Genomic DNA, 68,691 nt, shown 5'->3' with positions numbered 1-68,691 from the left:
CTCTTTCCATCGTTCTGTGGTTGCACTGTGTTCTGTTCTCCTCATCCACCACTGCTTAGCCTTTCGGATATGACTTTTCTTTATGCGAATTCAAATTCGTATGTAAATATTCGAAAAAACGGATATGATTAAAGATATATCCAATCTAAATAGGATCTGTTGACATCCTTAAGCGGGTTCATGGTTGAGCCCATTATAAATGACCCTCCAACTCCCCTCACAAATCTGAGGCAAATCAGAGGTTTAGAGTTGATTTAGAATAAGATAATGGATGTGAGAATTCTAAACCTAAGAACAAGAAATTGATTGAGTAAGAAATCTAACGGACTAGAATAAGATAATGAATGTGGGAATTCTAAATCTAAGAACAAGAAAATGATACTGAATAAGAAATCTAAGAGACCCATACATGAAAGAAAAAGATGTGTAGACATGCATAAGAACAGAGCTAATGGACCACCATCTCAAATATTTGATTATTTCAAAACTAGTTGATTTATGAGACACTTTTATGGAAAAAGACTAAAATAATAGACATATCACATTGATAATGGTTTTCGTTTCATTCTTGTTACGCTCAATAAAGGGAGCAACATTTTGCTGCACTGTGTTTGCATGAAAAGATGGATAGTCATAGAAACTTTGCATACAAAAAATCTTACGTATTACAACTCAAACCCATGCTTCAACTAACGGTCTGCCATTGAACCGGTCCATCCATCCCATCAAGTACTTTTGTCATTTCCACCTCTGGCAACAACAAAAGAAGGGCGGGCGGATTTAACCACATGTGGCGGCAACTCTCACCCACACAGTCGCACTTTTTCTTTCTATTATATAAATAACATGGATTCCTGCAGCTGCAAGAGGAATCTCTCTCATACACGCAGCCCAATATTTTTTTTTTTTTTTTGGACTGTGTTAATGAGGCAGCATTTGAGAATCCACTGCTTTATATATATATAATATAACTCAGCCCCCGAAAGTGCCTCTCATGTTAACAACCATGTGCAATAGAAACCTTAATGGCTATATGAATATATAAAGTATTTATAGATTTTTCCATCAAGGTTAGCTACATATATATATATATAAAATTTACAGATTTCTCCAATCTAAGTTTGGACTGAAAATCTTCAGTCATCGGCACACCATTCGATATAATGTACATATACACTCATTTTCTCTTTTTGACTAGTGTACAAAGAAAACAACAGTAAAATTACTCAACTTACTCATCAGGGCAATTTAATTTATCATGTCCAATAGTGGAGGGAAAAAACAATAACATTTTCATTAGTTTACCATTTTTCTTGCTTTTTACCTTTCATATCTTTCTCCCTCTCTCGCGCACACACACATTCATGTCCGATAATTGAGAGAAAAAACGATAACATTTTCTTTATTTTACTTTTTATCTTTCATATCTCTCTCTCTCTCTCTCATATATATATATATAAAAGATCGGCCTCTGTCAATCGTTTGCTTGAAAAGGCACAAGCAAAGAGGTCTCAACTGCTCACGAGGAAAAATATGCGCTGTCCCTTTGCCTTTTTTTATTAAAAAAATGGCCAAACACAAAACCCCCAACAGGGAGGAAAGATGAGAATCGCGAACGCGCTATTAAAGAAAGAGAGAAATCCTCTATTTTCACTTTATAGTGCGCATTTCTTCCCAGTTGTATCATTGTCCTATCATTCTACGTCATGCTTTTGACATGGATCCTAGTGAAGTCAACCACAAGGATGGACCAGTTTCCCCTCCTTCGATCGCCTCCCCCCTCACAGTTGCTCCTAACTCCGATCCTTCATCTGCCAACCTCGTCTGCTTTCCCTGTCATCTAATTAATCCACAGCGAAACTCTACCAGCAAAAGCCTCCACGCACCTTCTTTCGAGTTTCAATTTCTCTTGATGGATTACACATAATCAAGACATATTATACGTAACTGGCTCTTTAAATATGTTCGATCATTTCGGCAAATTTATAATCAACATATATATATTTTACCGACTAGTCTCACCAAGCCCTGTCAATTCAGTTTTAATGATTAAGAAGCTGGCCCAATTCATGTGTACCTTAATTTTCTTGTCATTTCTTACTTTAATTATAAAATAGTTCTGGTTGATGACAAACACGCAAGCAAAATGTATTTGTTGCTCATAGAGAAACAGAAAGGTATACGATGGAAATTATCAGGCTTCAAATCTAACTCAGACCAGCTAAACAGTATCATCTGTGTCTCTTTTATCAGTATATACAAACTAACGTTCGGCAATGCAGCATCAGCACATAGAAGATCTAAATGACGTCGAAAACAAACGCATGGTAGCAAAATGTACACAGGAAAAGACTCAGGATGAAGTATGGCAGGATGGAACTAAATATTTTTGCGCCTAGCTAGGCTTTCAAACGATCTCCTGCATGAAAGCGTCGTCAAGTAAGAATTCCGGCTAGATCCGGGCGGCTCCATATCCGGAATTGCTTGAGGCATCACCAGGGGACGGAGGGAGGGGGGGGCGCTGGGCCATGGCCCTACCACAGTGCATGGAAAAAAAAAAAGTCTATATTTAAAAAAAAAAAATTAGTTTGGCTCAACCCGCCTGAGGTGTTGGCCCTTCCCTGTTTCCCGGGCCCCGCCCTCTCACTGGCTCCCTCCCTCCCTCTCTGCCCTACCCTATGTCACCAGCCCCTTCCTCTCTCTCTTGCCTTGCGCCCTCTCTCTCGCGCCCACTCTCTCCCTCGGTCCCAGCTTCTTTGGCCCATAGTGCAGGCGAGCGCCAGCCCCGCCCTCTCTCTCATGTGCTCTCTCTCACTCGCTCCCTCCCTCCCTGCCCAGCAGGGGCAGAGGGAAGTGGGACCTGCTTGGGCCATGGCTCTACCTCAAAGCATGGAAAAAATATATATTTAAAAAATAAAAATTTTTTAGTTTACCCCGACTTGCCTCGATGTGTGGTCATATCCTGTTTAGGATAGATCGCGTTTTTTGCTAATGACACAAGTAATTATTAAATGTGTCGTAGGACAGATCGCATTTCACATTCATGAAGTGAACAATTATGTACGACATATGTTCATTTCTACTATATTGTGGTTTACAAATATTATATAAAGTGTGAGTATACAAGGACAGTTTGACTGCACTGAAAAAAATACTGCTCCACCCCTAGGCATCACCCTTGTTGCCACCCGAGTTCTCCGTTGCGCCGGCGTGGGGAAGAGGGGAGCACAAGTTTGAACATTTTGATGCCGAGTTTTTGGATTGATGAGTGTGCAGCCTCATTACTGCTTGTTATTATTCAAGGATTCGTGGGAGTTGCACATTCTGAGCAGAGGTGTGGCCTATTTGGTCTCTGAAAAGCTCCGCCAAGGAGCAAGTGCAAGAGAGCAAGCAGCATTGTCCAGTTGGTAGTTGGCAGTCCAATTGAAGAGATCCGCCCTCGGGCGATGCGTGATCGGATCGAAGCCCATCTGGATGAGCTTCTTATTAAGTGAGTGCTCCAGAAGTTCTTGGTCTCATTGACTGTCCGTCCGTCCTGGTAACTGAGTTGCACGACCACCTAAAAAAGTAAGAACGTATACAATTAAAATCGATCTACATGCTGGAAAAATCGTTAAATTGCTTCTGCATATTAACCATTAGTGTTTTTGGTTTACATTTTATTTAAGTAACAAGTTTGTGACAATAAAAAAATAGCAACCGTAAGAGCAGTGAAGTTGGAATTGAGTGAGAGAGTAGGGGCAGTGAAGTAGGACCAACGGATCGAGGCAGGTTGGGCCAAACTAAAAGTTTTTTATCTTTTAAATATAATTTTTTTTTCATGCTTTGGGGTAAGGCCATGGCCAAGCGGTCTCCTCCGCCCCTGCAGGGCAAGGAGCGAGTGAGAGATTGAGAGAGAGCGCACGAGACAGAGAGCGGGGCCGGCGTTCGCCTGCACTATGGGTCAGAGAGGCAGGGAGCGAGTGAGGGAGTGGGCGCAAGAGAGAGAGGGCATGAGAGAAAAGGCTGGTCCAGCAATGGCCTGTGCTGTGAGCCAGAGAGGAAGGGACTCAAGGAGTGAGCGACAGAGAGGGCGCGAGGCAAGAGAGAGAGGAAGGTGCCGGCGACACAGGGTAGGGCCAGAGAGAGAGGGCGAGGTTGGCAAAACAGGGTAGGGCCAACACATCAAGGCGGGTTGAGCCAAACAAAAAAATTTTAATTTTTTAACTATAATTTTTTTTTTCCATGTACCGTGGTAGGGCCATGGCCCAGGTGCCCCCCTCTCCCTCCGCTCCTAGTGATGCCTCAAGCAATTCCGGATATTAACTTAGTTGTTTTCTTACTTAAATAATATTTTTTTAATATTTTAAAAACAAACGGCCCTTATAACATCAAAATTTTGATAGTATAAAGATCAATTTTTTACAAGAATGACGTGGACTAAAACTTGATTTATGTTAAATTAGTGTTATAAACATATTATATGGATAATATTTTGTCTAAAACACAGTTTAATATGCTACCCAAAATGTCGCGGCTGGGATGATACATACTTCAGCCCAATGTACTTTTTTTTTGGGCTGTGTTAATGAGGTGGGATGGCCTTGAGAAACTTATATATATATATATATATATATATATATATATATATATATATATATATATTATAATTTCTCAAAGAAAATCTTTTATATATATCGAATTTACAGATTTCTCCAATTTAAGTTTGGACTGAAATCGACACACCACTAGATACAGCGTACATGTATACTTATTTTCTCTTTTTGACTTGTGTACACAAAAGGCAAGTGTCAAACAAATTAATAGACCATGCTTGAGAAAATTCAGTGCATCTATTAATTCTTCAACCAGCCACTCTCCCCAACGGCCCATCCCCAACTTCTGAAAAGATGCAAAATAAAATTTATCTTGACTTTAAAAATAAAAAATGAAAAAAGAGAGCAAGGATTTGTAATTTATTCCCAAAAACTTCGATATTTCTAATAAAATAAATTTTTAGACTAAAAAGTAAATAAATGAGCATCAATGCCTCACCTTGGCCCCTTCAATGGACCATCTAAACTATAAGCTAACATAAATTAGAGCTGCTTCTTTTCCTTCATTTTGCTCAACTACACAATGACAATTATGTGTGCCAAAATTAAAGTATGGAAAAGGATACTATTTTTTTTTCCTTCTAATTTAGCAAGCCACCACCAATAGAGCCAATGCCTCTTTCATATTATTGAGTTGTCGCATTCAGCCTACCAATTAAAAGTAGGAGACTTTAGTGGAAAAAAAAAGACAGACAAGTATTACTCTATATATATTTTCCAACCTACAAGTCATTTCTTTGCTATTGAAATGAGAGAGTGCGAAGGACAAGAAATCATAAACAACTTTTAACAAACAAACATGAGCAAAATGCACTACATGGTTTTACGACTGGCCTTTAAGTTATCGACAGCTCTAATATGTGTTCGCAATGTAATCACTTTTTATACGTTACCACGTTTGCTGTCAAATTCCAATTCAGATGAGAAAGCTTTCATGAGAAGATTTATTTCACATGTGCTCCCAGATTTTCCTTTCCCAATTTCACATTTTGGGTGCAATTAACAAAAACTTTTCTGGATTCTTAGGCCAACTACCCAAAATCTCGTTCCATCCTCTCTAAGTTTATGTATCTGGCTCCTACCAACCAATCATCTGTTTATAGAGATTATTATTATTATTATGCATGTAAGAAAACAAAATATAGAAGATGGTGTACCCTAGAAAATCCAATATACTTTCTACTTCTGTTAGGACACTGAATTTATTCGGTTAAGTTAAATAATCATCTTCAAACCTGCGATTGCTGGTAACAGAGTCACAAACCTCATACGGTCAAATCGCCATCAACAGTCACATGCATAAGAGAGCCTTACTTTCATAAAGACGTTTGAGAAGGAATCACATGTCACACATTTTGGTTATATAACTTGTGATCTATTTGTCTCCAGTGGCGATCTGCGCCTACAAAAATCGCACAACTTCAAAAATGTAGTGGTCAAAGCAAAGGTGTAATGTCATAATCACTCCAAAAGAGATCACATGCTTTTGGTCGTTCTTATTCGTTCTCTCCTCATCAATACAAAAAGCAAAGAAAAATGATTCACGTTATTAGTGATGTATGAAAGAATTCTTGTTTGTCAGATAGAATTCAAAATTAAAAAGAAAAAATAAATGAAGTTCATACAACACAAATGCTGATTGGAATTAGTCGAAGCAAATCACAATTGCTGAGTATGGATTAAGAGAGTGAAAAAAAAAAAAGAGTTAACCCAGTTCGTTTTTCTTTGACGAGTTGATGATCGACTACTGAAATTCAGGCATTTTAAGGTCAATGTTCAAGCTAGTAGATCTCAATGTCTTCGTCAAGGGTCATTTGGCAGTAGAGATACATTGTAAGTGTCCCATGAATCTGTCCCAACGAATGAATCAGGTTCATAGGATAATTAAACTTGAACTTACTTATTCGTTGAGACAAATTCATGAGACTATAACAAAGTGTTTCTGTTGCCAAACAACCTTTCAAGTTTCAAGATATAATTATCATTAGGTCATTAATTTTGATTTATACATACGTTGAACATTACTTTTGGCCAGCCAGTACTCCAATGCACTTGAATGCAGAAATGACCTAGGTCTATCCTGATCAAATATTATTTGTACAGATTGAGATGTTGGCTGGGTTTGACCAGACTGACTTATGGCACTGTAGCGGTTGCCTGGTTTGACCGAGCAGGCTGGCTAGGAAGGCAAGGACATTAGAAAGCAGCGGGGCTGTCTGTTTCTTCTCCTCTTTCTCTATAATTCGCTTCTTTATAGCGTGTTTAAAGGAAGTAGTTGCTCATTTGATCATTCATGCTTTTTCTTTCATGGGTTCCATGAGCTCCCCCAGTATCTATAATCATACGTAGAGGTCGCATCATTTCAATCAGACCCCATGTCTTTTAGGTTTAAAAATATGAAAATTTAATTGATTTTGTCAGGATAAGATACCTATATTTCAGTTAAAAGTATATGATTTTAGAACTTGTTGTCCGCAAGGAAATAAAATAAGGTTGGGTGAATTGAAAAACACATTCGTTATGAAAAGACAAATTTTTGTAATAGGGTGGTGCTCGATCTGGGGATCGAGCAAACTTGTCATTTTAATCAATAAACCATTAATTTTGGTATCAGGATGTTCTTATAATATATTTTCATGAATAAAGATTCGGTGAAATCAAGAAACCATTAATTTTGGTATCTTGGTATCAGAATGTTCTTATGATATATTTTCATGAATAAAGATTCGGTGATTTAACAATCACTTGGCCTGTCAGGCAGTAAAATACATTAATGCTTCTCTAATAGAAAAGAAAGTCGAATGCAATCCATGTTCCAATTCAGAAAATTCTAGAAACGCAGTTTGTCGCCTTCATGTAAAATTTTTTAGGATGCTACCTTTTATCAAGTAGGATTGTCCACTGAGAACCTGTTCTAGTTTTTCTGGTGGGATATTTTATCTGAAATAAGCTATTCAGTGCAACCTATCTCGGAGAAGTTTCCCGTGCACGCAAACACTCTCATCAATCTCGATCTACGTCCGGACGTGCAAATGGATGTCAGCCCACATTAGTCTCGTGTTCTTGGAAAAGAAAAATTAGGCTTCTGTCCCCCGATTTGGATTTTATTGTTTGTCTCCTCCGTTGTTGTCCCATCAGTGTGATGGCGACGAAAAAGAACAATTTTACCCAGCACGCCTGAATGTTCTTTCCGCCTTATACTGAAAGCTCATAACGTCCTTTTTTTTTTTTTTTCTTTCATTGCAGTCTCCGGAAGTTTCCACTTATCTATATACCGAACCCATATCACTTACGTGTTTGATAAGATAAAAATAACAATTTATGTTTCATGTAACAAAGACAAGAAGTACAGAATTGGTATAAAATTCATGTACGTCCAATATACGAATGTTGGCTATAACTAACCTATTTTTTTAACTTCAGTAAGCACCAAGATTCAACAAGTTAATATTTTCAAAATCTTTTTTGAATATCTAAGTAGAAACCTAGTGGACATTCACCATGTGGTTCCTAAGGATACGTTTTGCCTTTCTAGTTTTAATTGATTCTTAGGCAAAACGTATCTTTAATAGAGAAAGGATACATTACATTCTGCCTAAGAATTAGTTGAAACTGGAAAGGCAAAACGTATCCGTTTCTCTATTAAGGATGGTTTGCAGAGCCATCTGCAATCTTCACTATCAGCTTGGGTCTAAATCAGAGTGAAACCAAACTTATTTAGTCGCGTTTGGTAGACAAACTTGCAAACCCAAATCCCACCCTTCTAACAATCAGATCATGTTTTGCCTTTTAATGCAAATCCAAAACTCATGATGGTGATCTTCTGTCTTAGTTTGGATCCAACGACGCGATCATAGTCCCCATGCATCTCCCCCAATTGTTATCCGGTACAATCTTATCTTGAATCTATTTTAAATTATTGATCCAAACCTAATAATACAATACAGATGGATACGGACCCACCGATGTCACAATCAGCATCCCTTCTCCTTTCCACAAGTCGCCTGGACCAGCAAGAGGCCTGAGATAAGGACCAAGGAGGCTCTCTTGTTCCCCCATCCATGATATTGATCGGCACAGAAAATTTTAGTTTAACTTATATAAAATGTGTTAACTCGTCGTCAATATCGCAACCGCGAGGTCACGAGGATGGAGGAGGTACGATCGATGGCACTGCCTATAAATTTGTAGCATCTTCCTTCCCTCCCCTCGTCACTTTGGATGGAGGAGGCTTCTTGCTGCCCATAAATTTACTCCCTCTTCCTTCGCTCCCCTCTCAGTTAGTCACAAAATAAACAAAAATGTGGCATCAGTTAGCGCGGGATGGCCTTGAGAATCCAGTGCTTTATTTATATATATATAATTTACAGTTTTCTCAAATGAAAATCTTTTATATATATAGAATTTACATATTTCTCCAGTTTAAGTTTGAACTGAAAATCTTTATTCCTCAGCACACCACTCGATACAATGTACAGGTACACTCATTTTCTTTTTTTGACTAGCGTACAAAAAAGGCAAATGTCAAACAAATTAATAGACCCTGCTTGAGAAAATTGAAATAATATCAGTGCATCTATTAATTCTCCAAGCAGCCACTCTCCCCAGCTGGCCACCCCCAACTTCCAAAAAGACGCAAAATAAAATTTATCTTGACTTTAAAAGTAAAAAAAATGAAAAAAAATAATAAGGATTTCTAATTTCTTCGCGAAAACTTCAATCTTTTCATTCAAAACTTTTAGACTAAAAGTAACCAATAAGCATCAATAACTGAGCTTGGCCTCTTCAATAGACATGTAGACTATAGAAGTACTTCTTTTCCTTTATTTTGCTCAAGCAAACTACACTATAAACTAAAGTTGTTTGACAATTATGTGTACTAAAATTAAAATATGAGAAAGAATACATTCTCTTTTTTTTTTTTCCTTTTAATTTAGCAAGCCACCACCAATGGAGTTGATGTGTCCTTCATATCATCGAGTTGTCGCAGTCAGCCTACCGATTAAAAGTATATGATTTTAGAAGAAAAAAGAAAGATAAAAAGAGCAACTAAACACTCTTGTGGTAATGTAGATAGACAAGTATTGTTTCATATATATTTCTTCAACCTACAAGTCATTTCTTTGCTATTGAAATGAGAGAGTGCGAATGACAAGAAATCATAAACAACTTTTAACAAACAAACATGAGAAAAATGCACCACATGGTTTTAAATGTGGCCTTTAAGTTCTTAGCAACTCTAATATATATCCCAATGTAATCACTTTTATTAGTTAACACATTTGTTGTCAAATTCCAATTCATATGAGGAAGCTCTCATGAATGGATTTCTTTTACATTTGTTCCTAGATTTTCCTTTTTCAATTTCACATTTTTGGTGCAATTAACAAAAACATTTCTAGATTCTTAAGGCAACTACCTAAAATCTCATTCCATTCTCTAAGTTTATATCTCAGTCTCCTACAAACCGATCATCTACTTGTAAAGATTATTATTATTATTATTATTTTGCAGGTAAAAAAAAAAACAAAATATAGAAGATGATGCACCCTAGAAAATCCAATATACTTTCTACTTTTGTTAGGACACTGAATTTCTGTTAGGTTAAGTAATCATCTTCAAAACTTAGGTTGCTGGTAACAGAATCAAATCGCCATCAACAGTCACATGCATAAGAAAGCCTTACTTTCATAAAGATGTTTGAGAGGGGATCACATGTCCAACATATATTAAGTTTTGTACTTTTAGGAGGCAAGTGTTGTATCTTTCGTTTGTTGAGAGGGTTGAGAGAGGTAAAACCCTTGTGTAGAAGAGATGGGCATTAGAACTGGATACTTCCTGGCATTTTATTTCTTGATACTTACAAATATTGCATGGTTTGTTGCATTTTGTGTGCTGCTGCTTCCCTACGTCGCACGACAGTGTCCGTCGGTTCACTCTCGCGCACATCAACCCAATTCTCCAACTGTAATGATCCGTTTGATAAGGCATTGTTAGTAAATGCAACCAGGAATGGGCATTGGGCCACCCAGTGTCGCTCAATAATTATCACACTAAGCTACCAAGCCTGAGGCGTACCCGCTACCAGGCCCCACCTGATACCCAGCCGGAAAAGCTTTTTCCGGCTACCCGAGTCAGCCAGTCGAAATGTCTTCCAAAGTTGCAACCAAAAAAAAAAAAACTTTCGTTATGAAGAAAGGTGGCTTCGACGTATACAAGTTCAGTTTCATTGGAAAGACCATGTGAACCAGACTTGCAATAATGTACTTGTCATTAACACCCGCTGCTAGAGATCGATGATCTTTTTATGGTTAAATCTAAATATCCACTGCATACGCCCTTTAAAAAAAAGTGGTTTAGCCATAGCCCTGACAGGATCAACTCTTTTATCACTGTTGGATTCATATTTTACTCGACACATCCGTTGGAAGATGAGATTGCAAGCTTACGAACAGGGGCCCCCATCAGTTTTTTAAAATTTTGAAATAAGTTTTAGTTTTATTTAAATAAAAATTATGAAAATTTGTATTTTGGCCTCTATTAATATTTTGAAAGTATAGTTGGGTTCCTGCGACTACAAAATTTCTTGCCCCACCCCTACTTACCAAGATCCTTCTTCTGATTATGTGGAAAAACCATGTCTAATCATATGACAGGTCGACTTTCGCACTTCATAGTGGGTTCGACATCTCCGTTCTGGATTAATGTCGACACATTCTTAGCTCTTACACAGTTACACTGTTGAGAATTCTTCTTCCAAAGTGCGTAAACAAATGCCTGATAATGTTCTCCACCTCCTTTGTTCGGTCGAAATTTCCTACTTTGTTCGTTTACTTGTTAACGAAAATAGAGCAACCAGTCCAACGAATCCTTCAAGATTAAAAGGTGATGCGATTGATAAAATTGGGACAACGATAAAAAAAAGAAACAGGGCGCCAAGGAGAAACTTCCTATTGAAAGAAGACTATGAAGAGAAAGAACGATCAAAACGTTGAACTCCCAAACGGCTACAATAGATGTATAAAATTGTAAAGGAAGCTTGTAACAATATGAGAGAAAAGAATAAAAAAAATGCATACCATTATTCTGTGGATGTAGATCGTCAATGATCAAACCACGTAAATACTCTTGCATTGTCTTTGTGTGCTGATCTCTCTCTCCTCTGTTTTGAATTCTTTTATGGTATTAGAGATAGGAGAATCGATTTGGGGGAAAGCCCCAATTTCTGGCGAAGGAGAATCGTGAACGCCGCCAGCCAGAGTACTCTGTTTTACTGTAAACAAAGACTGTGATTTCCAGCAATATTTAGATGGGGCGTGTTTTTTCTTGGAAGCTCCCGTTGGGGCTGAATTTTGTGGCGTTCATTTCCCTTCATCTTGGCGACCTTCAGTTCAAATTTGAGGGCAAACAGAGTCTGGGTGATTTTCTATGAATTTTTGAGTGTCCCTATATCGTGAGTATCGCCAAAAATTGGGCCAAACGCACGACTAATTCAAGAGAAAACAGAGTTTTGTCCCTTCCATCTAATTGGACGATCAACTTCTGTCATGACATCCTCTTCAAACAACAACACACATGAAAGTCAAAAAAGCACAGACTAGCAATAGCTAATGTGAGACTGACCAGGAAGAATTCAGGGATTAGAGGTGTAGCTCTAACACTCGTTGATGGACAAATAGCCAATTTTGGTCCTGTTAACTAATTGAAAAGGAAAGGAAATTATTCTATTTATGTTGTCTCTCACATGGCAGTCGGCATAAATGTGGTCTGCAACTTCATCTAAGCATGTCAAGGTGAAATGATCTTGTAAGCATTCAATTGATTCATAGTTGAACTAATTTTTAGATCATACAGTGAAATGACAGCATTGATTTACTGGATTCTCATGGCAACTTGCAATTTTTGAAAGCATTCAGTTCTACCACAATCATTAGGTCCCAGTTTTCAAATTTCAGAGAGCTCAATTTGTCTGGTAAGTACAGATGAATAGCAATATGCGAAGCTCGAACACACATTTGAAATGGTGCCTGTCAGTGCAAAATTTCTGATTCCGATATTCAGAAAGGGGCATTTCTGCTATTTTATAAAACGAAACAAAAAAAAAACTTCATCTTTCCAAATTTATTTTGCCCTTACAAAAGGCAGGTCATATTTCCAATACATACCTTTAAAAGCAATATTCTTCTTTATAACCAGCTGTCGACATTTTATTAATCTTGAAATACACTGTCTGAATCCATTGATGCTCGGGATTTGTGAAAATCTTATTTCTTATGACTCGGAATCCTGAAATATGGGACTTGTAATACTGCTTGAAGGCTGAAGCTAAAGAAAACTTACTTATAACCACTTGCTTTTACATTATTACAAAACGAGTCCTTAATGTTCGAGAAAGCATACATAGCCACCTCAATTCAAAATAGACCACAACCTTTATGGGAATTACTGAAATATACTTAAAAAGATTATTTTACCGTTATTCAAATGATAATTTACTTAAAGAATAAAGAATCTTCATAAATTAAATCTTTTATCTTGATTTCTCAACAATTTTGCATCTCTCATGCACATAGTCGCTTCTCTCCTTCGTCCTTATAAATGCACTTAAAGGGAAGGTGACGTTGTTGCATTAAAAGTTCTTAAAACTCTTTGTACTTAAAACTGCTTCTTTTCTTATTGAGACGAAAATTATTACACTATTTATGATGCATGTGTCTCTAAATGATTTTATAACTCACACAGTTCACAGTTTTTTATAATTTTACAAACTGTAGGTGACATTGTTGCACTAAAAGTTCAGCAGCTTCGTAAATTTATCAAAATATAAATTTTAGTTATTGCAAATAATATTATATTATAAAATAATCCAATTTTGGTAGTGCTTAATATAGGTATTCCCACCTAAAAAGGTTTAGACATTTTTGGGAGACTAATAACGCTCTCACGAAACTTTGAACTTATTTTGTCCAAGAATTATAATTCGCAAAAGCTTTAAAGTGCATGAATAGAAAGGCAAGCTTCGCCTCGATAATTTTTAATCATATTAATTAGTACCAAACACAGAAACACTAAGCCGAACAGAGGAAAAGGAAACGTCCGGAGACTGCAATGTGGAAAAAAAAAAAACACGTCGTGAGCTTTCACTATTAATGCCGAAAGACAGTTCGGGCTTGTTGGGTAAAATTTTTCCTTTTTCGTCGCCATCACACTCGTGGGACAACAACAGAGGAGACAAACAATAAAACCAAATCGGGGAAAATTTTTCTTTTCCAAGAACACGAGACTAAAAGACGTGGGGTCTCATTGAAATGATACAAATGGGCAACTACTCCCTTCAAAACACAAGCGAATTATGGAGAAAGAGGGGAAGAAACAGACAGCCCAGCCCGGCTACTTTCTAATGTTCTTGCCTTCCGAGCCAGCCTGCTCTGTCAAGCCAGGCAACGGCTACAGTAAGAGCCGGAGAGGGTGGGGCCGGCGCTCGACTGCACTGTAGATTTAAAAGTCTCAATATCTCCCAATTAGTCCACGAATCGCAAGTCCTGTGAGATTTGAGACCAATAAATTTGAAGACACAGTGATCCCAAATGTATAATGTAATTCATTAAATTGTCAGAAAAAAGTGTTCATATTCCCATTATGGATCAAACATATGAAATCATGAACCAAGATCTGTAATCGCTCGCGGCGGTCTCAGGAAACTAAAGGGTCCTTAAGTGCTATCCTGTTCATGCATGGTTGAAAAAAACAAATATCTGCAATTAATACTACAAACCAACGAACCATTTTGGTCTATTTAATGGCACCGCGCCCTTTGAGTGACGGTTCACCAGCTGGGGGAATATTCTTCTCAAATCCCATCATTTACTGTTTTTGCCCATCATAGAAGGCAAAACAATAGCTAGAAATCAGTCCTTTAATCGAATAATATTTCAAGTTGTTTTTATATAATAGTTCTACATTAAGTGAACGTTAATTCAACAGAAAGAAAAAAAACATTACCATGAGTGCCGCACCCGCACATGGTCTGGGCGATGTATATTTATGTAATTCATATTTTAGTTTAAATTGAATTTCAGCTAAGGGAGAAACACCAAGATTATTATTGATAAACCTGACTTGAAAAAGATCGAGCTTACTCCCACAACCGGTTGACTTGAGAACACTTTTGGCTCAAATAACAAAGATTAATCATGTAGTCGTAGTTTCCGCAGTTCTATATTCGACCTTGTCGGCATGAGACTGAACAAAACAAGCTATTCAGTCTCTTCTGCTCGAACAAAGCATCTGTCTGTGCGTGGATGAATTCTTAATTGGATGCACATGGTAGCTGGTCGTGATGTCATCCGAATTATAATATTTTGCGCCTTGGATGTATGTGATTATAATCTCAAACGATTTGCATATTTTCACAGCAAAATCCTGCATGGCTATCAAACTATGGATAAGAGTAGGTAAAGCTTAAAATTCAAAACCTCAAATCCTGATTTGCTATTCTAGCTGGGCTGCCGAAGATACAAGATCTAAGAGCACGGGATTTGGGGCTGCTCTTGAATCCATGGATACTTGGTTAATTAACCATATGTAATCAAGCACCTGGCCCGTTTAATCGTTGCCAAATCACACGGCTTGATGAAGGATTCAAATGCACCCGACCCCGAAAAAAAATATTTAAGATTGTGTGTGCATCATAAATCATAAATGAATAGTAATCATGCGCTATGTGATCATAATGATGATTAGGATGATGATGACTATAAATTGAGGGGCACATAATTAAGTGTAGACGGCAATGATACGCATCATTCATCGTATGATGAAGGCCTTCGTCGTTATGATTGTTATGAAGAAGCAGAGATCACGTAATATACGAGCATGGTTGTCATCTTCTTGGTAAGAAAATTTATCCAAGTAAATTGCCCGACGACTTCATTTTTTTAACGAGTCGAGCCCATCATCTCAGAGTGGCCCTGTTCATTCAACAGTGGATACTATTCTTCTCTGTTGATTGCAGTACCCCGCAAAGGAAAATTACTAATCCGAACGTGGAATAAGATAATGCGGGAGCATTTCCTACTGACAACGACAGTAATTACACCGGGGATCCAAAGCGTTTGCATAACGAAAGAGAGAGGCGCAGTAAATCGATAATGTGGACGACAGAGAGAGGCGCCGTAAGTCGACAGTGAAGATGATGATGACAATGGTCTCTGCAAAAATCACCATGAAACTTAACTTTTTTCACTTTGAGGAAAATGATCACCATTAATTATCATTGTGAAGATCTGCAAGGCTTATACATAATGACAAGAAGGCCCCAATAGGAAGGAAATGAGTGCAAGAAATATGATGGGTGGTGGTGGTGATTGTGGAGGTAGCCATGGCGGAAAGTTTCACTGAACTTGGCGGAAAGTTCCACTGAACTTGGTCTGCATGATAAGATTGTTTTGTAGGATAAGATTTTCTGTGCTTAACATGAGCCAGGTCCCTCGTTCCAGAGTTGACAATCGCATTTATGTTATTTTTTCTTTCTGTGCTAATCCCCAGTAGAATATGATATGCTGGTGAATCACTCAGACACTCAGGGTCCAAAGGGCACGCAAAGCAAGAAAACTGGCGCGCCCGCGCAGAAAGAAGAGAGAGAGAGAGAGAGAGAGATGAAATTTCATCGAGGGCCACGTTGGTAAGTCTAATTCCAAATAGGCACCTATGTTTCCATTTTCTTTTAGAAAAGAGAAATTAAACGCCTTGAATATTCTTTATATTCTCCTCTGTTTTTCTTTTTTCTTTTTTTGCCTTTTCTTGCTGACCGGCCATTGGATATGTCGACAGCAATTAACTACCAAGCAAGACCACTTGTTATATTAAATTCGGGTAAATTAGCTTTCAATTGAACTGGAAGTGCCCTGGTTTAATTACAGGGTTAAGCAGAAACAAAAGTTGAATTTGGAGGCCAATAAACTTTAAACGTCCTTAATTGCAAGACCATGAAGACATTATGATGATCATGATCATCATCATCCATTATCGGTGGTCACAAGAAGTCAACCATCGGCGCTCCGGTGCAACCACGTTAGGGTAAACTTAATTATTCATCTCCAACAGTCTTAAGTAATTTATTAAGCGTGAAAAAGTGGCCATCCATCCCCAGTAGAATATGGTAAAAGCATTTTTATAATGCCGATAACGACAAGATGACGGCAACGTAACGCAGGATCCAAAGCGCACGTACCAAGCACGTCCGATTAAACTATTCCTGTTCTTTTCCTTCTCCTGCTGCTTGTTACTTACACGTTACGGACGACTGTAGATCCCGGTAATTATCAAAGATAATGATAGCGATTAATGGCGTCGCAGGATCCGAAGCTCAGACCTAGAAAGAGAACGAGAAGATAATTCTTTCTAATGAGCTGAACAAAAAATATTACACTTAACACGTGTTCCTTTGCACAACTTGCTGTATATATGAAATCTAAGTCATATACATATAAAAGAATAATATGACAGTTGGAATGAAGCTGATTTCCCAAAGAGGATTATAAATAGTTACGTCCCATAGAACTAGTCAGGAATCAAGTTAGATGATTATATATATGAAGATCCTCTATATATACATAGCTACGTGCTCTCATGCATACCTGTTCGTCATCTTCTCAAGTTTAAGGCAAACTAATGGCGGGTGCGATGGCTTCAAGGGATTTGGAAACCGAAGCCAAGGCGCACCAGCAGTGATGAGGTTTCTGTCTTAGCTCAAGTTCATCATATGAGGTCGACTCTGGCCAGCTGAAGAGTCGGAGGCAGGTAAGAGGACTTCCAGGTTCGAAGACCATGAAGCTTAATTGAAGCACGCCCTGTTCAATCTCGCGGGGAAAGACTGCTCAACTTCGGTAAAGAAGCCGAGTGATGACTTATGACCAATCACACAAGAAGGAGGTCGATATACTTTTGGTTCACTAAAAGGTACAATTCACATCCAATTTTTCTTATATTATGTTGTTAATATATACATATATATATTAACAACATATATATATATATATATATATATTGTTTTTTGGCATTTCCTTCCTTTGTCATACTTTTTTTTCCTTTAGTAAGCATTAATCTCATGCAAGTCTCTACTTTAGGGGAGATGAAACTTGTTCTCTGATATTATTGATTTACAATTGAACAAAAAGATAGAGCTTCCTAGTTCAAACCCATTGCTCTCTCGTTTAATTTGAACTTACGAATTTCTAAATCCAAGTGTAAAATTTCTTATTTAACGCAAAACATATTTCATACACGTACGTGTTGTTGTGTCTTCTCGGTCTGAGAAGTCTCATTTTCTAGTCTAAGTTCATGCGAAATCCACCTAGAAATTTCAAAGAAATGATGATATGTAATCTCAAATTTTGACGAAGTTGAATTACATGAAGTATCCTTCCTTTAATTACCATACAACTATTAGCTTGTCCAGATTGAAGTAGCTAACATGATTAATGTAAAAGAGTGATTGTGGCAAATTATGTAAGGGCGCAACAACGAGTATATGACCATTAATAAACATGACATGTATAAAATTTATTGAAGATCATGATAAATAAAAAACATATAGTGCGTTCAGTGAATGTTGAAAAGAAAAGAGACCGTCGGTAACCATCGTCCTAAATTAACAGTACACCTAAGATGTTTAACTAAAACGCAGATGGGTTTTGACTAAGGATGGAACTGGGCCGGGCTGGGCTAGGTTAACAAATATGACCAATACAGATAACTCCTACTCCTTCTTACTATAATTTGATTTTTAATGGTACATTCAAATATAAGAATCTTAAGAAAATGCAATAGATACAACCGCGAGGACAAGGTTTCTTTATTTTAGCTCAATCCAGGGCCCTGCCCGGTCTCGAGCTAGGCTCGAACAGTATAGCCTAAACTCAGGTTGAGTTTGGGGCCCGAGCGGGACCCAGTACGGTCAGATTTCAAAAAATGCCTCTACCCAAAAAGGACCGAGGCGAATTGTTTAAATATATTTAGGGGGGACGGCCTTGTAAATTCCGTTAGAAGGTTGGATGTCTATGCAATTAACTAGAATTATTTTATAACGAAACTAAATACGGTAATTTTGCGCAGGATCCAAAGCGCACGTACTTAGCACGATTGCTTAAAACTAATATTTATCTTCTTCTTCCTGTAATGATGACATTACTTACACTTATCGAATGGCTGGCAACTCCAAAGTAGAATAAAGACAAAATATTAATGGTGGTAATTAATGGCAGCAATAATAATCATACTGCAGGATCCGAAGCTCTCGTACTTCGAGAGAAATAGAGAGAGAGAGAAAAGACGTACAGAAACTTCCCCTGCTGTCTGAGACAGATTTCTTTTTCTCTGATCATTTATGTCGAATCAGCTTGCAGAAATATATTGCCACTAGTTGGCGAATGGCTGTGTGTCCGCTACGTAATTGAGAAAATTTTTTTCTTTTCTCAAACCATGGAGAAAAATTGTAGCAGCTGTTGCCATCTCTGAAGAAACTAACAAAGGAAGCCTGCAAGCGATATGCGCCTCTAATTCAAACTTAGATCTGACCGAGGATCATGGCAAGCGGTAGTAAGAGTGGTAAAACCTTCATATACGCATGCCTAACCGTGATCACACAACTAAATTACTAATCTACATGAAACATCTATTTCAGTAAGCTTGACGTTGTTTATATTTTAACGTAAGAAAACCGCAAGATGTCAACCTGAAAATCTGCCATTGCCTGGTCGATTATTATGAACTTTAATTGCCTGATCGCGGGACTCCGCCAACTGAAAACTTGGAAGCAGCTCAAACAATTAATGACCCATTGGGTTGCTGCACTATGCAACGTAACTGAAAGTTTTAGTTACTAAAACAAGGAGAAAAGATCCCAAAAAGAAATTGACTTCTGGTCCACTAAATGCGTGTACGCTTCTTTCTCGCCGAACTTTACTTTCGTTGGTTGCGTTCTTCCTTTTATCAATTGTTGGAGTATTTATCAAGTTTGCCTTTCTTGAGCACAGGATTCATGTGCCTTTTCTTTTAAAAAAATAAAAGCCCCGCGCCAATATATTAAAATAATACTTGTTTCTCCAATTTTGAAACAAGAACTTAAGCTCGTGCGCAAAATTTCAAGTGTATAATTTTTTTATCATCATGCTGAAGCCATGTTACTTTTTGTTTCTTCTTGTATTCCCAATTATAGATCTGGTTGCTTTCACCCAATGATCAAACGACTACAAGATTCAGAGTCTTAGATGTCTAATATGTTGATGGGTTCCCTTTCCTTTCATCTACTTTAATTTGAGAACAGTAGTTTAAGATCAATCCCTTCCTTTTCTGATCATCGATCAGTTGTCATTAAGAGGATCTAAGTGTGAATCTGAAATCCAACCCAAGATTAATAATTCGTTTGATGAACCATAGATTAAAGCGTAGAACTTTAAAACATGCTGCATCAAATCTATGAATTTAAAATTTGAAGCAATCATGCACCTCATAAACTTAGAAACGCTTGTTTCCGCCTTGCCTCTATGTATGTGGTTAACCATAGATAAGAAACGCAACCATCTGTAAGAACGTTTGTGGAAGTCTTCATGACGTGATTTATCTAAAATTAAGGTATCCTCAAATAGTAAATGCTCTACATGTTTTTCGTTTCCTAATGAAATTAACCCCAGCTCTGTTTTTTAATTGTCGGAAAATTTTCACATGCAGATGAAGCTTCGGGACTTCGGGACTTCGGACGCTAATCGTCTTTGCTTTGGTGTCATGCTCTGTAAGGCATGACAAATTCAGAACGTCGGGGGGGAGGAAAATATAACCGGTTCCAGTACCCAGATCAAGAATGAGAGTTGTCGGGGAAGCTGTAGCTAGTAATTGCAGAGGATAAACTTCCCGGTAAAAAAGTATGAGTTTTGTTCATAAGTGCCATGTCAGATAAATCAGATTTCAAGAATATTGGATCCGAAAGATTGTCAGCTTTTCCATTCGGCTTATTCTATGCATTTTGATTGTATGGCTGTGATGGCTCTGTAACCGACTGGTCAGGTTCAGAATTTGGAAAGCGAGAAGAGAGAGAGAGAGAGAGAGATTCCTTTTGTTTCTTAATTTTCTTCAATTACAGAGAGAAAGAATGACATAAAATAAACAATGATATGTTGAACATATGCAAATACGAATTGATAATGAACGAGCACATCCATGATCAGAAGAACTGCCTGTGGTTATGATAGCACGATGCACCCCGCGCATAAAAAGCTGTTGCACCATAATCATCATCAACATCATCATGGTCATCATCATAATCAACAACAACAACTAGCTCTTCTTCGTGTATATGGAGCACCATACCATGGATCAGTTTCACTCATGTTACTGCTGCCCGGCAGTGCTATTTTTAAAACCCATGCATCTAGCACCGTTCCGTTTTAATTAACAGAAGCTAATCATCAAATGCACCCAAGGCCAATAAAATTATTCTTTGGAGTACACAAAGTGCAGAACAGCGATCTCCTATAGTTTCTCACATGCAAATCCAAGAAAAGAAAAGAAGAAAAACAAACAAACAAATATAGAAGGTGGGTTGCCAGAAATTCATGATTCTTAGATCATGGAGCAAGTGCAACCAAGTCATTCATTAGAACTTCCAAACGAAGGGTGAAGAAACAACGGTCAGCTGGTCACTAAGCAAATTAAGCAATCAACGAGATGAATGACTGCAGCCGTTCCACCAGCGGCAGAAAGAAAACTTGGTGGCATACTGAAACCTAATGGTTCTACTGCATCACATGCCTGCCTTATGCATATTCACGGCACAGAATAGGAAAAGCCAGCTGCTATGTCAACAGACAGTGCTAGCTGCAGACTGGAGGTCTTTAGAAATATGGTACGTTGCTATCCGAACTGCTGTCTTTCGCAGCCATATCAGCTGCGCGGGAGGCCGACGGCGTCGGCGGCACATACGGCGGGGTGGCGCACCTCAGCAGCGCCCAATTAACCCCATCAAAGAAAGGGTGGCGCTTCACGGCTGCTGCGCCCAAGGTGGAGCCGAGCCGCTTCTCCGGCTCCTTCACCAGCAGAGCGGCGATGAATTCCCGAGCCGCATTCGACACGCTGCCGGCTGCATCCCCGGTGGGGACCTCGAGCGCGCGCGCGACGATGTTGGCGAGCGTTGACTCGTGGTCGGCACCCCGGAAGGGGGTGACGCCGTAGAGGAGCTCGAAGACGAAGATGCCGAGGGTCCACCAGTCCACCGCGCTGCCGTGGCCGTCTCCGGAGATGATCTCCGGCGCGAGGTACTCATGGGTGCCGACGAATGACATGGAACGGACGTCGGCGGGCTCGGCGACGACGTCGGGGACGGACTTCTTGGTTGAGCGTTTCTTCCAGCGGCGCATGGGGTGGAAGCAGGAGACCGCAGGGACGATGCAGCCGGGGAGTATGCATGAGGTGGCCGGGAAGCGTCTCGGGTCGGGTCCGAACTTGGGACCGGAAGAGGAGTCGGAGAGCAGAAAGGTGGCGGAAGTCGGAGCGTCGCACCTCAGAGAGAGGTCGAAATCTGTGAGCATAATGTGACCGTCCGATCTCACGAGCACGTTTTCCGGCTTTAGATCACGATACACGATCCCCAACATGTGGACGTACTCCAGCGCCACGACCACCTCCGCAGCATAGAATCTACAATCCAAAGCCAAGAGATCAAACATCCAAAACTTCAAAAACTAAATAAAGAAATTTCTAATCTCCTGTTGTTTAAGAATGGCTTTGATTCAGAACGTGAATATATTTAAGAGATTGGTTTAAGCAGATGAGTTCACATATTGCCAAGCGGAGAAGATAAAATGGAGATGATGGCCTTGAAAGATTTTCTGCTGTAACTGTTAAAAGACTGTAGATGGATTTGATGCCATCGCAAGCTGCGAATCGCTTCGTGGATTCCTCGAATCTGCTCTCTGGATTCAAACAAAAGCACCACCATAGATACTCTGGTTGTAAATTACTACATATAATATCTAATCGGTGGAATTCGGCTACACCGATCTTGAAGGTTCTTCTGGCCTTAAAGCTCACCTCTAATACGAATCTCATCCGATGTAACCACAGTTACTCCAAAACAAGATGACTGGGACTACGGAGTGAATGCACATGCACATGCACTCACACACACACACAGAGATGAGTATGACAATTTCAGAAAAATCTATTTTAGTGCATGCTTCTGCACAAAAGAAGGTGTGGAGTTTAAATGCAATTGCCCAGAAAGCGAGGCAGTCCAACATACCGTATTGATGTACATCGTGAAGTTATCGCGGATGCATTAAATAAGACCTCTGCCATAGATCTGGGTCTGTCTGGACCCAGCGTAGAAGGAGCCAACCGGGTGTAGCCAGTTTCTGTTTCTATTTTACAAGGCCCAGTGAGACCCACCTGGACCTACTCTCTCGGCGGGTTAAGCCGGACGCATGAATCATGCAAGTGAAGGTAGATGTACAACTGGGATAGATAATACCTGGACCAATTGACTTAACCAAACCTGGATCCGAGCCATTCAGAAAATTTTCTGAAAGACAAAGATGTTTCGGAATTTGTTCCGTTGCTGTGAACTAATAATAATAAAAAAAATGACTTCAGCTTTCAAATTACGAAAACGGCCGCTTAACCAAAGCGGGCTTCTGCAAGGCTAATGAAAATTGTATCTATCTTTAGAGCTCATATTCACCTACCATCTTGTAAGTACTAAAGCACATTTTATAATGATCATTGAACATCTATTTGAATTATATCACTCTTTGGTTGACAAAAGGCAGCAATTAGGTATCGCTTCACAAGATAACTGCGGTTTCACAGAAATTAATGCAATAGGGACGAAAAAGGGATGGTTTCTTCTAGCATGAATTAAGGTATTCTGTCTCGTTTTCCATTGCAGGAGGCATTCTCCTGCGATTTGGACGGAGAAACACTGGTCCATAAGGATACGCTTCATGTTACACTGGCAACTTTTTTGTCATCATCAAGCCTCAGAATTCACGAGTTCACAGCGCTGCAGAATCATGTCCAAGTAGGTTGATACAAGAGTTTCGAACATTTCTGCCGATTGAGTACCTCCAAAAGTATGGTCAACAACGGAGAAGTTTCCTCCTGGCTTGGTCGCAGATTTAAAACAAAAAAAGAAGAAAGAGAAACAATTGGGTTCATAACCTATCCACCATGCAATTTTTTGGTTGCTTTCATTCTTTAAGGCCATCCTACATTTTTTTTATATGAAGCAAGAGCAATAGCCATGAGATTTTCAATTCAGTTTTTACAAAACAATTTCCTTTCTCCTCTATGTCGGAGACACGGTCACCATTCCATCACAGAAAAGCCCAAAACTACGGAATGTTCCTGATCTTAGTATCCATCACGATGATGAAAATGGCTACCAATATTGCCTGGTAATCATTCAGTAGGGAGAAAGCCTCGGGCGACGGGGTGATGATAATGACCAAGACGATGACAACCATCATCATGGTTATCATGGTGGGAACTGGGATGGTCAAGATTCACCACCATCATCATTCTCTTTGCTGTGGCTGGAAAAAAAGTGGGATTATTTTACAGGCAGGGCCCAGTTTAAGACCATGTTCACGTAACAGTAATTATTCTTCTTGTGATAACATTGCTTACACGGAAAAGAATGACCGCCAACTTCAAGTAAGAATAGGATAATGGTAATATCGGTAAGCCCGACCGCAGTAATTTCAGCGCAGGATCCAAAGCGCACAGGAGGGGGAGCGAGAGAGAGGACGTACCTGGCGGCGGCCTCATCGAACCTCTTGGCCGGCTGGAGCTGGCGGAGGACGTGAAGGTCCCCGCCGGGGCAGAATTCAGTGACGAGGCAGGACCACCGGCCGGACTCGATGGCGGCATGCAATCTTGGCAGGAACGGGTGGCTCACGGCCTCCAGGATTTCCTTCTCCGTCCTCGCCCTTCCCACCTTATTCCTCCTCACAAGCTCCCGCTTGTCCATCACCTTTGCGGCGAAGACCGCCCCGGACACCTTCATCTCCACCAAGTACACACTCCCTATGTCGCCGCTCCCCAACCGGCGCAGGAACCGGAGGTCGCTCATCGCCAGTGGCGGGCACCGCCAGGCGCTGCCGCCGTCCTCGGCGGCTGCTGTACTACTACTGGTACTGCACTTGATGTCTGTGGTGCTGGTGGTGGTGGTGGTGACGGTTGACGAAGACCCAAAACTTATGTTGAGGAGATCTTCGTCTAAGGTGGCATCAGTAGAGGAGGAGCAGGAGGAGGAGGATGATGAGAGGGTGGAGGTTTGGTTGAGGCATTTGGTCGAACACTTTGGTACAGGGGGATTGACTTTGGGGCCTTTGGGTGAAGGTTGGGTTGCAGGGGAAGTCCCCATCACATGGTAGGCGAAAAGCCAAGGGGGCGAGCGAGCAGGGGGAAGTCCCTCCTTCCTTTTACCTTGCCTCTTCTTCTCTCCTCCTTTTTAAGTTTTCTTTTCCCGGAGCGGAAGCTCTGGGGTTGAGAAGGAGCTCGGATCCCCGTGAGTGCGAGGGCGCGGGCCGGCAGAGTGGGCGACGAGCCATGTGGTGAGCCGATAATGGCGCTCACCCTGCCATATCTCTCTCTCTCTCTCTCTCTCTCTCTCAACAATTTTAAAAAACCTTTGTTGGTCAATTTGGATGACATTAGGCCAAGTACGCTCTGATCTGAAGGTTTAGAACTATTGTATAGATATAGCGCAGAGCAGTGTGATTGTATTGGACGACCTGAAACTCCAAACTTGATTTTAGTTTCAACACTAATTCAAAAAAAAGCAGTTGAAGCTGAAATCAGTTATTAACTCGATTCTAATGCGATATTTGTTTATCTTTTGAACCACCCACGTATCGCCATAGAGATGAAATGCAACAGGACCCTGCATGTCATGGCAACATTGTAAATGGAATTTTCACTTTGAATGTTTTTTCTTTTAAACCGATGATAATCGGAAAGTGTGTTGAAAGCAAGCTATTGAGCATATGACGTGAACCCTCTTCTTTTCTCATTCTTTCTTTAATTTTCTTTTCCGTTTCGAAAGTTTGGTCGTATATATTTGTTTATTCTTTTGCTTCCAACGGTAACTATGTCCTTGTAGCGGCCTCATAATAATACGGCATGCTTTAATGACATCGATTACAGACTTACAGTTGGGGCTACATTATTATATATGATAAAATTATACAAAATTTAAAACATATAGAATAAAAGTATGGAGAGGTGACCTGAAAGACTCCAATATGACAAGAACGAAGAAATGTTAAGGCTTATGGAGATCGTTTTTCGAGGGACGTTAATGAAGAAATGTTAAGGCTTATGGAGATCGTTTTTCGAGGGACGTTAATGAAGAAATGTTAAGGCTTATGGAGATCGTTTTTCGAGGGAGGTAAGAATTCAGCGAGTTCGACATCAACTGTGCTAGATTGAAGGACTAAAAAATCTGTTGGCTAAAATGATGCAGCTCTCGTTCAAGGTCAATCAACCTCCAAACCACAAATTGGTTCCATTTCATGTTCATTTACATAATTGCTTCGATCTGAAGATCTTGTTCCTATGGGGTTGGCCAATGACTGATAGGTGGCTCGTTACTGGTTCGAGTGGCATGGGCAGCCAAGGTAGACCTGGTTCCTGGCAGCTTCAGTAGATCTAAAAATCAGATCCTAAGTACCAACAGCCAAACAAGTTTCCCCCAGGAGAATGCAAACAATGTCTTACCCCCACTAGTATCCTTGGCGGGTCTGATTTTGTAGATCCACAGATTATAATAGTATGAATGAGTTTTTGAACTTTTAAATTGTCTTGGAGCATATTCCAACTTGAAACGAACCAGAAAACATAGCCGCCCGGTCTGACATTTCCCCACTGACACACAGCATCTATATATCTTTCATAATCTCTCTCTCTCTCTCTCTCTCTCACACACACACATATATATATATATATCCAAGTCTGCCCGATTCAAAACAAGGGCAGGTCTGATCTGGCTCCCCTCCAACTATATAAAAACCCCACAACGAGTCTAAATACTTGTTAAGATCCGGATCCAATCGAAAGTATCACTTTTTTGTGTTTCCATGTAGTTGAAACATTAATAAAGCGTTACGGCGGAGCCGTAATAGATGTGCAAACTGCTCCATCTGTGAATCCAATATATATGGCAGAGAAGATCGTTTTTTCTTTGAATATGGTGGTGTGGGGTCTCTTCATAATGGCATTAAGCTGCAGAGCTCATGCAGAAGCCCTTCACAACTATGGAATTGCATCCAATCTAGTCCAATCAAACTGCTGGTAGTTTCAATCTGAATTTATGATTCGGCTGTGCTCGTCGGATACCAAGATTTGTCCTCAATTCCTGTTTGAAAGTTGGAAAAACTTAACCAGTTTCATGAATTCAGGGAGTCGAAGAACTTTGCCAACTTTATGAAATATTGAGATTCTGATGTTTTTATTAGAAACCTGTAAGTAGACGTAGACTTGAAATGTTTGCGGCATCTTCCATGGGAACCATGAATCAAGAATTATCATTGACCATCTCAAGAGGAAGAACTAAACTACTGCCGGTCTTGAACCTTCGCCCGAGCAGAGCGCGGAAAAAATCTGCGGAATTGGCTGCTTCATCAAATGAAATTGATTCGATTCGATTCGATCGTTGGAGATACAACTGTGTTTGCTATATCTCGTACATTTTTTTATTTTTTTAAATGCTTCCAAAGACTTTTTCTTGTTTTCGATCAACTAATTGATCGTCTAAAAATTTTACATATATACATAATAATGTTGCTGCTTGTTCAGTAATTAAATCATTTAACGAATCGGCAGTTTGGCGATCCGATTCTTATATCACTGATTTTATTCAAAAGAAAATTATCAAAGCAGAAGATCATGCATAGTTCAAATTTCCCAACATAGTTTAGGTTGCGTTTGGAATATGAAACATAAAAAGATTGCTCTTGTGAATACTCGTTTTGTTAAAAATTTGTTTCATGAAGTTGCATCCTGGGCACCAACTTACAGAGCCCAACTTGATTAAGCAAGGAAACTCAACCAAGCTTGATAAATAAGCTGATCAACAAGCTCATGTACCAATTTTCCTTCAGGTACTTACGCAATTTTGAAATAAAAATTCAAAAGATTCATCTTGTGAGACAAAAGTGTGATACCAGAATTTTGCCTCCATCAACGAAATGTTTAATTTAGAATGTTAGTCGCATGACTTTCAATGTGCAAATAGGAACGTAAAACTACTTAGATGCAAAATCAATTTATCGACGTTGTGATCCGCAGCCGCAGCTTATCTCAGTTATCAAGATGAGACAACCCCCATTAAGTGAACAGCGTCCTCTAATGCCAAAAATAATTATCAAAACTTTTCTCCAGGTTTCAACTACGTATTTCAAGATTCTGCTATCCTGAAACACGTAGGAAACCTGGAAATCCGCCGAACAACTTGATCTAGACCGAAACCAAACACGAAAAAGATGGAAATCTACTTTCCTTTTCCGCTGCAATTGAGGCAGGTAACTATTGCAGATGGACCGGTCCTTGCGGCCCTATAGATTGTCAGAATCTCCTTAAATTGAACTACTCTTCGTTTGTGCTCCGGTTGACAAAGGCGCCACAGTTTTAATGTGGCGGAGCATTTATAACGTCATACTAATAGCAGCAGAAGAATATATATATATACACACACACACACACAAACTACTATTGTCTATGAAAGGAATATTTTCCCCAAAAGCAGCTCAAGTTTTGATTAAATAAAAAAAAAAACAATCTTAATATTAATTTCCTCATTTAACTGCTTTGATTAGGTGAGAAACATGAGATCCTAAATGAAAGAAATCAAAACTTAAGTGTGTTCTTGTCATTCAGTCAAAACTTTTATCTTGCCTTTGTAGAGAAAAGGAACTGTCACTTTGGTGTGAGAGACCTGCTGGCTCTGATCTTTTAACCATGATGTCTTTTAAACCATTAGTACAAAATTCAAGGCTCAGCCAGAGTAGCATCCATCCTACGTACTAATATTCTGAGAGCATAGCCACTTTATTGCATTTTCTTTAATTAGAATAGCATGTTCATGGATTTGGCATATTTACTTCATAGGATCATTTATTACAACATTCACATTAAACTGGATAGCAAGACAGTCTGGAGCATTAAAGAGGGATAAATGAAATCACGCCAAGAAGAAACTGGCCTTAGCTAGAGGAAAATTTCTGCCATATATTGTCGAATACTACTTAATGCACTTGAAAACATTTGTATATAGACTGAAATAAATAAAATCAGTTATATATGCATTCTGCAAATACCAACGAAAGAAACAATTCGCTTCGCTTCTTGTTTGTTGACTAAAGCAAGCTTCCTATAAAATTTGATCCCATATTTTTACGACTGAAGGATTTGTAAAAGGCTTTTGGTTGTCAACCTGCAAAGTTGTCTTGTGATTGTCGGTATCAGGTTCCAGATCGCATCGAGATGCACGGCAAATGGGGCCATGTCCGCGGATACTATCATCCACGATTAAAGTATTATTCTGTTCATTTTTCTTGCTTTTAATGCAAACTTTTCAAAAACGAGTTCAGAAAAAATTAAAGGAAGTTTGAAAATCTTAAACGTTCTCACTGCACATCCCTTGCGCTCTATCTGAATCATTTCATGTGACCTCTTCCACGTTATGAATTTTGTTCTCCCCATTTTCGCCTGAAAATGGTGCTGGTTGTCCTATTAATGTGAATCAATGAGTTAAATTTGAAGTTTATTCAACATATTAATGCAATAATTCTGTAAAACTTTTAAGGGCATAAAAAGCTTAAGGAATTTATTGAGCAAGTGTCGCTTCTTTAATAGTTTTAAGTTTCAGTTGTCGATTCACTGATTCAAGAATACTAACACTGTTTTCTATGCGTATCGTCGCTATTAAAAGAAGGAAATTGCATCATTGAATTTTCAACAGAAAGGTAAAAACTGCCAGCCCAACATGAACTTCTACTGACTTATTGGGGAGTTTGCATTTGAGACACCCATGATTGAAGGAAGTGGGGAGTTTAATATGGAGGACGCATCTCTTAGCATAATCTGGTAGGTAGGTCTATAACATAAAGATTGGAAAACGAAAGGACGACAAACTGAACTTGTTCTACACTAGGATTCCACACACTGGTAGTGAAGATAAATAGGACGACCACGATTCTCTTAAAGTTCCTTGCAGGTTACTTGCGTGTAGAATCAAACAAGAAATCACGAAATGAGTGCATGAAAAGTACTGATCGTATAATCATGGAATCGAAGGGCCTCCTCATTATGATTAATGGCAGTGAGAGTAAAGTCGAAAACGACTGCAGCTTCCATTGGCGATCATGATGTTGAACCATAATCTACTTCACCGTCAATGATATCTTTTAACATAGTGTATTTTTCAAAACAAATAACTAAATATTTATGTTATGACACTTTTGATAACGAGATACCTTTATGGTTAGATTAGACGGGCTTTTTTTTTTTTTTAACAAAAAAAAAGAACTAAAAACTGTCATAAAATATGCATACCATGCAGCCAGTTGTTTGATCGTGATGTTATAACATGCACTATTGGTAATGCTCTTGTGGTAACCATTTTTTAGTGATCGTCATTCTGCATCCAACATATCATATTTGAATTTCCATTTATAAAGACCGAAATTTTTTTGTCCTTTTTGTGTATTTTGTTTGTTAGCTGTTCTATCTTTGTACTTTGCCACGCAAAACCACTTAAGTTAACAACAAAAACCAGGCTATTTAGAAAATATTTTAAACAAGATATATAATAATAATAATTTAGGGTAACGAGTGTTTTAATTAAAGTTGCTTTGATGTTGATTTTTGAACTAACAAACTTTGTTGATATATAAGAGCCTTGCACATTTTAACGTTCAAAAAACACATTTAACTTGAAAATTGATTTTCTTAATCTATATTTCTTATCAAACCACTTAAGATCATATAGATAAGGCTAAGTGTATACAAATTAGTCTAACTATGCAAGAGGTGTGGTTGTTATCTCTAGCCTCAAGCGTTTTATGAGATACATTGAGGTACCATAGAAAATCTCAACATTATATAGTTGAGGCCATCGAGCGTAGCTACGTGTTATAAAACGCAGCCAGCCTGAGCCAACCATTTAGTAGTTAGGACGGGGCAGCAAGTTGCACGTGAAAAAAGAAATTGCCTCTGGATATATTTTGGGAACTTAGTCGGATTTTGGGTCTCAAAACCCTACGCAACGCAGCTCCCATGTTCTACGGGTGTGGCTAGTTGAGATCATCCACCGGTTGCAGCAGCAGTTCACGTGATCCCATTAATTGGCGTCCAAAACAACGAGAAAAACCATACCTAGTGTTGTTGAACTTCATTTAGGAAATGCAATCATATGGAGAGAGCTGAGACTCTATTTTCTCATGAAAATGAGTTGCTAATGCTGGGAATCGCCTTCTTTTTTTATTTTTTGCTGTTTGTAAGGAAAATAATGTGTGCAAGGAAATAACATGAATGCAACATTAGATTCATGACTTTGTTCCAAAGGTTGATGGAACATTGGGTTCAGGGTACATTCATAAATTAATGGAACACTACTGAGGCTGTGGTTTTGATGAATTTGTCTCAATCTTTAACATAGAATCGGTGTTAACAATCTAAACTGATTTCTAGTTTATTCACAAGAATATAGTCTTTTTTCTTATTACCCAAATAAATATGTGTCTCTTCGCAGGCATCCTGTAAAATTGGAGTGGTACCCTAACATGCAAACGCTGTTGTAAAAGTTAGTTAAAAAGCTAGGTTATCACAAAACTTAAATTTCACAAAACGTTGTTTGCACCATCCTAACACAACTTACAAATTTAACACCAAATACATCTCAATATTTAGGGACCCCATGTTTTTTTGTTGCCTTCATAAATCCTTTCTCCACAAAAAAAAAAAAAAAGAATAGAAATCAAAACACTATAGAGATTTTTTGCTTGAAGAACACACGTTGGGGAGAGAAGAAAAATAATCATTTTCATGAAAAAGTAGCTAGATTCAAATGAAAGTGGCGATTCTGGCATTTCCAACAACAACCAACAAAAAATCACTCGTCCTCATAACTCCAAGACACGGGACGGCGGATGGAATTTGCTGACCTAGCCCTTCTCGACTCCCGGTCTCTTCTCTCTGTTTTTTACGGCGGCCGTCGAGACGGCGGGAGAACCAGAGCATTTTCTTCACTAAATTACGCTTTAACAACATGAAAAAGTGTTCAACACTACGGCATCTGGACCGAGTTATCGGATTCTTGGAAGAATCTGCTTTTAAGAAAGCATGTGGGGCTCGCAGAGACGGACGGGAACACTATGAGAAAGAAGAAGGAAACGAGGGACGAACAGCTCCTCGTCCATTCTTCTTCGAAAGATCACCTGAAAAAAGAAAAAGAAAAAGAAAGTTCATGTTTCTTTTGTTTTTCCTTTCACAGTTCTGCAAGCATAGATATATGTAGCTCCAAAATTTTCAAAGAGACACTAGAAAGTGGTTATTTTGAGAGGAGGAAGAGAAGAGGGGAGTCAGCAGTAACACCTATCTGCCCTTTAAAAATTGCAATTGAAAGTGTCAATGCCTCTCATTCATTCAAATATTTCTGGCTTTGCTACAGGAAGTTAGGTTTAGTTTCAAACTGTAAATATGACGCCGAATAGAAATTTTGTCGTGATAGTTTTTGTTTCATTGCTGCAGAATACAAGTATATTTATCAAGAGGAGGGAGATTCAGTTGGACTTCAAATTTTGAAAAATGATGCTTGGATTCCTTTTGTACATGGATGGCAGTATATTTATCTAGCCACATGACATGACATGAAGCTCACTGCCTAAGCCTATAAGAAGATTGCTTCAAATTTAATTCCTACCATATATAATAATAAAAAACATATTGATATTGTGGTGATTAGATACAAAAAAAAAAAAAAAGTCATTTCTATAGATAAAATTATTTTAATTTGGCAACCATAAGAAAAGGAATTTCAGATGATAATGTAAACTATGTTAATGCTTGGGATGCTGTTTTAAAAACTTACTACATCACGAAGATTTCATGAGCATGTCCGTGGAAACCTTCCAAAATATCTGAATTCCTTTACCCCGCTACATGTCTGTCGGCAATATGAGCAGCAGAAGTCCAACGAGGTGAGGTCCTTCTCCGTCCAATTTAAAAAAAAAGGAAGAAACCGAGACGGGAGGGTCTCGGCGGCCGCTCCCCGTTCTGGGAAGGGGAGGCGGGAACGGAATGAGAAGCGATGCGTTCGTGACCTTCTGGATTCTCCAAGGGTGTTTTGGTCCAATCCGTTCTCAGGCTCCGGCGTCCACACTGTGGCCGTGACGGAGGGAAAGCGGCGACGCTTTAGAAGGGGACGCCTGAGAGTTAATACGGAGAGATTTCTGCTTCTGCGGAAGCGAAAAGAAAAGGGAGTGAGAGAGCGATAAAGGAGGAAGGAAAGAGGAGTTCGCTTCTCGTGACGGCATTTCCACCTCTCCCCTCCCCTCCCCTCATTTATTTCTCTCCTCCTCCTCCTCCTTCACTCTCTCTCTCTCTCTACCTCCCCCCTTCTCTTCTCCTGCATTCTTCATAAAACCCCCTTTCCTCTCGTCTTCTTCAAACAGCTGGTTTCTTTCCCTGTGTTTTCCTACCGGCCGGTGATGATCGTTTGTCGTCATTGACCGGAGCAGTGGAGTTGAGGTAGGGTTTCTTGGGAGGTACATTTTGTTGCTTCCAATTTCTGTTCGCTGTCTTTTGATTTTTCTTTATGTTATTTCAGTTCGTCGGCGTTTGGAATAGCGTACCGTAGCCATTTTTGAGATGTCCCGTGTTCTTAGTCGGGACCTTTTGGGGATATTGGTGTGGTTTCTTTCTTTGGTTCTTTTTTCCTTTTTTTTTTTTTTCCCTGGTGGAGTGTCTTCCGGATCTAGGTTTAGGTAGAACAGAGGATCGCAGTCAGACTTGCTGTGTAGTTGAATTGCTTGTACCGTAGGAGTGAAGTCGAAGGTTGTCGTTTGGTCTTCTTTGTGAAGTTTATGTGCTTTGTTGCCTTGCCTTTCTTTTTCTCTGGGAAGTAGTTGTGCATGTTTATCTATTAATTTGAACTTGTGGCTGTGACGATTATCGACAAGTATTCTGGTTATACTTGTACGTTTTCTTTTCCCTTTTTTTATTTGGATTAATTGATTCGATTTCTTGTGTTAGCATTAACGACATTGTGATGAATGATTCTGGTGTATCATCTGAATTTCATATTTTCGGGGAACCTAAAGGCTTCTTATGCATGAATTTGTGCTGCATTTTCTCTTGTTTGATGGCTTTAGTCTTCTGTATTATGTGGTGAAGGTTGAGGTTCGTGCTGCAAAGGAGCCTAATGGTTTGAACTTTATCGGAACCACTTATGCATTTTTTCTATGAGGATTGAGTTTTTTTTGTTCCTTTGCTGTTTTTCTTGTTTCTTTCCTTTTTCCCTTTTCTGCTTGAAATTTTTCAAAATTGAGGGGCAAATAACCATTACAAATTGTGATATTTTTCTTTCTTATATTGAATGTATTATGTGGATAGATACACACGAACGCCTTTCAGGGGAACCCTCTAGAAATTCGGTTAGATTGGCATGAACACATTGAATTGAAAAAGTCCGCATGTTTTGGACCATTTCTCTTTGCTTTTCTTTTGAGATGAAGAAGGTTGATTTGGAGACCGTTTCCCAAGCTAGGTTCCTTTATGCAGTTGAAGTTTTTGTTAGGATAAGGGTTTAGATTGTATAGAAGCACGCCAAACGTCTGAAAAATTAACAATTGAATTAGTTTTGATATTTTTATTGTTCATATCTTTTATGGATCCCCAACTTTGGAGATTAGTAACCAGCGATTGAGAAATTTTCGTTTTGATGCATAAGTTTATTAAGTTTAACATATATGTTAAATTGAACGATCAGATGATTACGTATTTGATTGGGAAAAATCAATGACTATCCGGTGGCTGCAATGAATTTCTCACATCCAGTAAATCTAGTATTGTGTATGGAACTGGGTAGTGAATTCTTCCCCCTTTTTTGTTTTGCTATTTCTTTTTCTCTATTGGTTAATTTGGCTTAGATTGAGTAAATGCCTAATCTAAGTGGTGATTTTCAGGTTTAAATGCTTGTTATTTGGACTCATTCATTTCCTCTCTGTTCTTTTTCTTTATAGAAGCAAGTTACTCTTTTCTATTTTAATGTGAATAATTACCAATGGCAAGAATTTGCTGATAGATTTTGCTGTTAATGGTGCTGCTGTGCCCCATCCAGACCTATGAAAGTTCCTTTTTTATGTGCTCGCAGAGACCATGGAATCCAAAGAGAAATCCCACCATATAGCTGAATTTGTCGACATGATTTACTTGCAAGGGGATGCTTTGGAGATAGGCTAGTTTCAAGCAATGCTGCTGTTTCTTGTTCAGCCTGTTCTTCTTGCAGACTTGAACTAGAGTAGCACTGCTCGTGCACGAAATATAGGAGATGGGTTCAGTCTCTGATATCTCTGAAATTGAAGAATTGGTGAGCGCTGTTCATGCTTCTAAAAAAACTAGCTCAGAATGCTGCATCTCAAAGCCTGGAAACAAGGCTGGAAAACAGTTGATGTCAATCATATCGCGAGACTATGCAGTTGAAAGCAAAATTAATCAACTATTTGAAGCTTTGGATTTTGAAAATTTATCAAAGGAATTTGGCCATTGTCAACAGTCCGCAGCTGGTCCTCCATGGAAAAATCCCTCAAAAAGACCAATCAGAGGTGGACTGTCACGTACATCAGGAGTTAGTACTTCTGAATCAGTTACTTTGAAGCAGGCATTGAGAGGGTTATGCATTTCTCAGGCTTCAGAGATGGCCTCTATGAAAAGGAGGCTAAGATCCGATGGAATATCTAATCTATCTGATACTTCCACCCCTAAGAGGTCACATGGTAAACTTGTTATTCAGGCAGGTGAGTCTATAAAGGCTGGAAATTCTATAGTAGCAAATACTGTTCAGGGCTATGGTACCATAGATGCCTTCAAAATGTGCAATACGGACAAGACATCGGACAAAAGCTGTTCAGAAGAGATCAGCCTTGTTCCAGACACTGGATCTACAAGGGAACTTAGGTGGTCTTCCACTGTACATAAATGTGAGTCTACAAATGGTATTGCACTTGATGCATCATTAAAACCAATTAAAACAAAAGCCAAGGAGGATGGAGATTCAAAAATGACAGTTCAACCTTGGCCCAGGCGATCCGGGCCTAACTTGCTCCACCATCGAAAGCTGGTTTCGGTATCTTCTTCACTTGGCAGTCCCACTCCTGGTTCTGAAACCGATACTTCTAAAGTGAACCATGGTATGAAAAAGATTGTTCACAGGACTGAGAAGCATAATATCAAGAAAGAAAATCTGCACCCAGGTTGTGCACCAAAAAATCCCCTTGCCTTAGATGATAATGGTGAAGACACTCTCATGGCTACAGTTGCAGACAAACCAAGCGTGGCAACTGATGGTTCTGAAGAACAGATTGTTGGTATTGAGGCCAAATCTGCTGCAGCTGGCTCTTCAAATGGTCTTACTGGAGTTGATCCCCCCATCCTCATGAACAATTTGGTCGAGCCTTACAAGTCTATGAATGTTGGTAACACATATCAAAATGGTATTTTCAGAAAAATTGAAAGCTCTAGAGAAAAGGGAGAGTGTTCTCAGAGCTCCCTGAGCAGTATTGGTGAGTATAGTAGCAGCAGTGGCATCAGTGATGAGAGCAGTTGCAGTATTACGAGCTGTCATGGTAATAGGCCTCATATGTCAAAAGATTCAAGATGGGTAGCTATCCGCCATGTAGAGATGCATGACGGACTTCTTTCACTGAGGCATTTCAAGCTGATTAGGAGGCTTGGTTGTGGAGATATTGGTAGTGTGTACCTTGCAGAACTCGTCGGTACCAGTTGCCAATTTGCTTTGAAGGTTATGGACATTGAATTCTTGGTGAGCAGAAAGAAAATGCTGAGGGCACAGACTGAAAGGGAGATTCTTCATATGCTGGATCATCCATTTCTTCCTACACTTTATGCTCATTTTGCCACCGACAGGCTTCTATGCTTGGTGATGGAGTACTGTCCTGGTGGAGATCTTCATGTGCTTCGGCAGAAGCAGCCAGGCAAAAGTTTCTCAGAGTCGGCAGCAAGGTAGAAATTGTGCATAAAGTTTCTTCGTATAGAAATTTGGTCAAATTCTTATTTGGGGAATGGTAAACTTGAGTGAGGAGCAATACATTTTGTGTATCATTGGATCGTTAGTAGTTGCTTCATTTCTATAAGCAACTTGCTTTGTTTCTTACTCGTTATTTCCACTTTCTCGTACCACATACATCTAAATTTCTGCAGGGCAATCTTCTCTAGCCTGTCTTGTAATGGTCTTACGACTGGCGTCCAGTTGCTTATGGAATGTTAATTGTTTGAAAATATCATGCTGCATGCAGTTGATGCAGTATATTTACTATCACCAAGTATTTTATCCACCATTTAGCTTTTGTTTGTCAACAGGAACACCTGGCCTGTCTTTTCTTTTTATCATCTGCAATCTGCATAACTACAACTTGGATTATATATGTTTTTTAATCTCTCTTTTCTTCCATTGGCACTGAATTATATTTGTGAATCCATCTCTGCTAAGTGCGCTTATGTCTTCCGCTTTGTATGCTACTTTTAACACTTACGAGGTCTCCTTCTAAACCATTTGTCAGCCCGTAGTGGACCCAATGTCATTCATGCCCCTCTTGAAAATGTAGGCACCGTTAGTGGAAAAATAATTATATATATATGTGTGTGTGTGTAAAGAAATTCTGTAGGGGAGAGAGAGAGAGAGTAGGCCTGTAGGAGAAGAGAAGTGTTCCTTGGTCTTTTTGCGGCTGATAATTTCAATGCAGTAATGTAGGTACCATGGTGCATAATTCATAGGCCAGTACTTGTAAATCTTTACTTTGCATCTACTGGTCCACTCGGTCTTGCACAATTTGCTTCAGTATGTTATATGATATGTTTCACCTATGCTATATGATCGTGTTTTCAGGTTCTATGCAGCCGAAATCCTTCTTGCATTGGAGTACTTGCACATGCTGGGTGTGATATATCGAGACCTGAAGCCTGAAAATATTCTAGTCAGAGAAGATGGGCACATTATGCTATCCGATTTTGATCTGTCCCTGCGATGTGCAGTAAAACCGACTCTCCTCGACATGTCGTCCGTGAAGTTAGAGGGCGCCAGGCTTTCTGAATCTGGTTCTGAGCCCAGATGCATCGATCCACTCTGTCTGGAGCCAGCTTGGGTCCAGGTTCCATGTTTCACACCTAAGTTGATGCCCGTGGCGGCCAAATCACGGAGAACAAAAGCTGATCCCTCAGTCCATGCTGGCCCTTTTCCCCAACTCGTGGTAGAGCCGACGACTGCAAGATCAAACTCATTTGTGGGAACCCATGAGTACCTCGCACCAGAAATTATCAGAGGAGACGGCCATGGCAGTGCAGTCGATTGGTGGACATTTGGGGTCTTTCTCTACGAGCTTCTCTACGGGAGGACACCCTTCAAAGGAGCAGGCAACCAGGAGACATTAGCAAATGCTGTTGCCCAGAACCTGAAGTTCCCGGAAAATCCAAATATTAGCTCCCATGCGAGAGACCTGATCAGAGGGCTGCTGTCAAAGGAACCTGAGAACCGGTTGGGGTATGACCGTGGGGCGGCAGAGATCAAGAGCCATCCATTTTTCGAAGGTTTGAATTGGGCATTGATCCGGTGCTCCACTCCTCCCGAGATGTCGAAGGCCACCCAAGTCGCCCTTCCTACTGTGGCCTTGCAGAAGAAGGGTAAACAGAAGTCTATGGAGTTGAAGGCAACAGGAGAGCCTTCGGAATTCGAACTCTTCTAGTCTGAGTAGCTTACTCGGGCCTTTGCTGTATTCGTTTTGTTGTCTTCTCTACCTGTATGTATACAAGGGAATTCGTGAATTTTGGTGAAAGGCTCTTAATGTTGTGAATAATATGATAAATTTGTTCTCACAAAAACATTCTCTCTCTCTCTCTCTCTCTCTCTCTATATATATATATATATATATATATATATATATATATATATAAACAATGTTCTCCACCTTGTCACTCACTTTTGTTTGGTAAGAGCTATATATGGGTTTCTTTTCTTAAAAAAAATGAAAGGTGGATAGAATAATACCACTTTCGTGAACACGATCTAATTATATGTACACAATAGAATGGATATATTTTAAATCACTTGCATTGGCAATCAAAACCAAACTGTTGCATGAAAAAGAAAATTGCTGCCCAATTTAACTTTGCAGATGTGATTCTAAAAATGATTTCATATGAAATATATGTTAAATTAATTAATTTTAGTTTAAATAGATTTTCTAATAATAAAAAATCAAAAATATTATAACAATAAAAATTTGGTAATAGAAAAGATCAAAATTGTTCATAAATATCCTGGAAGCCAAACATGTTTTGCAAGAATGTCTTTTAAATTGCATAACCTACATAACTAGTTTAAGTATTTACATGCACATAAAACAGAGAGCCACTGGTTTCTTTATCGGAAAGATGATCATTGTGTCTGATGTGAAATGATATGAATAGACTAGGCGTGACCTAGAGTGTCTTACGAGTTCTGATTCTTGTTAGTGTTAGGTGGAACCCACACTGATCTTTTCTCTGTACCTGTATCTCTTTCGTGTGCCCTTTAAGGGGGAAGAATCCTGTGCAAAGCAGCAGAGTGTCCAACTTGGAGTAATTTCCTTTGGTGGTTCTTCTGTTCAAGTAGTTTGAGTACAGACTCTTTCCTTACTCGAAGCATTGCCTGTCCCTACACCTAGACGAAATTAACGACGCTTCCCCGTGGCCATGTCCTGTGGGGGGAGACTTTCAACTTTAAAGTCTGATCTTTGGAAGGAAAAAAATAAATGCTTCACATGCTGCTATCAATTCGGGATGTTGGTTTTAACATTTGAATTCAAACACTGTTTCCCTCTGCTAGGCGGACAGACTTGACATGTTGCATTGTTAACAGGCTATCTCTGTACCACTTACGTCAACCTTGATTGCCCCGATATCATTTACACAGTAAATCTTGGTCTTTTTTCACTGTCATACAGTGTTTCAGGTTGCACTTGAAAAAGGTTGAAAGAGAAAACGTGCCACTCTTTCGTCACTCAACTTTAGAAGTGGAAATGCATGCCAGAGATAGGACACTTACAAAGCGCAGTCGAAACAATCCTTTCAGTAGGTTGTTGCCTTTGGGGAGTCAAGCTACTGTTTAGTTTTTTTTCAAAGTCACATGCTGTCTGGAAAGAGAGCCTATCTGAACTGGTCATATCATGCCTCTGCGGATTGAACTAAAACAAAGCTCTTTTATCATTGTTGTACTTGCAATTTTACCAGCTTTTGCTTGGTGCTTTTTTTCTAGGCCTACAATCAGCTTCTGCATCTTCAGCTAGCTGCTGCGCCATATGTATAAATTATCTGACCTGCCTACTACCTAGTGCCTACAAAGGCAAGTAATCATCACGTTAATTGGTTTCACATCATGGGACAGTGTTTTATATTCCTCGAGGATCAGGTGCTTTATTACTTTTTGTTTTCCCTTTCCTGTGTTGCTTCAGGGTTGCAAATGGGTGAGATTCGAGTAAGTGCCGGGAAGTCGGATCAGAATTGAATTTGGTACCTTTTAAATCAATCAACTTTAAACTACGTCCGGACCACTTGCAACTGTCGGGTAATTGTCAAACTTTACTAGAGTTTAGGGAAAGTGGGCCTTGGCAACTCTCTTTCTCTTTCTACTCCCTCCCGGTGAATGTTTTTCTTTTCCGTAATCAAGAGTAATCGTGGAGTTTTCTACGAGTTGTTGCTGTGTAGAAGGTGCATATTTTCTTATATCCAACAACCTGTTCCAATTTTCCCTTTTATTTATTTCTTGGAAAATTCTTTCCATAATTTCGGCGTCGCGGCAATGTCCATGTCCATAAGGTATTTTTAGTAGTTAACCTCTTTATATATTTAGGCAAAGAATCCCAAGGCCTTATAAGAAGATATCTTGGTGTACATGTTGTGGGATTTATATGTTTTTTAGCTAATAATGTAAGTCTATAAGCTTCAAAATTAAGAAGGAAAAAGAGTCAGATTCCTGGAGATCGTCAAATACCTTTTTCTTTTCCTAGTAACGAAATTTAATTTGATCTCCGACAAGTTTGAAAAGAAGTTATAAATGCAAAACATGGCAATGAAAACATAGAGCCAATCGGATGAGAAATACCGTCATATATGTGAATCATATAATGAGGAAATGCATTGATTGGCTGTTCTTCCAACTCTTGTTTTCTTGTTCAACTGGATCCTCTGGAAGAGTTAAGGGAAGACAAATTTGGTTTCAGCACATTTACCTTCCCTATTGGTTCCCATTTATGCAACTTGAATGGCTAATTCATCTCGAAATAGTTTCCGGCATTTCATGTGATTCAATTTCAGATCTATTGGTCGAATAGTGATTATACCACCTACAACCCCTCAGTTATCTCATTTTACTTTAAGGCCAATTCAGTTATCTGGATCCTGCAAATGGTCAAAGTATTACTTTTCATAACACATCAAACAGGAGCCACGGCCACCCAAAAACTTGGTGGTTGTTTTCTATGAAAAGAAAAGATCCTTAAATTTGTTTAAAATAGGAGAGGCAATTTTGGTACACTAGATTTCCGCAATCAACAGTCAAAAGTGGAGGCAGCAGAAGAATTCCAAGGACTTTGACTCGCAGGTCTGTTGCCTATTTTCTGCAGCAATATGCGGCTCGCACGTTAGGGAGTTGGGTCTAAGGCCTGCCATTTGAGATCCTATTTTGGTGTTTGCTGGTGTGACGATCGGTCCGTGTCCTCACCAAATGTAGATACAAATGATCAGTTAACTATCGCTTCTCTAGGATCTGTATTCTTGCATAGAGCTTCATTTTTGAGAAGTAACCAAGCTGCTCACTGCCCAGTTGATCTACTTACCTACACCACTTGATGAGCGTACTAACGAGTGATGATCTTCAGAAAATGTACCCCGAGAAAAAGTGTTAGTCAAAAAAAAAAAAAAAGACCATTTTTGAGTTCCTTATGCTGCTATGCATAGCGAGAGAGAGAGAGAGAGAGAGAGCGCTAAAGGAGCAAGTAATTCATTAAGAATGGTATTCGAGGTACATACCATGAAGTTATGTATACAACAGTTATGGCTAGAAATGATACACTGAAGAGAGCGAGAAAGCCGGGAAGGCAAAGAAGCTCCTCGGTGAAATGGAAGGAGCCCAATTAGCTGAACCATTGGGATAATAAGAGGTTCAGCATTAAGACCACCGCTTCTGCAACATGGCAAATCATGCAACCTACTACAAATAACATCTAAATATACGTGATCACCCTTTATGCTTGCATTTTTAAACATACTACCAATAACATCCAACTAAGTATTCGCGATCATCCTTTATGCTTGTTTTTGTTTTAACTCTCAGACGATGTAGCTCTTGCTAGCCCTCCGACGACCCCGTTTCCTCTTGGGGTTGGCATCAAGCATGCAGTAGAAAGCACTCACCAATTCAGCATCCTCTTCACATGTAAGCATCTTAGCCGCTTGTGGGTTTCTTAATAAGAGCTTTGCCACTAGAAGGCCAGCTATAGACCATGTCTGATGTAGGCGTGCTTGTTTCCCAACCAGACGCCCTTTCTTTGTGTCATAGTATTCTGGCCATCGATCTCTTGATATTCGCCTCTCTGCAACTTCAACCGCCTTTGCTGCCACCTCCAATCTATTCATTTTTATGCATGCAACAGTGAGCTGCAATAAGGTAACGTGTATTAGAGTTTACAGAGTTTATACATACACAGGTAACCAACACACGGATGTACAAATTCAAACAAGAAAAAAGCAATACAATCGAAACTGAAACAAAAACTTGTGTGCATCCAAAATATGGGCAAGTGAGTGCGCACACACACACCATTTCGAGAATACTCCAATATCCAAGCTGGGGAAATAGCACACATGACCCATCAGTTTCCAACCGATGCCTCCACTTCCCCTCAGTAACTATGGTGGGTTTACCATTTTTCATCAAAACCATTATCTAAGCACCTAAGCATATATATATATATAACAGTAACAATGCCAGCTTCCACACAACAATATATAGTGATCTAGAAGGTGAATTTTTCTTCTCCAAACTGCTTATTGAACTTCCGAGAAATCCTCTGATATATAAAGAACATGACATAACCATAAGGTGGGTGTTGTTACCTCAGATCTGATCTGATCTGACCTTAGATACTCAGACCTTGAACTCCATGGATTAAGACCAGAGGATCCCTAACAGTAAAATATGGCAAACTGGGATCTCGAGTTTGGATCTTAGGTCTGACTTGAGATCCTTAGTTTGATGAATCACGGACATTGGTGTGGATCTCTTGCCACATCAGCATCATGGATGCACAAATATCTGAACCTCAGAAAGAAATTTCTTTATTTTCTAACAACCGTAATTCAAATATTTGAATTTTGAACCTCACAAAGAAATTTCTTTTATTTTCTAATTACAAACACAATGCGAAAATGCATTGCAGGGTTTGGTGTTACCTGCCAAAGTAATGTTGGCCAAGAGCCACCATTATGATAGGACCATGGCCTGCACAAAGAACAAGGACAAATGAATGGACATGAATAAATTAAATGGCAGGCATCACGAGGGGGATGAAACTTACGTGTTCTTTGGATCACTACCAGTGATGATTCTCCATTCTTCACCTTCAAGTGCAGGGTAACAGATCTTTACTGGCATCTCAGCAACCAAGTCAGTCCATTTTGCCTCGATCAGGTCGAGTATGGCTTCAGACTGCTCGCTTGTGGCTAAACTAGAAACTACAGACCACAAGTTTCCAAGAGAAAAGAAACGGAAATCCATATGAGCTGGTTGTAAATTCCCAATCAAATAACCACCTCGACCTGGCATCCACTCTACTAGCCAAGGTGGGATCTGATCTGGATAGATATTGAACTTATTGACAGCATCATAAGAATACTCCTCGGTCTTGTAACGGTATATCTCATTGAGTTTTTTCATGTCAACCCAGTAGTATTCTCTTATATGGAAGGATAATGCAATAAGCCGATTATTCAGTGCCCGAACGAGGTCAGCTGAACCATCCTCGGGTGCAAGCATTTCACGGGCACAGAGAAGAGCTGAATAGAATAGTGCCTGTGAAAATTAAACGCAAGAACCAGTTAGAGGCCACCATCAGCATCATCATTTCCTGGGCTCGGACTATGAAGAGCATAAAAATGATAACTGAGACTAAGGAGACCCCTAGAGCGTGTTGAACATGTGCCACTGTTTTAGAATGAAATTATCTGAAAGCAAGGAGGAAGAGTTCATCACTTCATCCAGGTGTCACAGGTAATAGCCAAGGTCCAATATTATTCCCCATGAACTTGATCACATAAGATCATGGTATCTTTCTTCCATAAGAAACACTGTTTTAACTCTAATCATAAACATGAATAAATTTGTAATTCTCCCTTTAGAAAACCCAAGATTATGCACCCAATAGGATCATTCTAACAGAAAGCATGTCACATCAAAAAAATACAGAAAGAGACAACTATATACCTAACATATATATCTATTATATATGTTATGACAAGGTCTAACATATATGCCTAATCAACTTAGATGATGATCAGTTCTCACGTGACATAGATAGCAGTAGTGATCTACTCCTGGCAAACAGTCCAAGAATCTGTTTTACCATTATAACATGTCTTAGTCCAAATGAAACTCCTTATGTGCAATGTACAGAATTTTTTTTTTCTTTTCATTTCCTTCTTTTTTTTTCCTTCTCTCCCAAAAGGAGAAATGTGTCAACTATGTAAATATCCACAATGAAGTGATTAACGATCAGGCATCTAGATGAGGAAAAAACCCAAAAGGTCATTCCTCCATGAAAACTGTACACACGAGGGTTGTTGTTTAGACATTGTTGAAAGCAAGAAACAAGGAACGTGCAGAATTGTGCAAAATGCAAAACCAAATGACCATGTGTAAAGAATACAATTCATTACTTGTATTTCCAGAGGGTGACCATGAATCCCCATACGGCGATCTATCATGCACGATCCATCTGTCACCAACAATGTCGGAAACATATCAAAACCATCAGCAAGACAGAGCTTCAAAATCATCTTAATTCCTGTTTGAACATCGACTCGCTCTTGAACTGAGAGGTCTCCTGAACATTTCCCATAAGCTCTTAACAATATAATCCACCATAATCCTGCAGCGAATATCACATAATTATAAGAAAGAAAAAATGGAGAACCACTAAATTTAAGAAAAGGAAAATTGATCATATATAATTAATGAATCAGATAAGAAAACATGCACAAATGTGCACATATGCATGCGCATGCAATTTTTCTAAAAGCCCAACTAAGACTTCTCCAAGTGGACATATGCTTTCCATTAATTAACAGAGCTCAAACCTGCAGACCTAACATATAAAACATTAGATGCAAAAATAGCCCGAAGTTTGGATGTGGGTGTTGAACAAAGAATGGGCACATATGAAGCTAATTGAAGTGCTTACCAGAATCAACTGGTGCAACACGTCCTATTGCCGCCTCTCCAAAATCAGGATCTAATACATCTTCAGTGGCACCATCTTCCCCATCTAGTGGCACAGTGCGCACTTTAAAGCTTGCTGGCATTAAACCCTGGCCCGGGCTATGACAGTCAATGGTCTTCTCCCAACTCTGCCAAGGTGTGATAGGTAAATCCTCAAATTTAACAAGGTGTGATAGGTAAATCCTCAGATTTAATAAGAATGTGCTGACATTCTTCACCAAAAAGAAAAATCCAACTATTCCAACTATCATCGATGACTAAAAAAGATTACAAGATTGTCCATAAAACTTTTGAAGGCACTCAAGATTTTTCCAAGTAGAATTTCTCCTAGCTCTATGATGTCTGTTGATCAATTCTTAATTTTGAAAAGCATGGACGCCTCACGGATAAAAACCAATAGACTCCAAATAAAGAACTTAAGTATTTGGGGAGAGAAGGAAACCGTAAGCATAACATTCAAACCGACCGAAATTCATAAAAATCAGTTTTGTTTCTCATCGCAATCAAAAAAGAAACCAAGATACCTGCAACTGAAGCGTATGAAGGAGGAAATTTCGAACAATATCATAGTCCCCCTTCAACAAAAATGCGATTCCTGAGGGAATGAAGTCGCGAATGAAGACCTGGTCGTAATTTAGGATATTGGGATCAGTAGGATCGTTAGCTGCAATAGTCCCGACGGGACTTCCGCAGTAATAGACGACTGCCGCTTGCAGAAGCTCCCATGCCTCGTCTTCAGTAGTCGTTTCCTTGTAAAAACCTGCGGAAGCTAATGGCGATCCATTGGTGACCGATACCTTCTCCTTCGCTTCTTCACGAATCGCGGACGATCCATTGGTGACCAATCTCTTCTCCTTCACCTCTTCACGTGTAGCTTTCCCCGGTTCGGTAATCTCTGGAAGCAAGGAGCCGTTTCCTCCCAATCCAAGAAGCTCGCTCACACTGTCGGTTCGTTGGCACCAGCATATCGACGAATTCCTACCAAATTTTCCATGGAAATCCCATGACTGTCTCAGAAAGCCTGGTTTCCGCAAATCCCTTTCCCTTCTGAAACTTAATAATTGCTTGGATGCACCTGAGAACCCCAAACTTCTACAACAATCACCATGATCGAACGTTGGAAGTAATCGCACCCTGGAGGAGAATTGCAAAACCATATCACTGATACTCATTCTGTTCAACAGGGCCAAACCGGAAAATCTCCAACTCAAACTCTGATTCACCAGGTACCGACCAATCAAAAAATCGAAAAGTTTTCAGGGACAGCAACTAAAGGGAACCGTGAAAAGGGGAAAAAACGATACCAGTTCCCAATCACGGGAAATTCAAACAGCAGTGCTATCTTATAGCAACAAGAAAGGAAAATGAAGACATTTCCCCAAGACAATACCAATCAAAACTCGTTATTTGGACGCTAACGAAAGCAGAAAAGTGCAGGAGAGAGGAGAAAACCGAAACGGAACCTGATGAAAGAAGAATTCAGGAATTACTTCGTGATTTTACAACTTTGCCTGGATATGGTTGCACTTTCCCTGCTCCTCCTCTCGTTGTTTTCAAGTATGGAACGTCTCAGTGAGATGTTACGGGCAGAGAAAAGAGTCCCCCGTAGACAAAAGTATCCTACCCTTCCTGAAGGGGACAAGTTTCCTCCTTTATCTCCACTCACAGACTTGTGCTGGAAACCGACGCCTCTGAGACGCGAGCTCGTGACAGTGAGGGGCCAACAGATTCAGAGAGTCGTCGCTCGGGCTGGCGAAACGCCTGCAGTTAATGGAAAATCGTAAAAATTTGTGGCTGCTTTTAAAATTTATCAAAAGTAAAATTGTCGCTCAAAACCGATGCTTTCGATTGTTCCAGAAAGAACCTTGAGTGTTTCATTTTGACATTTTCATTCGTTTTTAAGTCCAACAGAAAATCAAGGAAAATCATTTATACGTTGAGCTAGAGAAACATTTGGAAAATATCTTTCTTACGTTAGAATGAGTACTGTACAACACAACCATCGCAGCTTCCCAGGGGTAGAAAATGATAAACACTCTTGTTTTGTTCCTATATATTAATAAGGCTAAACGGTTGGAGTTTCTCTCCCAAATTCTCTCAAGTTCCGAAGACATATGCAAATATTTTTTTTTTTTTCAAAAGTTGTGTGGACTACCAACCACCTTCTTGAGAGAGGGCAGTTAGGTGAGGACTCAGCGGAGCACCAAAAGTTTTTCAAAATGCATGGCTTGCAAAAAATTCCAAAAACAAAACTCAAACTCGAAAGGTCGTGAAAAAGGTAAACCGAAAAGCGTAAAAGTATAACGGGAAGTGCATTTAAAAAAAAAAAAAGTCTCTTAATCAATGTTGTAAAAATGGGTTCATGGCCAATTCACCAATTCAACTGAATTGTCTGTGAATCGGCGAAAATATTAAAAATTTATTCTTAAAAACATACATTGAGAAATATATAAAGATCTAACTAATACAAAAATCTTGAAATATTTAAAGAATAATAAAAAGCAAACATGTTGCACCCTCCAGTCAGCCACCTAATCGGATCGGTCGGACACCAAATAAACCGGAATCGACTGATTCAGGCAAATTCACAGCATCTCACCTAACTATATTGGCTGGACAGGACAGTTGATATTTTGCGGACAATAACTCACGGCATGTCTTACATTCACATTTTTTGGACGGTACTATGGTCTCTGAACCTAAGACAGTCCATCAACTCTTTTCTTCCTGTCAATGCCGTAATAACATTACGTTGCTGGAAATGAAGCACGGATGTCAATCCAGGCATCAAGAAGATGGTAAGATTTTTGGGTTGATTGGGGTACGAAGCGCCGGTCTAATCAGCTTGTGGATGCCATATCTGATCCTCCAAATTGAGAATCACAGACTCTGATTGGCCCCCAAAAGAAGTCGTTTGATTGAGAGAACGCTGGCTTTCTGACGATGCCAACATCCCTCTACGTCCGTGTGCTATCAAAAAGCATACGACAATGACACATAAAGATATTACTGTAAAATATCTTTACGGCATGCTTGTTTGCACGAACAACGGATGAAAGTATTACTGTACATACCTTTACATCTCTCACTGTACATACCTTTACATCTCTCACTGTGGAACGCATGAATAGACTGGTTTGTTCTTGGAACAGTTCTGTCCAGCAGCAACATGACTTTACGCATGCTTGTTTGCCTGAACGGGGTGACAATGATATGGTTTTGATTATGATGACCGTCATTTTTATTTTAGCAAACAAATACAAATCGTACATCATTGCAGATATCTTGATTTTAAGATCAATTTCTGTCACATCACATGAATGCAACGGAAAAAATAGGACAATACCGTCTCGAAATGGTGTCTTAACGAAGTCTCACTAAACTGCACTTGGTAAAGGAACTGGTCAGGTTAAACTTTTATGGTTGGCCCCTTCCTAGGCTTCGTTAGAAATGCATTTTGTCGAGCAAATAACTAGGCAATACCGGAACGTGGTCTCATGTCCAGCCACAAATCCAAAGGAGTACATTCACATGAAAGAATTGCAGCTCAATGATAACTAATACTATTTAAGCATGGCACATTGTGCAACAAGAAAAGTATTTGAGAAGCAGCTAAACTAGCGATAGAATTTACAAACTTTATATGAATAGTGGCTGCCATACAATAATGTCCCTACGAGGGATACTTGGTACCTGCCATTCCATGTACAATTTTGTCTTCATCAGTTTAACACCACAATCATCAGAGGAGGCCAACTCATCTGAACAACCTTGGATTTAAGAGGAAAACGTTCCTGGAAATAGAACCAGAAATGGGATTTTACATTGAATCTATGCAATCAAACCCAGCCCTTACATGGAAATGCCTGCAGCCTTTCCTTCAATTACTTCATACCCTTCTTTCCTCGATCCACCCACCTTTCATTAAAAGTAAAATCCTGGAACCTGCTGCTTGCATTGAGATATCACATTGAAACAGTGTGCCATCTCCTTGACGTGATACAAACAAGTCATACAAGTACATAAATTCCTATAAGCCATCTTCCATGTTGTGATCATTGTCATTATCACCGTCGTAGTACTCATCATCCCTCTGAATTTGTTTATCTCTGGTATGCTCTGAATATGTAGAACATCAAATTTTACCAAAAGGACAACAATAAATATAAACAAATGTCTTGTAACTAATGAATAACAACACATCTGGGTGATGTGGACTAGCTTCAACTTAGCACAAGGTGTCATCGCCACCACTTGGAATACATAGGCTGGACTCTATTACACACACACACACACACACACACACACAGAGAGAGAGAGAGAGAGAGAGAGAGAGAGATTCCAGGTGCCCCTCGATTGTTGTGTAAGAACCTTACCCTAAAAGACGTTCTTAGGATTGATGTAACAAAAGTAACAGAAACCCTGAGACCCAAAAAGAGGTGATATTCAAAACACAAGGATTTTAAAAGATCCAATTTCTAAACCAAAAAGCGATACAAACTGGAGAGATCTGAACCAGGTGGATCAGAACTGGACTATCATGCACTTACTGATTCACTACTCAATTATTCTAATTACGGAAGTTACTGGCATGCACCACTGCTACAAGAGGTAATCACCAAGAACTGCAAACACATTATTTGCTTGTCCCCTGTTCGAGGTTGATATGCAAGCAAGTAGTCTATTAATAATTAAAAGTTTCCAAGCAAGAAGAAACTTACGATCAACACGCTCATCAGGATTTTGCTCATCCTCATCAATGTCTGGGATATAAAAATCAGGGGGCACCTGGCATCAATAGTAAACAGGAGAGAAAAAAATCAGAAGCTTGCAAAACTTATAAGTACTACAAAGCATAATGCCATTCTTTCATGCTTGTGTTTCCAAGAGGTATGTAAGGCTAAGAGAACATGATCATCTCACTGAAAAAGTTCTACACACTGTACACCAATTCAAATGAAGGACAGTCATGAAATTTTTGCTTTTAACAGCTGCTACGAAGGATAACCCTCCATTTCAGCAAGCTATGTCCTTTTTGTGCCTCCCCTTCCCTAAGCCAAAGTTGTTGGGTCACAGAACTGTGGCTGGCTTACAACAGAATAAGTATTCACTTAAAACTTCAATCTCCAAAACAAGAACAAGATAGCAATTTTACCTCTTGCATCTGAACTCCAGGAGCATGTTGTATGCAACGCAAATTTTCCAGTACTTGCATTTTGATGGTGCTTAGGTATGATTTACTGTTTAAGTTTTCCTGAAAAGTTGAAAAAGATAAGCAGAAATCCTTGTTGAAGAAGATAGACAGGGAAAACATCCGTAGAGCTAACTGAAAGTTAAGTAATAATTGGGAAGTTCATACTATATTTCCGTGTTGGATCTTCAACAAGTAGTCTGGACCAAAATATTTGATGTACTCATTATCTGGAATATCTGCAAAAATGAGGCTGAACAAATTAATCATAGAATCTGACCCTAGAAATTGGCAGAATTACATGAAAAGAATGCCAAATCCTGCATAATCAGGACCAGATATTTGGACTTGACACATTCTAGTCAGAGGAACTACGAAATAAAAATATCTATAAATTACACTGAAGCACAAGAAAGAGAAGAACCAATCTGGAAGTATAACAATGATGACATTACCATTGGGGAGTTCAGTGTCTAAGAGAACTCCTGTTTCCACTGCCCAGCATCGTGCAACATTTTCCTTTGTGTATCCTCCACCTCCAGTAACCTGAAAAGGGACAGAGAGTAGAGATAATACAACTGCAAATAGGAGCTTATTACTGCTACAACCATACTTGTGTCGCCACTCTTTTAAGTTTTGCCTGACAAGCATATTGCAAGATGTGCATATCTCGTTAAAATATTTGAATCCCCAACAAGTCCTTTAGCGCCACAAAAGCTGATGATAGATGACAACAAATGAAGATACATTCACATAATAGAGAGCTCACCAGTAGGGGCAAGTTGAATTTCTTCACGAACCTTACACATTCTGTGTGGCCTATATGCAGAAGGATAAGGTTAGCCTACAAACCACAAGTAGAAGAAACTGAAAAACAAACGCTCTAAAATCTAATTATATCCAATTAAGCTTTGGCAAGTATATTCCTTCAAGACATGTGGAAAGAGATTTAATTACTAGAAGACTAGCACCATCAATGGAGAGGTTGAAGCAGCCTAAGCGGTCCCCAGCAAGTGAATCAGCACCACATTGGAGAACTATCACCCCTGGTTGATATGTTTCCACGACCTTGGCAATAATCTACCACAGCGCATCAATGATTCAACTCATCTGCTTAGCACCAAAGTAAGCACTACAATGGAAATCAGTTTAATAATACTCACCGTCTTGAAAAGACGAGTAAAACTAGAATCATCTATTCCATCTTTGAGGGGCACATTGATGGCATAATAGGTTCCCTCTCTTTCCCCTATATCCTTTATAAAATAAAATAACCGGTCAAGTTAAAAATATATAAAATAAGGAAAAATTTGCTTCACGTGAAACATAAATGTAGATAAAATACAGAGGAGTAACGAGCTAGAATATGAAAAGCAAAAATACTGTTAGTTTATGCAATCGCTGTGTCTAGTATGACAAGAAATGGGTGAACCATAAATTCAGGACAAAGTTATACATGCAACACAGGAAGACAAACAAATCAAACCACAAATATATGATGAAGATTTTCCAAGATTATAAAATCAACAGACAAAAACTACAAAAAAACTCCTAGGACTCTCTCTCTCTCTCTCTCTCGCACACATCCACACACATGCAGATAATCAAACCACAAATATATGATGAAGATTTTCCAAGATTATAAAATCAACAGACAAAAACTACAAAAAAACTCCTAGGACTCTCTCTCTCTCTCTCTCTCGCACACATCCACACACATGCAGATACAAACATGCATACATACACATAGACACACACACATATATAAAATCATTCAAACAAGTATCTAAGCCAATCTAGCACAAAAGTTATACCTTAACATCACCTGTTCCAGGAAAGAACAAATCACCATATTTGTGGAAGCTTACTGTCATTACCCTGTCCAGATCAAATTTTGTTTAAAAGTCAATGCAAACATAAAGATACAAAGGTAAGAATAAGGACACATACATCAGCCGCACAAAATTCAACTTTTATAAAGATAAAATACATGATAATGAGGTCCAATATTTTTAACTTCAACGCCAATAAAATATATATATTACATCTGCATCTAGCCCCCATTCTTGAATTGTTTTTTGTTTCTGATGACATTAACTAGAGAAAATCCCAGGAAAAGGTGACGACTTAGAAAATCAAAATCCAGCATCTTTAGGCGATAAACAGCTCCGCTTAGTTAAAACAAGTAACTCATTTCATCCTGTCGAAAGTCCCAGGATGCATTCTGATTAAAGAGACATTCAAGACCCAATTTAATACGTCAGCAAATTTACTAAAAAATCAAAGTAAATTTAGAACAATGAAATACAGTAAAAGGAGAAATGAATGTGAAATAGGAAACAGACATCCAGTAACTAAGCACATGACAGTGGCATCATATCAGTCCAAAATGTCACTGAAAGCAGTAAAACAAATACATTTACAGAAGGAAGGACTAAGAGAACGTGATCATCTCACTGAAAAACAGCCCTTAAAAGAAAGCACTATAAACAAAAGAAAAACTTTAAAATGAACACTACCTATCTGTAAAATAGAAAGCTTCTTCAACTCCGTCACCATGATGTACATCAATATCAATGTATAGAACCCGGGCATGATATTTCAGCAACTCTAGTATCCCGAGCACCAAGTCATTGATATAGCAAAAACCAGATGCTTCACACTTCTTAGCATGATGTAGTCCGCCAGACCAATTTATAGCAATATCACATAATTTATTGTTCAGCCTCCGTGCAGCATCTGCACAAACCAAATACCAAAAGAGATGGGGAGAGAGAGAGAGAGAGAACGCATCATGTGGACAGTACATAGCAGCTCATACATGAAGCTTGGAAAAAATTACTGATGCATAATTTATGGTTTGTGAAAAAGCCCTTGGGTCACTATTAATAAAATAGCCATATTTCATGTATATCTAAGCAGTTCAAGAAAAATCAAGGCAGAACCAGCAGCTACCTATTGTGCCACCAGCATATATTTGGCAAAATTCAAACAGGTTGTCGAACACAGGGCAGTCCTCCCCGAGATTATCTGCAGATAAATCAGGTCAGATGGAAAATGATGTATGATAAACATTTACAAAATTTAAACATGGAATTTATTGAGATAGCCAACAATGAATTCATACAATAGAAATAGTGCTCCCAATGTTACTGCAACTGTAAAGTGCAAACCAATGAATACTAGACCCAAGATATGAAAATGTTTTCCTCTTTGGAACCAGTTAGGAACTGTGTTACAAAAGTAGATCCGAGATATGAAAAAGTTCTCCCTTTTGAAGATGTTAAGAACCATTTCCTAGCAGTAAAATTAAGAAGCGAACGGCTTTCTTCTGTGGGAAATGTACACCTTAATACACATTAAGAGAACCTCCAGAATCCCAGATCAAAGCATGCTCAAAAGTTCCAAAAACTTGATCATTTATCCATCATTTACTGATAACATTAAGACAGAAAAACACCCAAAATAATGTAACATGTCTTACAATGTATCATATGTAAAAGATTTAAACATATACACTATTAGGATATTTCTTTTAGGATTAGTTAAATTAGTCAATTTTCATGTTTTCAGTGATTTATTTTTCTTATTTTAATCTTCTTATCTGTTTTTTGGGTGCTGCTGCTGCAGCTAGTCATTGGCTAGTCCCAACAGCCAGTAAGTAATAAGCAAGCTAATGACTATCTCCCCTTTCTCTCTCTTTCTTTTTCTATATATAGGGGATGAGCCGCTTCTTTAAGCACAGTGTAGCTTTTAAGCCAATTCTGCGATAATATTCAGTTCTTACTCTTTGACCTGTTGTGTTGAATGAGCCCTGAGTGCTCTTATGGAAGTGTTTGCCTCCAATAAAGATCTTGATATGATTTCTTGGGTGATTTGCTGCCTCATTACAATGTTTGACCATATGATCCTCTAACCATGTGGAAGAATGAAGAACATGGACTAAGCAGAACCATAACATAAATCAAAGAAAGCATGAAAACACTTGTTATTATCTCCAAAACCATACATTTTGCCAATTCATTTCTGAATAAATGTTGGGTGTCTGGTGTTATTCGATGCAGAAACTCAACATAATCTGCTGAATGAAATTGAGCAAGCTCCACAGGATATGCTTTATGAGGCCTCTACAATAATTTGAAACAAACAGAGAAAAGGTTAGATCTGATCAAGACTACTGTGCTTGAACATGTAAAAAGTTGGGGGAAGAAAGCCAGGCAATGATTACTGACATAGATTTCCATTTTCTTGTGCAGATCATAAGAAAGAACAAGGTGATGCGTCATACAAATACGGTGTGGCTTCATGGGATGCTTTGGTCCAAAATAAACACTTCCAACGTCCCCTGTAATATTTACATTGGAGAAAATTAGTAAGTTAGGTGCTCGAGTCGTTCACCAAACACTATTATCTGTCAAATGTGCATGTCACAGGCATAGAGCGTGTGGGAATTGGTATCACTATTTCCTAGCTGTAACAAAATGATATATAAGGAGCCATTTGGTTAATGGAACACTAACACAGTGTTCCTTGAACCTTGGGACAGATTTATGGAACACTGGGTTCCTTATATTCCGTGAAGCACCATGAGAATACAGTTGTAAGAAGACAGTAGAAGCATCATCGACATCGACCACGCACCCGTGAGACGAGAGAGAAATCAAGCGACGCATTTCGTAGACACGCCTTACCAATTGACTACGTAAGGCGATGCACGCCAACTTGTCCCAGAGAAGCAAGAAGGTCCAGGAGATTCATTTTTGGACCAGAACTACATCTCATGTTCCTGGTTTTCTGATGAACGCGTTTATCCAAAATTTCGTCTGAATCAAGAATCCCGGGTTCCGAGAATTTCGTCATACTAACTCTAGAAAAGTGAACGCTTGTCACTACACTAAATTTTGCACTCAAACAACTACTCGTCCTGCTAAAATTAAGGCCATAATTCGCAGCGTGCTCTCAGACTATTAAATACTTCGATAGCTATCGGCGTCCAAAAGTTTTTAGGTTTTTTCTGAAATCAGCATATATCCAGAACAAAATCCACGATGCCTTTTCTTTTGTCGTACCCGAAAAACTGAAGCACCATATCAAGAATAACCAAGAAGAAAGAGCAGAAAAGACCGCGTCCATGTTATGCTCCACCTTTTTTCCATTTGTTGGAGTATCATACCAACCGTTCCGCGATCCACAGACTTGGCGGAAAAGCAATTCGAAGTTCAATATCTCAGAGAGAGAGAGAGAGAGAGAGAGAGAGTACCATCGTAGAAGTAGGAGATCCTGTCCTTGGGTGGCATGTTAATGGCGGAGGCAGGGTGAGAGAGAGGGAGGACGGACGCCGAAGACTTGGGAACGTAGGAAAGAGGCGGAGTTCGGGAGCTTGAGCTCGGGGCCGACTCGATCCGAGCCTACGGGGTCTGGTCTTGGATCCAATTTGGCCCTAGTATTACTATTACGGTTCTGGACCATACGGACCGAGGATTACTATAGCATCTTTAGGACCCGGTTTTCTAGATCTGAACCGCCAACTGGATCTGGTTTTCCGAAGACAAATCCGTTAGCGCCCATATCCAGATCCAGCACCAGTAACCCAATGTGAAGCTGGACTCAAGTCAGATCCATTTTCAATCCGAATTCATCCAACCCGTTGAGATCCCTAGAGTGTGCATTTAGGCGCCATTGCAGCGGTAGCCCCGTCTCTTCCTCCCTCCCTGCCTCCCTCTCGCTCTCTGGAAATTCAGAGGCCTTCAGAGGGGCAGCACAATGGAGTCTCCCTGGGATATCATATCTTAGAATCTATAACTGCGAATTTTCTCCCTCGGATGTCATAACTTAGAGTCTATAATTACGAATTTCTCAGTCGGAGAGCGCGGCTCGCAATCGATGGCAACTAAGTCTCCTGATGATGAAGAATTCATTACGCTAGAACTCGAGAATTCGTCTTCTTCGACGGTCAAGGAAGTATTCCTCTCGGTCATGGATATCTATGATTGGGATCTCCGTTCCATCCTCAGTTCAAGAATTGTCAGGATTCGAGCTCATCGCGATCGGTGACCATTCTTTCTCCGCTTCCCCGGTGCTCAATTATCCGCTTTTCCTGTCTGATGTTTTCCTTTTCGTGATCTTCTTTTACAAAGGTTGATGGAGAGCTCTAGATACTTCGAGGCACTTCTATCCGGGAGCTATAGGTTAGTTCTTGGTCAACTGAAGGCGCACTATTAGCGTCATTGTATCTTTTATGGACCTTCCATGATACGAACATGCTAATTCAATTAAAGTCGACAGGTATTTGGTTCCGCGTTATGGTTATAATGAAATCTTGTCTAGAAAAGAGAATGGAATTCTTGCAGTTTTTCATCACTACTAAAAACAAAGAAACTCAACGAGCCTGATGACTAGCAGAATCTTTGTTAATGTCGACATGAATTGTTAATTAATGAACCTTGGCTGCTTGATATTTCACCACCTTAATTGACGGCAGTTCAATTGCTGAGTAAGATATAGAGCTCAGGATCTGCTCAAAGTATTCAGTTTTGCAACTAGCTATTGCGTTTGCGGTTGCATATCCATGTGCATTCCTTTGCTGCTTGTAGTAATTAGCTAATTGCGTGTCCTTGTGCTTTTTTGGGAACTTTTCTAGCATGTTTGCCTCATATTTTAAAGCTACAATTCACGCTTGTTTCATCTTTCTTTTTCATATTTTGAGATAGCATACTCCTTCTGAATGTTTCACCTTTCTTTTTCATATTTTGAGATAGCATACTCCTTCTGAAAATAAAGATCAGCAGTTCACTGTTTGCTAGAAGGATCTTGCGTTCCTCAGATTGATAAAATATGTTCTGTAAATTGCATCTCTTTACACTTTTGATGTGCTGACGAATTGAGCAATTTTAGAGATGAATGTTGTCGTGTCATCCTGTTTAATGACCAGCAAATGAGTCAGTTTACAGGATGTCTGACAGTACTTGTAGTCTTGTACTATGTGGGGCTCAGCAACGACATAGCTTACAAACTGTAATTTATGTTTCTTTTGATTTGATGTTGTTTCTTTGTTGTTGTAGTGAATCAAGCAAGAACTGCATCTCAGTTCGTTGGGATCTAGAGTCATTCATAACCATTCTCCAGTTTATTTATGGATATCCAGTGGAGTTTACTCTCACCAATTTTCTTAGCTTGTTGGAGGTGAGATGACTTTGCAATTAGACTTGCACTTATTCTAGATCCTTCTGTTCATAAATCCTACTTCCAAACTGTCAAAGGGGCTCTATGTTTACATAAATGTTAAATCTAATGTAATTGTGCTGTTTACCTGGTGGCCAGTTTTCCCAATTTAGGGTTGTATGTACTATATAGGCATTGGTAATGTCTAAATGATCCACAGAATTTAGGTTTTAGACTTATAGCTTAGGTCGAACTTGCCTAAGTGTGGCCTACCGATTTTTTTTTTTCATTATGAGATATCATATCAACTATGTCTTAACTTATCTCTGCCTGACGACAATCTCATCTTATTAGTATAATTGGTTGTTTCTGGCATTGAAATACCTCGTTTTGCAGGAAGTTGTAAAAAAGGAAGCTTATGCATGCATATCTATGATTCAAATAGCAGTAGAGGCCTTTTTAATATCTGTTGCTGAAACAGAACAAGTAATCTGTTCCTTTTGTTTAGTTAGCCCTTCATTGAAACTTAAAGAAAAAAAACCGAAGAATGCATGTTGAACCATCTATCAAAGGCACTAATACATAGTTCTTGTGATTAGATATACAAAAAAGGCAGATATGATGAATATTGAACAATATTGGAGAAAGTGGCAAAGGGACTATCATGAGAAGTGAAGCAAATGTTCGCCCTCTTTATATAACTCTTTCCTTATGTGCTTTCCACTTTGGAGCTTATACCATTTTTTTTTCTTTTTCCTGGCTGTACACGTGGTGACAGTCATTACTCCAGGCATTTTGTCTGACCAAAACCCTGTATCTTCCTTGTCTATATCAATTCTTGTTCATTGCATTGGAGTTGCTGATTTACCTATTCATGGATTATTAAGCATGTTGATTTCCAGGGTTCATTGTATTTTGGAGTACAAAGAATATGCTTGGAGTGTGAAAGCTGGTTGTGTGGAAGAAAGTTTGTAGATGATTCTGGTTCGCTGGAAATATCATTGCCTGAAATTATTGTAGTTTGGAACTTTGGCATAGAGCATGGTGAGCCTTCTATTTAATTAGATTGACTGCATGCTCAGTGCTGCTTCTTCTAATAATCATTTTCATTCTAATAATAGATTAAATATGGTTGCAGGAATTCCATTTATTCTTGACTACTGCAGTGCCTGGCTTGCACAAAACTTTGTAGGTACAAAACTTGCTCCATGTATGTTGGGGTTCATACGGACGTATGTTGGACGGCATGTGCAACATATGCAATCTCAATAAGAGGATGCAATCTGTCACATGCATGTACATGTACGACAACTGTGGACTTCATGATATGTGTGTGCATGTGCATGTGTGGAACTGATGCATTTGTCATTCTTTTAATTAAAACAAAAATCATGTACTCAGATGTTGGTAAACAGGACATATTTTGCACAAAATTAAACATATATGTTTACCTATGCATCTATATACTTTTATATTCTTCAGATTCCTCTATTGTATGTTTTTCCTTTGGATTGGGCAAAATGGCAGATAGGAATTCATGTTCTGGTTCAAAATCGTCCTTAATGGACAAACTTGCCATGTAGTGCTGTTGTGCATGGGGGCCACAGGGCATTTTATGTCACATCTGTACCAAGATGCATGCATGATACACTATTCTTCTCTCTATCTCTCTCTCTCTCTCTCTCTTTATATATATATATATATATTGCACAAATAGTTATGCTTCATTTTCTGAACACCTGTATGACATATATCAATTTCCAATCATGAAGTGAAAGTCTGAAGCAAAACATAAAACATGTTCAGTTCACTAAGACTTGAACGTACATTTAGCATTGGACACTTCTATTCTTGCACATTGATCACAAAACCAAATTGTGAAATGAATAAACTGAAAGTTTAGCTCCAGAATTGCTGTTGGCTGATGTGCAGAACCTGTTATGGGTACCACACATGACAAACTGACAAAGCACATGTTTCTGGGACCAAGTAGAACTTCACATGTTATGCAGGGCCAATGGAGCCATGGAGGGGCATGCCCCTACTCCATAGTCCTTAATCATTATACATGTTAACACTCTTTTCTGAGACTGATTTACAATCACAAAAAACTGTCTACTGTTTCAGTGTTTAGCTCATACTATTCATTAGAATGTTTGGTGTTGCCTTGCCATCAGTTTTTTTCTTCTTTTCCTGTACTTAGTTTTGATTTTCAGAATGCACACATGCATGTATAGTTGATGGTCCTTCAATGTGGTTGTGTCTGCATGGATCCTCCTTGAATTGTTACAATGGAAGCTGAAATGGTTTTAAACAGGCAGAGGCTGCTTCTTATAGTTCTTTCGATTGCATTCCCGATTCTTTTCTGGAATCATGTATCAAACATCCACAACTAACAGTGGAGAGGTGTGTCACTATCCCCAAGCTATATTTACTTTTTTTCTTGGATGGTGCTGACCGCAACAATCCTTGACAGTGAGAAGCAACTATGTGAAGCACTTGTGACGTGGATAACTAACAATGTTGATTCCTCACCTCAATCTGCAGACTCTGAGGCCAGTTGCTTTGAACTTATGCAGAAGGTGAGTCCATAATATTAATCTCTTTGGCTGAACTATCTTCTCTCCGGGGAGATGCATGATGTGTATGGCTTGTTCTTATTGTATGTTTCATGGTTGGCCTTTTCTACTTCATTTTTAGGCAATGATACGTAGATCGTTGAAGTGTTACTTTTGCCTACAATTAATGATGTACAGCTTTCTGTTATGGATAGGTTCGTCCTGGGCTTTTACCCTTGGGGTTTATCTTAGGTATGTGCTTATTTGCATAGTGCTTGAAACTACATTCTTTTGGTGCTTTTTCACTAGAAACTGAACATTGGCAATGAATATTTTTGCTGAGAAACCCTCTAGTGGAAAAAACATAGTTGCCACCTTCACATTGACATGAGTGCAGTGGCTGACTGAAATTATGTCTTTTGTAGGACTAAGTGGATTCCCCAGTCTCTCCTGGTTTGCAGCTAAAAGCATCCACCTAGTACTTGACATTATCAGCAACCCGCCTATGATGATAAATAGTGCCCTATCGGAAGCTGATTATGATAATTTTAAAGTTCGGTTAACACAAAATACAAAGGTTTTTCTCTCTCTTTACAGTGTTGAACTGCAATGTCACACGTGCTAGCAGCATATTTTTTCTATATTTCATATTTGGTGTCTTTTCCATTATGTGAACCTTTTCTGTTTGACATTAAATTTGACTAGGCTTTAACTTATTCTTCTAATCTCTTTAGAGTTATACTTCTTTTAAAGTGATATGGACTCTCTTTATTCTAATTCTCCACCAACTCTCAATAACAGTTTCTTGGTTCTCCTGATTTTATTGTCTCCGAAAGGCATGCCATCAGGGACTTATAAACTTTCATTACCTGTTTAAAATTAGATTTTTCTGTAAGAGTTAGGTTAAACTAATGAAGCAGTAAATGTGAATGAAGGGCATCCTTAGATATGAAAATGAATGGAAGAGCACAATTTCATCTATGGGAATCTGAAACAGTCGTCTGATTTTTATTATTTTTTCTTGTATATTAGAAATAACAAGTAATGCTAATAAAAAATAAGAATAAAGAGACAAATTGGAGTTAGTGGGGAAAAAAAAAAGTACAATCCAACTAGATAATATTTTTAGTTTTCTACTAATATCTGTCAACTTGCTGAGGGACAAGCTTTCATTTTCCTGGTTAAGTTGAAATTCACTGTGAATTTTATGTATTTTGGTTGACCCATTTTACTTTGGAAGCACTCTATGAAACACACATGTAACATATATCATAGATGATGTTCCAATGGCCACCATTTAGTCTTTCTTTTCTGTTTAACAGCATTTTGACTAATGATTGGATGCCACTGGTATATGTATATGTATATGTATTTTCCTTTTACCTTTACTTGCTATGGTGTGATTTGTTTGTTTCAAGCATGAAATAAATATACTAAACTTTGATTAGCTAAGTCTTACCTCTGTGCAAAGAACTCCTCGCCACAACATCACTTCTGGTGAGGAGTAAGTCTTTTTATTTGTAGAAACAATCAAGTATGTATGAACATGTTCAATTATATTATCATATGGATGTCCAACATTGACTCCTGAATTGTGCTCCTTTGTGTAGAGGTTACATTGTAAATCCCATGAAGATTGCTAAGATTCTAAAACAGCAGGCCTTGAAATAAATCAAGTTATTTGTTGAATAATTTGGCTTCTGAGACTGATTATTTTTAACTTTAAGCTGATTAATAAACCTACTTTATGGTTTTTGCAGAAGGCCATTTGAAATAGATAACCTTTTTACTCAAAAGAGACTCAGTTAATTTTATGTAACTTAATGATGATCAATATTTTTTAAAAAGTTCGTATTAAAAGTTCCATCATGCCTAACAAATTACTTCCCACCTTTTCCTTTGTCAGAAATTGGACTTTTCAGGCTGTCCACAAGTGACTGGGCCGTTGCTTGTGCTGTCCCTTCTCCAGTTTCCATACAAGTCAAATAACTTCAGTGACTGGGTGAGGCAATCTTTAAGAGAGTTTGACCGTCTGAGAAATGATAAGTTTATGTTCTCTCAAATGTCATTAAAAACAGCCACTTTTGAAGCAGTTTGTGAAGTTAACTTTTCCAAATGCCCAGGGGTGCATTTCTCTGATATAGTTAATCTATTAAATCTATCATTTCCGTCATTAAGAATATTCAGAGCCTCATACAATGTTCACCTCAACTTGAAGAATATGTTAAATCTGTTGGAAAGTTCCCCTCTCATCAGTGAAATGGACCTGAGTGTTGACTGTAGTCCTGTAATGCTGCTGAAAGCTTCAATACTGTCATCTGTCACTGATGGATATCAGCAATTATCTGGTAAACTTCACGTGTTTAATGGAAGACCTGCATTCTCAAAACTCACAAAGTTATCACTGGAAGGCCGCACTGAGCTTAGAGGTAAATTCAGTACTTCACTGGCTTGCATGAGGGGTCACTTTTCAAAGTAGAATTACCTTAATAAAGACTTGCAACTACTTTCCTCAATATCTTCAGAAAATATGCATGTATACTACTGTACTCATTTTGATGCATGTGGATATGCTTGATTGTTGCTGGTTCTCTTTTATTCAGAATCCTTCTCAAATCCCTATAGTTAATTAGGACAGAATATGGTGCTATGGTGGTAAAGTGGTACTCTTTGAATTGAGAGATCTGAGCTTTGAAGTCATTTGGACACTGGTACCCGTATCTGTGTCAATACATCTGGACAGGGGTATGGGTAGGGTTCACGGCTTGGAGACAGCTGACTCATTTTTTGAATGTCTTGTCTTCTAAATCTATATTTAATTAATATAAAGTCATAAACAATGAATATATGTTTTTGTTTGTTTAAAATCTTATATATATATATATATATATATATATATATATACAGCTGACTCATTTTTTGAATGTCTTGTCTTCTAAATCTATATTTAATTAATATAAAGTCATAAACAATGAATATATGTTTTTGTTTGTTTAAAATCTTATATATATATATATATATATATATATATATATATATATATATATATATATATATATATATACATGTATGTATACAAACACACGTGCAGGTTTGTCCTCCTACCCAACTTTTTTGGAAATATTTTGCACTGGTGTCTGCACCCAGATGGTGAGACTCTTCCAACTTGACTGCCATTCAAGGGGAAGAAGCCAAGAGTGAAAGGCAAAATGAATGTGACCCCCTATCCATGTGCATATATTTCTGGTTTTCTGCATATTCCTCCATATTTCTTTCATTTAAAGAGACATTGTCCATCTTCAAGCATGAATTTTAATGGTTAGTTGGTTACTGAGCACTTAATTTGTTTCTCCTTCATAATGCAGATTCGGACTTGGTAAATATATCACTTCTTGCTAATTTGTTATCTCATCTTAACCTGAAAGGATGCACTTCCTTGACCGACATGGGAATTTCAAAGGCTGTATTCAAGTTTAAGCAGCTATCCTCCATTATTGCTGCTGATACTTACTTCGGGGACCTGTCAATATCATGTCTTTGTTCAGGTTTTCCATCCTTTGATTGTTTCACTGGCACAAAGTGTGATCCCAAGCACTTAAAGCCTTTGGCCTTTACACTACAACAGTTGGACGTAGGTGGTTGCAGAAGTAAGTCAAACACTAAATATGAATTTTTAGCATTGAAAACGGCCACTTGTTGTGTTGATTTATACGTTCAAACTTTTTTTTTTTGCAGGTATAAGCCAATCATCTCTTGTGCATCTTCTTGAACATGCACCTTTCTTAAAAGAATTGGGTTTGAGAGACACTGCCCTTGGTGATGATGTTTTGTATCATTTTGTGGGCTGTTCCCTGGAGGCTCTTGATATTTGTGAGACAATGGTAAGCTTGTTTCCCTTGCATTTTTAATTGTAGTGCCTAGAACCATGTGCAATACATAACCAGCTAAAATTTGTGGTTGCACAAACTAATGATTCTGGAAAACTAAGGAAAATCAAAGACGGAAGGAAAATATAACTTGAAATTTTCAAAAAATTTGTTATCAAAGATTTAACAGTTTTTTGTCCAAAGTGGAGCTTGACAGGACACCTAGGTTGTTGCTTGAGCCCATTTAATCCATCCATATTTCACTGGGAGATGCCTGTCCAATTTGCAACATATATGATTTGTACCTTGCAGCTTCTTCAATGAGGGGCTGATGGAAATCGTAATTCGCTGTCACTAGCTTCAATTGCTGGCGGCTGGAACTCTCATAACTAGTCACTCTGAATTTTTTAATGCAGCACCTATTAAAGGATTTTTATAAATTTGTTCAGAATAACTGGGAATGAACCAAATATTCTCAAATATAGGACTTAATTTTTGGTGCCTGATTCGTTCGTGGTTTTGAAAGTGCTTTAACTGTTCCATGACTGCAATGTCTTGCCTTTGACACTCAACAGGTGTCATATTATTGAATTCTCATACTCATAATCGAACTTATTGTAAGGACCAGCTTTTTTTTTCTTACACAGCCATTGCGAATGTCATGCTTAGCTGAACCTTTGAACATGAAAAGCATATTCCTGGGATGGTCTCATATAGTTCAGGATCATAGGTTCCTTCTTATTGGTTTCGACCTTTAAGATTTTGGTGAGCAAGTATTTGTTGATCATAATAATTTGAGTTTTGCTCATTGAAGGCAGAGTTGCATTCATGTACCTTCTTCTAAATTAAGATAGTAACTCAATTGCATGTTATGTAGGTCTCAAGGAATGGATTGGCTTACATCATTAGAAGAAACCCTAAATTGATTGTATTGAAAGCAAAAGGTTGTCGGCAACTTTCTTCATCAGATGGTAGGCTTCACAGTGTCGGATGTATGTCCAAGTATGATTTTGTCGGCAGCGCAACTGATGGAGATAATCTTGATCATGCACTGAGCAGAGTTTTCACCTGGGAAGAACTGAGACTTGGATGGGGATTTTATCCTTCCTCTCTAAAAATACTGGAACCATCCATCCAGATGCTAAAGGCTATAAACGTTGGTGTTGGTGCTCAGTTAGGAGAATTAGCAGTCGCCTCACTGCCAAAACATTGTCCATTGCTGGAGTCTGTCTCGCTATGTTTTCAAGTACTCTACACATTGACATGGTTTAGTGACAAAATGCTCAACTTGCATGAGCTGATTCAATTTCTTCTATTTGTAGGTTATCTCAGATTCTGCAGTGAGAAACATTTTTCAATCCCTGAAAAACCTTCAGGTCTTTGAACTTTGCTGTTGTCTGGGTGATTTGACATCCGACAGCTTCAAAATCATTTTGCCTAACTTAAGGAGGTTGAAACTACAGAGAGTGACACCATGGATGACAGACATGGACTTGATCCTGTTGACTCAAAGTTGTAGAAATTTGTCTGAGCTTTCCTTATCGGGATGCAAACTTCTTTCTTTAGGTGGACCTGTTTAGCAGTTGGCTTGGCAGTTTGCATATGTATTCTGGCTTCATCTAACGGCTATTTATATGTTAACTTTCAACAGACTCACAAGGGATTATCTCACGTGGATGGCCAGGCTTGTCACTAATTCACTTGGAAGTATGTTGGTGTTTATTATTGTCACATTAAATTTTGGTTGTAAATATTACCTGTGGAAAAAAGGATGAAAAATGTAAGAATAATATGCAAACTGTTCCTGCTGTAGGCTTCATGATACTTCTGCCTATGTTTTGTTCTTTCCAATCATGTGTCTGTTTCTGCCATTTTGGTTATTCTTAAACTGGACTGAAGGATAAAATTCTTCTTGTTTTGGTCATGTTCTCTTTTTCTCCCTCCTGCTGTTAGACTGTTCGTGTTTGAAAAGCATTTATTTCTACCTTTTTCTGTTAGACTGTTTGTGTTTGAAAAGCATTTATTTCTACCTTTTTCTGTTGGTTATATTCCGTCTGTTTTACATTTAGCCTTCTTACTGTAACTAGGACTGCGGAAATATGACTTTGGATGGTATCTCTTCTCTTATGGACTGCAAAGCAGTGGAAGACCTCTTGCTGCGTCATAATGTGAGTTATTCATTCATTCCCCTCTCTACTCCCTCCCCCTAGAATCTCTGTAAGAATTACAGGTGGGCGTCAATCATCATGCCTGCTGTTACTATTGTGACTTGTAGGTAACTGGTAAAGCAATCACATAATGCCATTATGTTTGAAGAACATACATTTAGAAAGCAACGCAAAAGTGTTCCAGTTTAGGCTATTGTTCTAGTTCATGACCCTATCCTAACAAAAATTGCCGTTAGGTTAGGGAATAAAACCAATCCCAATGAAACTTTGTTCACATATTGAGATTAATCAAGTTTTTACATGAAAGACTCTGGTTCAAACATCATCCGACCGGTTAAAATCATCTCTTTTTTCAGTGTTGATGAGTTCATGTCTTGTTTAATAACTATTCCGACCAAATGGCTTGTCCAATCTCTCATTGGGCTTGGAGATTCTCTTTCTTCACGCCAAAATGCATATTTTTGTCACACACCAGCACCATCATGTGTTGTTGAGCTTTCTTTTATCCTTCTGTCCCATGCAGGGCCCAGGAATTCCGAGGAACTTCATCGTAGATGCAGCATCCAAGGTAAGCTTTTCCAATTAAACCAATCACAAAGCCAGTTTTCAGTAGTTAATAGAACTCCTTGTCGAAACTGCAGTTGCCCTTGCTACGGAAACTGGCTTTGGATTTGTGTGATGCAAGAGATGGTGGCTTTGATAGCCCAAGTGTAAGTGTTGATACATTCGTTAATCTTTTTCATCAGCTTATGTGTCTGCACTTTTTCTGCTGATGGCCACAAACTAAACGTGGTCATCAGTCCAGTTGTAAAGTCATAGGCTGGTCCCACTTGGCACCTAGGTTCAGGGTTTCATTTAGTCGTTCAGGGCCCAACCTTTCAGGACAAAGAACTGGGCCTTCCAAATTGCGGGAAGCGTAGCACTATATTTCTGTATGCTCCTCCGAAGCGTTTTAGGATATGGAACCATGATGGTTATGTGCCCTCAACCGTAGTCACGACCCAGCGTAATTACCTTTTCCGTTCATGTATTCCTTTTGCAGGCTACTGGCAGGTTTTTCTTGAGGACAGTAACGATTGCACGTTGCAGGTCAGAAAGATGTGCATTTGTGCTTCCAAATGTTGCTGGGCAGAAGCACACCATGCATAAGGAGAGCATTGTTTTGGAGTGGAATAGTGAGGAACTTAGGACGTACATCGTTGAGGAAAGAGTTTAGCACCTCATGATTTGTGGGTGGGCCATCTCTTCTATTCGTCCTCATGTTGGTTCAAATAGATCAGATTTGGTTGGTTTTCCAATCCTGCATACAATGCTATCAGTTATATTGCATTTGTAGATTCGCGTTCTGTTCCAAAGTACTTCCTGATGACCCACGAACGTGGTTGTGGGTTGTCTTCTCGACGGGTTTCCACGCGCTCTGAAATGTCGGCGTTATTTTCTCTAGAACCAGATATAGCCTATGTTAGCAAGGGCCTCGTGACATCTAGCAAACTTGTTGGCGCAGCGTCAGCGGCTTCAAACTTTGTTGCAAGCTGCACGTCCTGAAACGGGTCTGGTTCAAACCGGACATGTACCTTAACACGTCCACTTTTTGGACATCTATACAGGCAGATTAGTATTCACATTCAAATTCGGATGAAGAAAAATTTGTATTATATCCTAATCAAAAATTCCAACTGATAATCTGAATCTGATCCGAATATGATTTTTTATTAACATTCAAGTCTAAATTCGATTTTTCCAAACAATATTTACTTAAATTTGAATGTGAATTTGAATCTAGTTGGACGTTATTTTATATATCTGGATCTGATCTGAAATTCTTAATCGGGTATCAATTTTTTCTCTAATTTAAATTGAATTTTATTGACATCAACTTGGTGGATTAGGAGGCACCACAAAAATGATCCATGTCCGCCTGAGGTACTTCAGCCTTGTACCGGCTATGTTCTTGTGCGGCTGTCAATTAATCAGATTTTCAATAGGTGATATGCACAGGAAATTTGATCCGTATTGGATTTGCTGTATTCAAGGAATTTGATGCTCCAAAACCAGATATATTTTACAACGCAGACGATGGTTCCATCTACCCAAGACCTGAGGTATCGGTGGCCTCATGTCTTGCTTCCGATGCAATCCTGCGGGGAGATGAAGTCTCCCAACCTTGTTATTCGAAAGTACTATAAGCTGTGCAGGCTCAGTTCGTAGAATTGATCCACACGTGAAGCGTCAGGAACAGTATCTGTCTTGAATTTGATTGGTGCTGGCACCAGTCCAAGTATGACTTCGCTGCAACCTAGATGCTCTTTGATAAATCCAGTTTCAACCAGGCA

The 68,691-nt window shown here is 39.0% G+C and overlaps 5 protein-coding genes across 13 annotated transcripts; 2 read left to right on the top strand and 3 right to left on the bottom strand.

The window, feature by feature from the left end:
• Nucleotides 1–21,110: 21,110 nt before the first annotated feature.
• On the bottom strand, nucleotides 21,111–25,203 carry LOC116246446 (serine/threonine-protein kinase D6PKL2-like). Its single transcript, XM_031618325.2, has 2 exons — nucleotides 24,401–25,203; nucleotides 21,111–22,286 (listed from the first exon to the last, which is right to left on the bottom strand). Exons 1-2 carry the CDS (start codon nucleotides 25,012–25,014, stop codon nucleotides 21,485–21,487), a joined length of 1,416 nt encoding a protein of 471 aa, XP_031474185.1. The 5' UTR covers nucleotides 25,015–25,203; the 3' UTR covers nucleotides 21,111–21,484.
• Nucleotides 25,204–33,101: 7,898 nt separating this feature from the next.
• LOC116246442 (serine/threonine-protein kinase KIPK2-like) lies at nucleotides 33,102–38,762 on the top strand. 3 transcript variants are annotated; one of them, XM_031618317.2, is made up of 3 exons: nucleotides 33,102–33,398; nucleotides 35,023–36,890; nucleotides 37,774–38,762. In XM_031618317.2, exons 2-3 carry the CDS (start codon nucleotides 35,200–35,202, stop codon nucleotides 38,624–38,626), a joined length of 2,544 nt encoding a protein of 847 aa, XP_031474177.1. In that variant the 5' UTR covers nucleotides 33,102–33,398; nucleotides 35,023–35,199; the 3' UTR covers nucleotides 38,627–38,762. The 3 variants fall into 3 exon arrangements, with proteins under 3 accessions (XP_031474177.1, XP_031474179.1, XP_031474178.1); XM_031618319.2 differs by having other exon boundaries at nucleotides 34,954–36,890; XM_031618318.2 differs by having other exon boundaries at nucleotides 33,102–33,415.
• A 3,141-nt stretch (nucleotides 38,763–41,903) lies between these two features.
• LOC116260254 (neutral/alkaline invertase 3, chloroplastic-like) lies at nucleotides 41,904–46,871 on the bottom strand. Its single transcript, XM_031638438.1, has 6 exons — nucleotides 45,939–46,871; nucleotides 45,377–45,542; nucleotides 44,853–45,064; nucleotides 43,496–43,989; nucleotides 43,371–43,419; nucleotides 41,904–42,575 (listed from the first exon to the last, which is right to left on the bottom strand). Exons 1-6 carry the CDS (start codon nucleotides 46,584–46,586, stop codon nucleotides 42,249–42,251), a joined length of 1,896 nt encoding a protein of 631 aa, XP_031494298.1. The 5' UTR covers nucleotides 46,587–46,871; the 3' UTR covers nucleotides 41,904–42,248.
• Nucleotides 46,872–49,014: 2,143 nt separating this feature from the next.
• On the bottom strand, nucleotides 49,015–56,001 carry LOC116245683 (histone deacetylase 9). 5 transcript variants are annotated; one of them, XM_050075567.1, is made up of 14 exons: nucleotides 55,866–56,001; nucleotides 54,838–54,950; nucleotides 54,615–54,732; nucleotides 53,561–53,635; nucleotides 53,125–53,344; nucleotides 52,420–52,483; nucleotides 51,769–51,861; nucleotides 51,563–51,685; nucleotides 51,375–51,449; nucleotides 51,061–51,151; nucleotides 50,774–50,844; nucleotides 50,570–50,668; nucleotides 50,136–50,202; nucleotides 49,015–49,533 (listed from the first exon to the last, which is right to left on the bottom strand). In XM_050075567.1, exons 1-14 carry the CDS (start codon nucleotides 55,900–55,902, stop codon nucleotides 49,445–49,447), a joined length of 1,335 nt encoding a protein of 444 aa, XP_049931524.1. In that variant the 5' UTR covers nucleotides 55,903–56,001; the 3' UTR covers nucleotides 49,015–49,444. The 5 variants fall into 5 exon arrangements, with proteins under 5 accessions (XP_049931524.1, XP_031473051.1, XP_049931525.1 ...); XM_031617191.2 differs by having other exon boundaries at nucleotides 51,375–51,424; nucleotides 51,577–51,685; XM_050075568.1 differs by lacking the exon at nucleotides 55,866–56,001 and adding an exon at nucleotides 55,751–55,848.
• A 284-nt stretch (nucleotides 56,002–56,285) lies between these two features.
• LOC116262184 (BTB/POZ domain-containing protein FBL11) lies at nucleotides 56,286–67,697 on the top strand. 3 transcript variants are annotated; one of them, XM_031641331.2, is made up of 19 exons: nucleotides 56,286–56,655; nucleotides 56,743–56,793; nucleotides 57,667–57,787; nucleotides 58,669–58,810; nucleotides 58,905–58,954; nucleotides 60,084–60,172; nucleotides 60,243–60,348; nucleotides 60,540–60,576; nucleotides 60,750–60,901; nucleotides 62,231–62,753; nucleotides 63,750–63,971; nucleotides 64,060–64,205; nucleotides 65,068–65,436; nucleotides 65,513–65,756; nucleotides 65,842–65,897; nucleotides 66,278–66,358; nucleotides 66,882–66,926; nucleotides 67,000–67,068; nucleotides 67,401–67,697. In XM_031641331.2, exons 1-19 carry the CDS (start codon nucleotides 56,489–56,491, stop codon nucleotides 67,572–67,574), a joined length of 2,844 nt encoding a protein of 947 aa, XP_031497191.1. In that variant the 5' UTR covers nucleotides 56,286–56,488; the 3' UTR covers nucleotides 67,575–67,697. The 3 variants fall into 3 exon arrangements, with proteins under 3 accessions (XP_031497191.1, XP_031497182.1, XP_049936637.1); XM_031641322.2 differs by having other exon boundaries at nucleotides 63,690–63,971; XM_050080680.1 differs by lacking the exons at nucleotides 56,286–56,655; nucleotides 56,743–56,793; nucleotides 57,667–57,787 and adding an exon at nucleotides 58,386–58,448 and having other exon boundaries at nucleotides 63,690–63,971.
• The last annotated feature ends 994 nt before the right edge of the window (nucleotides 67,698–68,691 follow it).

The sequence above is a fragment of the Nymphaea colorata genome, chromosome 1, assembly GCF_008831285.2.
Source record: "Nymphaea colorata isolate Beijing-Zhang1983 chromosome 1, ASM883128v2, whole genome shotgun sequence".
NCBI classification, from domain to species: Eukaryota; Viridiplantae; Streptophyta; class Magnoliopsida; order Nymphaeales; family Nymphaeaceae; genus Nymphaea; species Nymphaea colorata.
The sequence above is the reverse complement of the archived record's forward strand: the minus strand, read 5'-3'. Positions and strand labels throughout refer to the sequence as shown.

Excerpts from the sequence above, each read along its gene's own strand:
- LOC116246446 (XM_031618325.2), bottom strand. The coding sequence starts at position 25,014 with ATGGGGACTTCCCCTGCAACCCAACCTTCACCCAAAGGCCCCAAAGTC. Across the intron at positions 22,287-24,400 it reads TTCGATGAGGCCGCCGCCAG|ATTCTATGCTGCGGAGGTGG; the intron begins GTACGTCCTCTC and ends TTTGGATTGTAG.
- LOC116260254 (XM_031638438.1), bottom strand. The coding sequence starts at position 46,586 with ATGAGTATCAGTGATATGGTTTTGCAATTCTCCTCCAGGGTGCGATTA. Across the intron at positions 45,543-45,938 it reads TTCATACGCTTCAGTTGCAG|AGTTGGGAGAAGACCATTGA; the intron begins GTATCTTGGTTT and ends ACACCTTGGCAG. Across the intron at positions 42,576-43,370 it reads GGCCAACATTACTTTGGCAG|CTCACTGTTGCATGCATAAA; the intron begins GTAACACCAAAC and ends ACCTTATTGCAG.
- LOC116246442 (XM_031618317.2), top strand. The coding sequence starts at position 35,200 with ATGGGTTCAGTCTCTGATATCTCTGAAATTGAAGAATTGGTGAGCGCT. Across the intron at positions 36,891-37,773 it reads TTCTCAGAGTCGGCAGCAAG|GTTCTATGCAGCCGAAATCC; the intron begins GTAGAAATTGTG and ends TCGTGTTTTCAG.
- LOC116245683 (XM_050075566.1), bottom strand. The coding sequence starts at position 55,738 with ATGGACGCGGTCTTTTCTGCTCTTTCTTCTTGGTTATTCTTGATATGG. Across the intron at positions 53,636-54,614 it reads CAGAAATGAATTGGCAAAAT|ATAATCTCGGGGAGGACTGC; the intron begins GTATGGTTTTGG and ends ATTTATCTGCAG. Across the intron at positions 51,686-51,768 it reads TTACTCGTCTTTTCAAGACG|ATTATTGCCAAGGTCGTGGA; the intron begins GTGAGTATTATT and ends GCGCTGTGGTAG.
- LOC116262184 (XM_031641322.2), top strand. The coding sequence starts at position 56,489 with ATGGCAACTAAGTCTCCTGATGATGAAGAATTCATTACGCTAGAACTC. Across the intron at positions 60,577-60,749 it reads ACCCTTGGGGTTTATCTTAG|GACTAAGTGGATTCCCCAGT; the intron begins GTATGTGCTTAT and ends TGTCTTTTGTAG. Across the intron at positions 66,359-66,881 it reads ACCTCTTGCTGCGTCATAAT|GGCCCAGGAATTCCGAGGAA; the intron begins GTGAGTTATTCA and ends TGTCCCATGCAG.